The 72,089-nt window shown below is 35.4% G+C and overlaps 2 protein-coding genes, 1 long non-coding RNA gene, 2 other non-coding genes and 2 pseudogenes across 7 annotated transcripts; 5 read left to right on the top strand and 2 right to left on the bottom strand.

The window, feature by feature from the left end:
- The first annotated feature begins 17,370 nt into the window (after positions 1-17,370).
- Positions 17,371-23,615, top strand: LOC122055858 (annotated as a pseudogene).
- Positions 18,600-19,412, top strand: LOC122054672. The gene is made up of 3 exons (XM_042616113.1): positions 18,600-18,803; positions 18,918-19,021; positions 19,085-19,412. Exons 1-3 carry the CDS (start codon positions 18,600-18,602, stop codon positions 19,410-19,412), a joined length of 636 nt encoding a protein of 211 aa, XP_042472047.1.
- A 6,704-nt stretch (positions 23,616-30,319) lies between the features above and the next one.
- Positions 30,320-32,564, top strand: LOC121968067 (annotated as a pseudogene).
- An 8,326-nt stretch (positions 32,565-40,890) lies between these two features.
- LOC122055857 (squalene monooxygenase SE1-like) lies at positions 40,891-43,844 on the top strand. 3 transcript variants are annotated; one of them, XM_042617519.1, is made up of 8 exons: positions 40,891-41,140; positions 41,624-41,735; positions 41,931-42,105; positions 42,208-42,379; positions 42,503-42,721; positions 42,802-43,077; positions 43,204-43,437; positions 43,536-43,844. In XM_042617519.1, exons 1-8 carry the CDS (start codon positions 40,928-40,930, stop codon positions 43,638-43,640), a joined length of 1,506 nt encoding a protein of 501 aa, XP_042473453.1. In that variant the 5' UTR covers positions 40,891-40,927; the 3' UTR covers positions 43,641-43,844. The 3 variants fall into 3 exon arrangements, with proteins under 3 accessions (XP_042473453.1, XP_042473454.1, XP_042473455.1); XM_042617520.1 differs by lacking the exon at positions 43,536-43,844 and having other exon boundaries at positions 43,190-43,410; XM_042617521.1 differs by lacking the exon at positions 43,536-43,844 and having other exon boundaries at positions 43,166-43,302.
- Positions 43,845-50,139: 6,295 nt separating this feature from the next.
- On the top strand, positions 50,140-50,244 carry LOC121968743. Its single transcript, XR_006108282.1, has one exon. It is a non-coding gene; the product is annotated as a U6 spliceosomal RNA (small nuclear RNA).
- Positions 50,245-52,915: 2,671 nt separating this feature from the next.
- LOC122055856 lies at positions 52,916-55,620 on the bottom strand. The gene is made up of 2 exons (XR_006132940.1): positions 55,467-55,620; positions 52,916-54,694 (listed from the first exon to the last, which is right to left on the bottom strand). It is a non-coding gene; the product is annotated as an uncharacterized LOC122055856 (long non-coding RNA).
- LOC121968980 lies at positions 53,793-53,942 on the bottom strand. The gene has a single exon (XR_006108481.1). It is a non-coding gene; the product is annotated as a small nucleolar RNA snoR135 (small nucleolar RNA).
- Positions 55,621-72,089: the final 16,469 nt, after the last annotated feature.

The raw sequence follows: 72,089 nt of genomic DNA, 5'->3' as shown, positions 1-72,089 counted from the left end.
CTTGATGCGAAGCCCTTCGCGTATCCCGCTCGTCCAAGGTTCGCCGGATCTCGAGAGTATCAAAATAGACACTCCTCTATGTGTATCCACACGAACGAAAGATGGAGAAAACAACTAAAAGATGTGCTAGCACCCTTAGAAGTTTCGGCCAAGGAGGTGGAGGAGAGGGAGAAGAATATGAGAGTTTGAGAGGAGGAAGATGAGAGTTACAACTCAAAGCACACAATTGCACTAACTCTCTCATCAAAAGTGGCCGGCCACTTTAAGAGGGAATGTAACCTCAATGGAATTTCAAGAGTCACAACTCTTGGTAACTCCCATGAGGTGGCATCCCACTTAAGCAACCATGATGATGTGGAGCATCATCATTGGCCCACTTTATGTCAACTCACCAATGAGGTGGCAAATAGTCAAGTCAAAATTGACCCTTCATCTTCCTCTCAAGTCAAGTCAAACTTGACCACTTCTCTCCCATGGTTGATCAAATCTAACCATTGGTTCAAGTCAATTTTAATTTAATGAATCCCTATTCATTGAATTAAATTGATTCAATGAGTCTAAGTCAAATTAGACTCATTTAATACATGAACCAAATTGAGTCCAACTCAATTAGCCTAATTTGGATTACTCTTAATCCAATTTGGTTCATCACATGAACCTAATCCTTTAGGTTCATCAAATGAACCTAATCTCCATCTAATTGTCCGTTGTGTGTGACCCTATAGGTTCTTGTAACGTTGGCAATGCTCCTAAACCTATTTAGAAGCATAAGTAATGAGCGGTATCTAGCAACACATCATTACTACCCAAGTTACAAGAATGTTGAGATCCAACATCACCTTGTGACTACTAATTGTGACTCTTCACAATATATGGCATTGTCCTTCTATCATAGACATCTAGATTGATCAATATGAGGCATAGACCGTGTCATCCTCTAATCAATCTAAATCTTGAACTCCAAGTAGACTCACTCAATCAAATGAGCTCAATATCTCATATTGACTCACTTGAGCATGGTCATGCACTTAGTGGTCTCACTCTATCAAGAATATCGATGTCACTCCCGTCATATAGGAGGGAAATATCCCATCTACATCACTCACATCCCTCCGCATAATTTGTTACATACACAGTAATCGTCTTTATAGTCCACCCAGTTACGGGTGACATTTGACGAAACCAAAGTACGTAACTCCTTATGTAGGGAACCATGGTGACTTCAGGTCCAAGGACTAGTAGTCATACTAATAGCCACATGAGAAAGTATATGACACTCATATAACGATCCATGATACTTTCTCATGGCGGGTCATTCAATATACATTCTCCAATGCATACCCATGTGTCAACTTGATATCTCTATATCCATGACTTGTGAGATCAAGTCATCGAGTTGACCTACATGCTAGTCTCGTCGCATTAACATTGACCCTGAATGTTAATACTCGACTATGAATGATTAAGAGTAGTGTTTCGTATATCATCTCACCATCGATTCAACCAATCGATTGATATAGGTAAGAACCTTCTACTCAAATACGCTATTATACTTAGTTATTTGACACCAATACAAGTAAGTATAATAACCAAAAATAAATGTCTTTATTTATATAAAAGAATATGATACAACGAGTCCATACAACAATCATCAAATGATTAGCTCTAGGGCTCTAACTAACACTTCACACTGGACTGCTCAAACTTAGACCAGAGGGAAATTGTCCAACAATCTCCCCAATCGGACGATTGCACCTACAATCTCCACATATTGTCAAACATCGAAACCCAAATATCAAGACTCAAGCTTGAGCCAACTCAAGCTTAGTCAACTCGGTTAACCTTGACCTAGGGATATTGCACCAACATAGCCGATTTGCCACTCTGGCCGATTCACTACTCTAGCCGATCTGCTACTCTTCCTGGTCGATTCGCCACTCATCCTGACCGACTCACCAGTTCGGCTGATCCACCACTTTGGTCAATCTACCATTCTGGCCAATCCGCCACTCTTTCTAGCCGACCTGCCACTTTTCCAAGGTTGACCGATCGACCGACCGACCGACCGACCGATCACTCTTCTTGGCTGAGGCGAGTCCTTACAAAAGCCGAGTTCTCAGGATGGTCAACATTCCTTAGTCGAGTTGACCACATCTAAGAGTGAGGTCCGACTTGATGCTAGAGGGGACTCAGCCGACTTATCCTCATAGCGCATTAATGGTCTATCAGTTCAATATTCTTCTTTTGACATTTTATGTCATAGAGAACAGAGAATATTCTGCATGCAAGTTATACATTAGAAACTTTCTCTCTGCTAAACACAGAGATTATGGGTTCATTTTGGGAAATATGTCAAAGCATCTTTATGGTCTGTCCTTATATAGAAACACTTTGAGATTCGTGGATATACAAATAAGGATACTATAAAAGGAGATTTCCATTTACAGGCACAAGTATGCAATGTTATATAATTTTACACACTCGTAGCTATTGTTCATTCAATTACTCATCTACTCGACTTAATCACTTACTTAGCATCAAATGACCTATACCGGAGACCTTTTTCCTGGGTCGGTTGCTAATGTTTTTTGTGATACGCAGGACAATGAGGAGTCTTCATTTGTTCAACATCAGAGCCATCTTTTTCGGTCAATTATCTTTTTCTCTTTCGGACAGGATGAATAACTTATATAAAAAAATATCATTATAAATAATCTAATATATGTAATTTTAAATTTATATTTTAATAAATATCTTCATTCACATTGTATAAAAAAATATATCCCAATGAAAATATCATAATAATGATTTATTCTAAATCATGTCCATTTTATATAAATTTTAAATATATTTATTTTTCTCTTAAATTTTTATTAAATTTTAAATATAATTTTAACAAAAAATTATACAGTTTCAAATTATATTTAAAATATATATATATTTATTTTTTAAAAAACTTATTTATAATTTCACCTCAAATTCATTTTAACTTTCTTCTAAAATATTCTGCTTACCTGATATTTTATTATTCGTGAAACAGATTATTATTTTCATAGTCACTGATTTATTTAAATTTGAAATAAATTTTAATTCCATCTTAATTTTTATTAAATTTTAAATAGATTTTTTTTATCCGAAATCATACCATCCGTTTGTAATCTGTATAAAAAAATTATTTATAATTTCATCTCAAATTCAGTTAAACTTCCTTCTCAAATTTATTTTTTACATTATATTTTATTAAAGTGAAACATATTAATATTCCCGTAATCAATCTATGTCTCCAACTTATCTAAATAAATTTTAATTTCATCTTATTTTTTATTAAAATTTAAATAGGTTTTTTTCTTACAAAAAATCATGCCGTCTCAAATTCAGTTTAAAAATCATAATTACTTTTGTTTATAAAATATTATATGTAATTTTTTTATCAAATTTGTTTTAAATTTTCATTCAAAATAAAAGTGAAAATAGATTAATAATTTTATAGAAAATCTGTCTAATTTATAAAAATTTAGAATAATTTTATTTTTAAAAAAAATCTATTTCTAATGCGCTTGTTGCATCGAATTGAATTAATTCTTCCTACATGCATAGCTTTGTTAATGTATAGTTTTTACCATGAGTGTTTTTGAGTTTACCGAATAGTACCATGAGTGTTTTTGAGTTTACCGAATAGTTACATGGGAGGAATAATAATAATAATAATAATAATAATATTATTATTATTATTATTATTATTATTATTTGAATATTTTTTAAAAAATTAAAGGATTGTTTCGTGAGAAAGAGTATTGTTACGTGGGTACACATGGTTAGAGTTGTCCATTTAGACGGGATCCATTATATTAGTCCCTTGTTAAATAATTTATAATTTAAATATGTTCGGTTAAAATTTTATCAATCTAAATCTGACATGAGCCGATTTGTCTAGGCCCGCGATACATATGGATCGGCCTACAGCAAGCTTGGGTTGTCCGCAGGTTGAAAAATACATGTAAGCCAAATTTTATGTCAATTTATTATCTTTCTTTGTTATAATTATATTTCATTTACCATTAAAATATCTATTTTTAGATATATTTTGTAAAATATAACACCCAAATAATAAATAATTAATAAAGTTATTTGAGAAATAATTTTATAAGATTTTTTAGGAATTTTTTAAATTTTTTTAAAATTTTTCAAAATTCGTGTGTGACGAATTTAAGAGGATGAATTTATAGATTAAGTGAAAATTTGTTTGTAATGTCCCAATTAATTTGAAGTTGATTGAGAAAATAACCTAAACGTTAATTGGGAAAGCCCTAAGTTTATTTCTTTTTCCCTATTTCTTCTCATTTGCGCCGATTTCCTTTTCTATTCTTCTCGTGCCCTAGCCATCACCACCGTCCGAACTCCTCTTCCTCTCGCCTTTACCCAACGCCGTTGCAGACGCTGCCGTGGGAAGGAGGGAGCTGCGGATCTCTTCGTCGCCACTCCTCTCCTTTCTCTCTGCGTCGAGTTCCCCTCTTCCTCGCGATTTTCTCTTCTCCCATGTTCTGCCGAACGTTGCCAACCCGTCACCATCGCCGGTCGTCGTTCACGGTCACCTCGTCGCCACCTCGGCCGGACGTGACTAGCTCGCAACCAGACGCGGCCAGCCGCAACCACTGCTGCTCACCCCAATTTCGATCAGTGCCCTAGTTCTCCATCGCCGCCCTCTGCCCTAAACCGAGCACGTTTCCTTCCTCTGCACAGGAGCCGCCGCTGGTTTCTTGACAGCCATGAGCGAGGTCATCAAACTGTCGCCGAATGTTGAGAGATATCAGATTTGGCTTGAGCGTAAGTTATTCTTAATGTTAGAGTTGTGTGGATTTGATTGCATACTCTGCTTGGGATGTTGAGTTCGGTTGTGTGATCGATTATTGCAGATGCAGGATTTCTTCGTTTGTTTTGATGTACGTCTATATGATGGTGGGGAATTTCTGTACTGGTGTGGTTCCCGGTGAGTTCTGGAACTTTGTTTTAGATATGTGATTTGGTGATGTTTTCTGGGATTTTGTATAGATGGGAGGTTTTCTGTTTTTGGTTCTAGATGAATATTTGGATGATGGGGTAAGCTGTGTGTAGAATATGATTTTTGGTTGTTGGAATTGAGTGTTTTCAATCCGTTTATGAATGGAGATTGGTTATCATATTGGGGTGGTTAACAATTGATCATGATAGATTTGAAGATTATTTTAATTAATTGGTTATCCATGTTCATGATTGATAGTGGCATGTGTATGATCAATAGTTGGATTGATAGTTCATTCTTATTGGAAGGATAATCAATTATTGTGATAAGAGCTAATGGATTAGTTGAATGACCAATTCATATTTTGATTTGGATAATTGGAGTATGTTACCAAGAATGATTAACTAATTGAACTGGATTAATTCATAAGGAGATTAGTTGTAAAAGAAATGTTGGATCATTAAATGAGATTAAAATGTGAATTCTTAATCGGATTAGGATTATGTTTAGTTATTTAGTTATGATAAAACTTAGCTATATTGTACATCATGTGATTTGCAGGATTTTGATCCGAGATGAGACACGTCTCGACGTGGGATTGTATTGGCATGATTTTCGCAATGAAGGCGGGTACTTATTGCTTTATCTCTTTAGTACATTGATCTTAGTGCATGAGCTATATTTTTGGATAGTTCCTATATTTATCTTGACTCCACTTGTATTTTTCCTGCGTTTGATACTTCCACTCAATCTTTGAGCTACTCATTTCTGTATCTATATAGTTTCCCGTTGTTGTCCATATGATATTTAGCAGATACTGGATACTAGATACATGGATATATAGATACCATGTTTACTTGCTTTGACTGCTACTTATTCATGTTTAGTATTGAGCATGCGATTTCATGTAGCGTTCCTGATTTCATATATATATATATGATGACTGTTGCATTGTTCGCATCATGTCATTGCATGCATTGCCAGCGATTTTGGCTCCCTTGTGGTTGAGACAGTCGTTGGCCTGGGTCGCATGCTCGGCCACTTATGGGTAGTGGTAGCTGGAGCGTGCCACTTGTCCTGTCGTGCCCCCCACTCGCACACTCATGGGTAGTAATAGCTGGAGTCGCGGGCAGCAGGGACCCGTTGCAGACGTAGCTATTTAGTTATTAAGCAACTGCCCCCTCGGTCATTTGAGAGTAGTGGTAGCTGGAGTGGTGTACAGTCTGTCATTGTACCGGCCTCTCGACCATACAGGGGTCGTGGTGCAGAGAAGTGGACGGGGTGACCATCCGTGTATACGCTGTTATTATTATACCTGCTGTTACTGTTGTTTACTTATGCTGTTGTTGCTTATTTATATTGTTGTTGCTTACTTATGCTGTTATGCTGACATAGGTTGAGATATATACCTGTGATATGTGTTTAGACACTGGCTTACCTATGGTTATTATGTATATACTTCACATGTTACTCATGTAGATATGAGCAGTACTATAGCAGGTCTTTGCTACACCTTACCTTCTACTACTAGCCTAGGATATGGTTTCAGGTATGGATACTTAAAGTAAGCTATATAATAAATATCGAAAGAGACTAGAAAGTTCAATGTGTTGTTGGAGCTATTTTAGCCATGCAAGTCTCATACAGACAAATCCAACTAAGCTATATTTGCAATGCATATATGAACTGCCACAGAAACACCTAGGTAAGTCATTTAATGGATGTAATTATATATCGTAAAACCAAGGTAAATTAAATTTTGAAAAGCATTGATTTCCAATTTAAAAATCTCATTGGTTGCCCTCCTAATATAAAGACATTAGAATGACAAACTATTAGATTTTTATATCATACTCATTTCGACAAGTGTATCACCTTGACATGGTTATGAATGAGAGTTGTGACAAGTCGAGTAATAAAGAAAAACAAACTATGCATAACTCCTAAGCTGATTGATAAGGGCATGTTTTGGCATTAAATCATTAAGAATTTAAACATAAATATAAATAACATTTTAAAACATAAAATAAGAAATTAGGTAATGGACAATTAATCAACATTTCAATTTTCATAAAGTGAGGAAGGACGATGAAACTTAATAAATGGAGGAATCCCTAAGCATTGCATGGGTCAGAAAAGCTACCCATTCCTACACATATTGCAGCTGCAGCCTGGAAGGAGATAATCGACACAAGCACAATTGATGATTAGCAAAGTTACCAAGAAAACAGGACATTCATGCAATTAAATATATTGTAAGATATTCAGCAAGCATATTTTAGGACTGTATTAGAAGACGGATCTAGGTCCAGAGGCTACTATGTTTAAAAGGGTTGACTACAGTTTAAGGATCATAGTTTATGGTCATTTTCAACTTCTAAACAAGTGGTTAGCTGAGTAGGTATAACGATACAAAAAAAATCATGACAATACAAGACAAAAATTGTTATCAATAGGATTTTGGTTCACACAACTGACTACAACAGCAAGTGCCATCAATGGTTGACCTTCTTGGGGAGAAGAGTTTTTCCCTCTGTCTATGTCGTCGTCGTCCTCCACGAAGGAGTCCCCATCGGGACATTCTCCCATCAAGAAAAATATGATGTTCAAGATGAGTACATTTTCAATGCTCACAAGATATTAGGTTTGTCGAAAATAGAAAAGGTAAGAGTTTCAGTTATTTGATGAATTTCTTCTAGGAAACAAAAGTACAATACATTCTCAAACTCCTAAAGATGAATTGGCAAAAATACTTACTGGCATGTCATCTTCTGAGAGACAATCCACTGAAACTCAGCTCAGTTAGGGAGTAAACAAATTACATCACATTGATCAGGGTCCATGAAACTTTAAATTAGGACCAAATCCGAAAAATTGAATCTTAAACACAGACAATGACTCAACCAAGAAAATACAAGCAAAAGATTGCAATAGTAAGACACAAAATGATATAGCACCAGGAATACAAAACACATAAACAGAAAACTAAGGGTGCATTTGGTTTGCACGTTATCCATTTTCATTTTTTAAAAAATAGAAAATAATTTTTAGACATTTTCTATTTTTATAGAAAATGTTATCTATTTTTTTTAGAAAATAGATATGGAAAATACAAACCAAACACCATTTTTTAAAAATGCGCATTTTCTAGAAAATAAAAATTAAAAACATGCAAACCAAATGCATCCTAAATTTTTTAGGCTAAGACAAAATAACACGAAATGGAGTCTCCTTAAACAAAGCAATGGTTAAAAGCTTCTTCTAAAAATAATGCTAAACTTGGCGATAAATAAAAGTTCTTATTTTGCAACAAAATAATTGAAATAAATCTACTATATATATATATATATATTTATATATAAGTACCCCGGATTGATTTTAATGTGATTAACTGAGTCAAGTTATGTTCTATTGTGTTTGATCCTTGTGTCTAAGTGTGCAGGAATTTAGGAACACAAAAAGTCGAGCGAAAGACGCAGCAGACGAGAAGCTGTGGAAGAGCACACTGGTAGACGAGAAGGACCTGCATGACATTCGAGGGACGAGAAGCAAGGGAGGAAGCCTTCTCGAGGAGAAGACTAGAGTTGGATTCGAGTGAGCTCAATTCCAAACAACTAGAGCATCATCCAAGTGAGCACGGAGAAAAGATTGTTCGTTTATCCAACTGAGGGTGCCTCAGATGTCTTTGAAGGCACCTTCAAGTCACGTCAGCCAACGATAACATCATCCCAGAAGGCTATAAAAAACCCTCTGGAGCTATGAATTAAACAACAACTTCTGTAATTCATTCCTAGTCTTTTTTTGAGTTTTCAAAGAGCATAAGAGGCTTCTTTGCCTTCAGCCAAGGAGATTTCGAGTGGAGCTATTTCAACGCCTTGAATTAACAACCACCAAAGTTATAACTAAGTACAAATCTATAGCCTCTTTTATTTGTATGTTATTCATTTTAATTAATTATGTTTAACTAATCAAATCCAAAGATTGAGAAAGGAAGGATTTTTTTCAGGAAATTTACCCCCCCCCTCTCGCCGGCCTACGTGGACTAACAATTGGTATTAGAGTCCAACCGCCTTAGAAAGACTAACCGTCGATTGAAGCAACAAGACGATGGTCGAACCAAGCATTTATCCGCCTAAGTTTGAGGGGAATTTACACTCTGGAAACGCCGTATGGAGGTATTTTTTAAAACAAATTTCGAAATACTTTTAATAATGAAATATGGTTTTGTAGCACCGAAATATCAGCAAGGGTCAGAAAAAGAAGAATACCTATGAATAAAAAAGGAACAAGTTGATTTTAAAGTGAACGGACGAGCATACACCTCCTAAGCGTGCTACTGTCGCAGGAAGTCAACATAGTCGGCACCTATGACTCGGCAAAAGATCTCTGGGAGAAGTTCCTAGAGTTGCATGAAGGAATATCGGAAGCGAAACTCACAAGACGGGATTTGCAGAACCAACTCATCAACCTCTGTTTAAAAGAAGGAGAGTCCATCGCTCAATTTCATGCCAAACTAAAGGAGCTCATCACTAGACTCACGAATCTTGGAGAAATAGTAACAAACCGAGATTCATTAAGGTATGCATTAAATGCTTTTCAGAAAACACCCGATTGGTCCTCAATAATCGACTCCTACTATATTTCTAAGGATCTAGAAGTAAGTTCATTAGAAAGTTTAGGGTGCCTTTGGTTTGCCCCATTTTCATTTTTATTTTCTGAAAAACGCGCGTTTTTCATTTTTTAGAAAATGACTTTTCCGCGTTTTTCGTTTTCTTAAAAAACGCTCTCTCATTTTCTTAAAAATGAACTTGGAAAACGCAAACCAAACGCGTTTTCCATTTTCTCAGAAAATGAAAACAGAAAACAGCGTGGAAAACGCAAACCAAACTTCCCCTTATTTTCTACATTAGAACATCACGAATCTGGATGTTTAAAACTAAGGAGCCGTTCGAACCAGACTCCGAAGCCTTTATCGACGAAGATGAAGCAGCCTTAATGGTAAGAAACTTTAGTAAATATCTCAAATCTAACAAATTCAACAAGCTGTAAGCTAGGAAGCATGCGAGGAGGAAAAGGAAGGTACGATGCTACAATTGCTAAGAAGAATGACATCAAGGACGACTGCCCTAAACTAAAGAACAAAGAAAAAGAAAAAGACAAAGGACCAAAACGAACGAAGCACAAGAACTTAAAAGCTACATGGGATGAATTGTCGTCCTCTGAGTCTGAGATCAAGGCCTATGTCAAACTGTCACTAATGGCAAACCATCATAAGGATGAAGAAAGTATCTCAGAAATGAACATCGATAAAGGGGGAGAATCTTCAGAAGAAAGCAGCAACGAAGGGGGAGCATTGGATAATGAAGTCATCACGGTAAGTAAGATATGTTCTTGATCTCCTGAAGAGTTATTTGAGTTTATTAAAATACTTGCTAAAAATATGGTTAAAATAGAAAAAGAAAATGTAAAGTTAAAATTAACATTAGCAAATGCATGCAGACTAGAAGATTTTGAAAATTGTAAATGAAAATTTTAAAGTACAAATAGAAAAATTGAATAATGACTATGCTTGTGAAAATTCGAAGATACTGTTGGAGCGTAGTCGGCCAGCAAGAGGGGGGGAGGGTGAATTGCCTGAGAAAAATAAACAAATCCTTTCTTGATCTTTTGACTTTATTAATTAAGCACAATTAATTAAAATAAACAACAACATAAAATTAACGAGGTTATAGTATTTACTTGGTTACAACCTAGGTGGTTGTTAATCCAAGGCGTTGAAAGAGCTCCACTAGAAATCTCCTTTGTTGAAGGCGGATAAACCTTTTACACTCTTTGGAAGCTTAGAAAAAGACTAGGAATGAGTTACAGAAGTTTTTGTTTAATTCCTAACTTCAGGGGAATTTTTATAGCCTCCTGAGATCAATTACCATTGGTGGAAGGTGCCTTTAAGTGGGTCAAGGCGCCTCCAAGTGGATAAAATTTTATCCGCAACTCAACGGCAACAAATGGTCATTTGCCGCTGACACTGTTCACTCGAGGCGCCTCCGAAGCCACTACATGCGCCTCAAGTACTATTCATCTGAGGTGCCTCTGAAGCCATTGGAGGTGCCTTGAGCATTGTTCATCCGAACATGGTTAACTTTCCTTGTTAATCATTTTACGCTCTGCTCACTTGGGTGGTGATTCGGTCGTCCGAAATTGAGCTCACCCGAATCCAACTCCAGCCTTCTTCTCGAGAAGGCCTCCTCTCCGCTTCTTGTCCCTCGAACATCGTATAGGCCCTTCTCGTCCATCGGAGTATTCTTCCACTGCACCTCGTCCCTCGGATGCATCGAGTCCGTCGACTCGCTTCCCGTGTCATCCTTCTCGCTAGCCGCGTCTTCCGCTTGACTTCTTGTGTTCCTAAGTTCTTACACACTTAGACACAAAGATCAAACATAACGGGACCTAACTTGATTTGGTTGATCACATCAAAACCAACCCGAGGTACTTACAGATACTTCGAAATTCAAAATTTAAGAATTTTGAAGGGCTTAATTGGTATTTTAGATTTCACAAGAGTCAAATTAGAAAAATCTCTAGAAATCATATGCCACAAAAAATTTTGTTCAATCAGTAGAAAATAATTTATTTTGGATATCAAAATTATGCTTAGCTCAATAAATTAATTTCTATGCATATTAGAAAATTAATTTGCTTGATTTATTCTTTTTGGAAAAATCAATTATTTCGTCAACTTTTGTTATATTTTATTCTCAAAATTTTATCTTTCCAAAATAGAAATATTATCTACTAACAAAAAAAAATTAAATTTTTTTAATTCTTAAGTTATTTTCTATTAATTTTTCAACATCGTATGTTTAAAATTTAAAATATGTTGCAGACTTATTATTGAAAAAATTTATTTTTCTATAATAAAACATGATGTTCACTATCATAATAAATTTTTTTGACATTTTTGAATATTATCTGAATTATTATAATTTTTTGCCAAAAGTAAAATTTTTATTATTAAAAACTTTAATTTTTCTATGGATAAACACTAAATTTTATATATTCAGAAAAATTATCACGATTTTTCTAAATCAAATTCTATTTTTTGAAGCATTTAATTGTTATAATAAATATTTCTATTAAAAAAAATATTATTCTAGTCAAAATTAATATTTATTTTTCATGAAAAATTTTCCACCGATCTACCTACTTATGTTTGACTTTGACAAAAATTTCATGATTTTTCGAAACTAGAAATTATTTTAAAATTATTTTTGTCGAAATAGAGAATTAATTAGTAAAATTGAGAAAATAAAGTTTTTAAAAATTAGTTTTGAAAAATATGAGTTTAATATTAATTCTGTTCACAAACTCCTAGACAATTTTTTCAAAATTTTTATAAATATTTTTCATATTTTTACTTATTTTTTTATTTGATCAAAGGGAGAGAAATATGAAGTAAGTTAAGAAAGAGGTTTTTGCACTTAAGTGCAAATTCTTGTTGTAAATGTAAATTCATTTACTTAGTACCAATTATTTTATTTTGGATAAAACCCTAACTTAACTCGAGTTGATGCACATCAAAAAGAGGGGAGATTATAAGTATCCGGGTTGATTTTGATGCGATCAACCGTGTCAAGTTAGGTTCTATTATATTTGATTCTTGTATTTAAGTGTGTAGAAACTTGGGAACATAAGAAGTCGAGTGGAAGAAGCAGCGGATGAAAAGGATGACATGGGAAGGGAGTCGACGGACTCGGTGCATCTGAGAGACGAGAAGTTGCGGAAGAGTACACCGGTGGACTAGAAGGACGTGCGCGACGTTCAAGAGACGAAAAGCTGGGGAGGAAGCCTACTCGAGAAGAAGACTGGAGTTGAGTTTTGGTGAGCTCAATTCCAGACAGCCGGAACATCACCTAAGCGATCATGGAAAAAAGACTCTTCGAATGAACAGTGCTCGAGGCGCCTCCAATGACTTTGAAGATGCCTCGAGCTTCAACAGCAAAGCTGTTATATGCGGGACCCGAGGCGCCTCCAGTGTGCTTGAGGGTGCCTCGGATGGACAAAACCAAAGGCGCCTTCAAGCACATTGAAGGCGCCTCCAACGCGGCAGAGCTGTTAAGAGACCGTTGTTGCGTGGATAAAAGTTTATCCAACTGAGGGCGTCTCGGATGTCCTTGAAGGCGCCTTTGAGCTACGTCAACCAATGGTATCATCATCCTAGAAGGCTATAAAAGCCCCCTAGAATAGAAATTAAACAATAATTGAACAACTTATGTAACTCATTCCTAATCTTTTTCTAAACTTTCAAAGAATGTAAGAGATATCTTCGACTTCAATAAAGGAGATTTCTATTCGAACTATTTCAATGCCTTGAATTAACAACCACTTATAATGTAACCAAATAAAAATTATAGCATCTTTTATTTTTTATGTTATTATTTATTTTAATTAATTGTGTTTAACTAATCAAGTCCAAAGATCGAGAAATGATTTTTTTTTTTCGAACAATTCACTCTTTTTTACCGGTTTACGTGGACCAACAATATCTAATTATAAAAGAAAATCCTATACAAATACTCTTTTGAAGTAATATCAGACAAAGGAAATGCAAGTAAAGCAAATAAATTGTTGACCATAGATGGCAGTGGAGGCAAATTAGAATGAAATAGGAGAAAATAAGAGATATAAATGCTCTAGAAAAGTTGTAGTAGCAAGAATTAAATCAACAACAGATATAAATGTGGCAGATTAACAATTGTCAATGCCCATTCTGCAGGTGAAGCATCCAAGCATTCTCAAAGATCACCTCCATTAGGCTACAACCTTTTTCAAAAAGAACGGACACAAATGTATTTTCTCTTTTTAAAATATTACAGCAACAAAGCCCAGTTTTCCTTCTTCCTGAAAGATCAATTTGAAGTGGGACTGTGGGAGCACCATTACATCCTATGGATCTATGACTATATGATTCAACATAGGCGGAATCCATGGTCTGAAGGCTTCATGCTGATTAAGGTTTTGCAAAAGAATGTTCAAACACTAATTTTAACAGTTGTAACACTAGTTGTAGCACATCCCTGCAAGTAAAATTCAAAATGAGAGCCAATGATAAGATGAAAATAAATGAGAAAGATCAAAATTAATTAAACTATTGCATATTAGACAAAAGTTTGTCAATACTCCTGTATTATCTTTTGAATTTTTTCCTGACAGTTCTATTGAAAACAAATTTCAGCAACTTATAATGTAAAGAGTAAGAAAGCAAAATAATTTATAACTATTAATTAACCTAGCTCTCTATGTTTTCAGAGTTATTATTTTTTACTAAAGTCGATGATAAACCAATTGAATAAACAAACTACACTTATTATAGCCAGAAGACTCATACTTTAATGAGTGTAGTTCGTAGAGATGTAATTCAAATATGTATGAGTCTTCTGGCTATAATGAGTGTAGTTTGTTTATTCAATTGGTTTATCATCGACTTAAATAAAAAATAATAACTCTGAAAACATAGAGAGCTAGGTTAATTAATAGTTATAAATTATTTTGCTTTCTTACTCTTTATATTATAACTTGCTGAAATTTGTTTTTAGTAGAATTGTCAGGAAAAAATTCAAAAGATGATACAGGAGTATTGACAAACTTTTGTCTAATATGCAATAGTTTAATTAATTTTGATCTTTCTCATTTATTTTCATCTTACTATTGGCTCTCATTTTGAATTTTACTTGCAAGCATGTGTTACAACTAGTGTTACAACTGTTAAAATTAGTATTTGAACATTCTTTTGCAGAACCTTAATCAGCATGGAGCCTTCAGACCATGGATTCCGCCTATGTTGAATCATATAGTCATAGATCCATAGGATGTAATGGTGCTCCCACAGTCCCACTTCAAATTAATCTTTCAGGAAGAAGGAAAACTGGGCTTTGTTGCTGTAATATTTTAAAAAAGAGAAATTACATTTGTGTCCGTTCTTTTTGAAAAAGGTTGTAGCCTAATGGGGATGATCTTTGAGAATCCTTGGATGCTTCGCTTGCAGAATGGGCATTGACAATTGTTAATCTGCCACATTTATATCTGTTGTTGATTTAGTTCTTGCTACTGCAACTTTTCTAGAGCATTTATATCTCTTATTTTCTCCTATTCCATTCTAATTTGCCTCCACTGCCATCTATGGCCGACAATTTACTTGCATTTCCTTTGTCTGATATTACCTCAAAAGAGTATTTGTATAGGATTTTCTTTTATAATCAGATATTGTTGGTCCACGTAGGCCGGTAAAAAGGAGTGAATTGTTCGGAAAAAAATTAAATCATTTCTCGATCTTTGGACTTGATTAGTTAAACACAGTTAATTAAAATAAATAACAACATAAAAAAAATAAAAGATGCTATAGTTTTTATTTGGTTACATCATAAGTGGTTGTTAATTCAAGGCATTGAAATAGTTCGACTAGAAATCTCCTTTATTGAAGTCGAAGATATCTCTTACACTCTTTGAAATTTAGAAAAAGATTAGGAATGAGTTACAGGAGTTGTTCAATTATTGTTTAATTTCTAGTCTAGGGGGCTTTTATAGCCTTCTAGGATGATGATACCATTGGCTGACGTGGCTCGAAGGCACCTTCAAGGACATCCGAGACGTCCTCAGTTGCATAAACTTTTATCCACACAACAACGGTCTCTTAACAGCTCTGCCGCGTTGGAGGTGCCTTCAATGTGCTTGAAGGCGCCTTTGGTTTTGTCCACCCTCAAGCACACTGGAGGCGCCTCGGGTCTCGCATATAACAGCTTTGCTGTTGAAGCTCGAGGCATCTTCAAAGCCATTGGAGGCGCCTTGAGCACTGTTTATTCGAAGAGTCTTTTCTCCATGATCGCTTAGGTGATGTTCCGGCTGTCTGGAATTGAGCTCACCCAAACTCAACTCCAGTCTTCTTCTCGAGTAGGCTTCCTGCCCATCTTTTCGTCTCTTGAACGTCGCGCACGTCCTTCTAGTCCACCGGTGTACTCTTCCGCAACTTCTCGTCTCTCAGATGCACCGAGTCCGTCGGCTCCCTTTCCATGTCTTCCTTTTCATCCGCTCGACTTCTTATGTTCCTAAGTTTCTACACACTTAAATACAAGGATCAAATATAATAGAACTTAACTTGACTCGGTTGATCGCATCAAAATCAACCCGGATACTTACAATCTCCCCCCTTTTTGATGTGCATCAAATCGAGTTAAGTTAGGGTTTAACTCAAAATAAAATAATTGGTACTAAGTAAATGAATTTACAATTACAACAAGAATTTGCACTTAAGTACAAAAACCTCCTTCTTAACTTACTTCATATTTCTCTTCCTTTGATCAAATAAAAAAATAGGAAAAATATTTATAAAAATTTTAAAAAATTTATCTAGGAGTTTGTGTACAGAATTAATAGTAAACTCATATTTTTCAAAACTAATTTTTAAAAACTTTATTTTCTCAATTTTACTAGTTAATTCTCTATTTCGACAAAAATAATTTTAAAATAATTTCTAGTTTCGAAAAATCATAAATTTTTTGTTAAAGTCAAACATAAGTAGGTAGATCGGTGGAAAATTTTTCATGAAAAATAGATATTAATTTTGACTAGAATAATATATTTTTGAATAGAAATATTTATTATAATAATTAAATGCTTAAAAAAATAGAATTTGATTTAGAAAAATCGTGATAATTTTTTTGAATATATAAAATTTAGTGTTTATCCATAGAAAAATTAAAGTTTTTAATAATAAAATTTTTACTTTTGGCAAAAAAATTATAATAATTCAGATAATATAAAAAAATGTCAAAAATTTTTATTATGATAGTGAACATCATGTTTTATTATAGAAAAATAAATTTTTTCAATAATAAGTCTGCAACATATTTTAAATTTTAAACATATGATGTTGAAAAATTAATAGAAAATAACTTAACAGTTAAAAAAATTTAATTTTTTTTATTAGTAGATAATATTTCTATTTTGGAAAGATAAAATTTTGAGAATAAAATATAACGAAAGTTGACGAAATAATTGATTTTTCCAAAAAGAATAAATCAAGCAAATTAATTTTCTATTATGCATAGAAATTAATTTATTCAGCTAAGCATAATTTTGATATCCAAAATAAATTATTTTCTACTGATTGAACAAAATTTTTTGTGGCATATGATTTCTAGAGATTTTTCTAATTTGACTCTTGTGAAATCTAAAATACCAATGAAGTCCTTCATAATTCTTAAATTTTGAATTTCAAAGTATCTGTAAGTACCTCGGGTTGGTTTTGATGTGATCAACCAAATCAAGTTAGGTCCCGTTATGCTTGATCTTTGTGTCTAAGTGTGTAAGAGATTAGGAATAGCGGAAGACGCAGCTAGCGAGAAGGATGACATGGGAAGCGAGTCGACGGACTCGATGCATCCGAGGGACGAGGTGCAGTGGAAGAATACTCCGATGGGCTAGAAGGGCCTATACGTTGTTCGAGGGACAAGAAGCGGAGAGGAGGCCTTCTCGAGAAGAAAGTTGGATTCGGGTGAGCTCAATTCCGGACGACCGAATCATCACCCAAGTGAGCAGAGCGAAAAATAATTAACAAGGAAAGTTAACCATGTTCGGATGAACAATGCTCAAGGCACCTCCAATGGCTTCAGAGGCACCTCAGATGAATAGTACTTGAGGCGCATGTAGTGGCTTCGGAGGCGCCTCGAGTGAATAGTGTCAGCCGCAAATGACCATTTGTTGTCGTTGAGTTGCGGATAAAATTTTATCCACTTGGAGGCGTCTGACCCACTTAAAGGCACCTCCCACCAATGGTAATTGATCCCAGGAGGCTATAAAAATCCCCCTGAAGTTAGGAATTAAACAACAATTTCTGTAACTCATTCCTTGTCTTTTTCTAAGCTTCCAAAGAGTGTAAAAGGTTTATCCGCCTTCAACAAAGGAGATTTCTAGTAGAGCTCTTTTAACGCCTTGGATTAACAACCACTTAGGTTGTAACCAAGTAAATACTATAACCTCATTAATTTTATGTTGTTTTATTTTAACAACCACCTATGTTGTTATGGAGCCGCTTCTTCGTATTTTTTTTTTTTTCTAATAATTGTAAAATAAATGAAAAGAGAACAACGGCTAAATTAGCTGTTGTATGCCGTTGAACAACGACTAATTTTTAGCCGTTGTTCAACGTTTTAATTTAATTTTTTAATATATAAAAAATCTATAAATATGAGATCTATTTTATTCATTTCATTGCAATCTTTGCTCTATATTCATTTCTTCCTTTCATTCCCTATTTGTATTCGAGATGGATGAAAATCTCAATACTTTCTTTACAAATCTTTTGAATTCTTCAAATACGGAAGAAAATACATATTCTTAAAATACTCGCACTCCTCCAAATATCCAATATCCTCGTATTTTCTCTCACACACAATATCCTCCAAATGTTCAAAATATTTCATATGTTCTACAATATTCTTCAAATTTTCCAAATTCCCAAAGTTCTCAAAATTTCTTGCAGACGTGAAATCCAAGTAACGCCGCCCCAGCTCCATTTGGTATGTATCCATCCCTAGATTGGTCAGCAATGGGTTGTCAACTTGGGATGCCTTATCCTTACGTATTTTCTCCTACTCAACCACCTGTCATACTTTCAAATGAATCAAGAAGGGCAACTATTGATCCATTTATCAGCGACAAAGAATCTCTAACTCCATCATCTGCTCCTGTAACACCATCATCTGTTCCTGCAACTCAGTTGCCACCACACTCATCACAAGAAGAGCGTGAAGTTGAGCTGGAGGAAAATGAATCGAAACGAAGATTTTAGTCCCTCGATGAAGATGTGGTACTTGCGAAATCATGGACAACTATAAGCACTGATGCAATCATTGGTAATGATCAGAAGGATCAAGTTTTTTTGAAACGTATAGCTGATTACTACAACAAACATCGCCCCACTGGATCTATGACGAGTAGTTATCAGCGGCTGAAATCACATTATTATAGGTTTGCACCGATGGTAAATGAATTTTCTGCAACTTGTAATAATTTTTATACTCATCGGTAAAGCGATTGGAGTGACGAGAATGTGTTGGAGAATGCACTGAATATGTGGAAAGCCAACAATAAAGGTAAGGATTTTAAGTATATGTATATGTGGAGGGTTCTCAAAGAATATGAGAAATATACTCCACAATCAGTTGCTCATTACTCTAACAAGAAGGCAAGGACATCCAAATCAGGGGGAAACACTTCGACATCAAATCCAGATACAAGTGTTGATTTAGATGACTCTGAAGTCCGCATTCGTCCGATAGGACAAAAGGCAGCGAAGAGAAAAGATAATTCTAAAGCCAGAGAGGGCGACACAATGGAACATTGCATCGACAAAGAATGACAAGATATTAAAGAATATCAAATACAAAAAATGGCTTTGCGGGAAGCCGAGATCTTTCATAAGGATTATGAAATTCTTATGAAGGATACCAATGAGATAACACCAGGATAACTTTATTTACATGAGAAAATGATGGAAAAAATTAAACAGAGACATGGCTTGGTGTAGATGAGTTTACGTTTATTTTTATATATTATTATAATTTATGTCTTTTTATTTGATGCACTGTAATATTTATATATTTTTTTAATTATTAATGTTATTTCATGTTAGCAATTTATAAATTTAAATTTTATAAAAATTTAATGATGTGTAATGTAAAATATAAAGGAGAAATGAGAATTATATATAATGAAAAGTGTGGGACCCATGAGGAGGTTGTTGAGAGGTTTTTTATAGTGGAAAGAGGTATGAGGTTTTTAACTTTTGATGTGGCACAGACGTGGCAACGAAGAAGCTCACAATGGGTTCTAACCACTGTTGATGCCCTAACGCCTCTCTCTCAGAGATCTCGATACTAGTGCTTCAATGGCCTCTTCCCACTTCCTCCTCGTGCCTCTCCCTCTTACCCCTTCCCCTGTCCCAATCTCTTTTCGCCCCAAGCTCCAGTCTTGGCAACCTCACGGGCTCCGGCTCCGGCTCTGCTCCCGCCGCAGAGATGGACGTCTAACAATGTTCTCAGCCCGGGATCAGGGAGAGCTACCTCAGTCGTCTTCTTCACTTGTTGCCGTCGCTACCAATGAGGTTGGTGATAGCAGGCCGGATAAGGTTGTGGAAAGTGGGTCGGCGGTGGGTGAGGCTGCGGAGGGAGGAGAACTGGATGAGGAGGCTCGCCAGCAGGAAGTGGATTGGAAGACGGACGAGGAGTTCAAGAAATTCATGAGCAATCCTTCCATAGAGGCTGCGATCAAGCTCGAGAAGAAACGGGCTGAGCGGAAGCTCAGGGAGCTCGACAGGGAATCCACTATTAATCCCCTCACTCTTCCTTTGAGGATTCTGCTCAGGGATAGCCTAGCCAAAGAGAATGAGAGATTGGAGAAGGCAGAAGAGACATTCAAGGCTCTGGATCTTAACAAGGTAATAATTGAGTTTGAAAGAACAATTCTTTTGGGAATTTAATAGTACCTTTGGGGAAAATGGACTCTTGAAATGGAATTATGCATTTGCAGCTCAAGAACTGCTTTGGTTTTGACACATTCTTTGTTGTGGATGTTCGGAGGTTTGGTGATGGTGGTATTTTCATTGGCAATTTGAGGAGACCGATCGAAGAGGTCATGCCGAAGCTGGAAAAAAAGCTCTCTGAGGCAGCTGGCCGGGATGTGGTGCTGTGGTTCATGGAGGAGATGAAGGACGACATATAACCAAGAAGGTTAAATCAACTCAACTAAAATATAGCTTGCACCTATTTGCATTTTCCTTTTATGATTTGTATGATCATAGGAACTCCTGATAGCTTCTCTTTCAATTACTGTTGATTTCTTAACTTCTATATTCACTCATGGAATTTCTCTATTTGATTTTGAATAGTCGCTTCTAGAATAGTTTCTTCATAAAACCTGGTTTTATCATGTCCCAGTTCCTTAATAAACCTCAATCCACTACACCAAAAACATCTTCCTCTTTCCTTCTTCATGCCAAAGAAAGCATTTGCACATTGAAGAAGTTAAGAGAGGAAGGTTGAATATGTAGTTTTTGTGCAATGTTCAGAGAATCTGCTACAATAACATGGTTCCACACCATTTTTTTTTAAAAAGGATCATGAAAATGCGTAAGAGAGAGTAAGCATGAAAAATGTATTTTGTTTAGTTAGGAAAATAGCAGCAAAAAAAAAAAAGAAAGAAAGAAATGGTGAATAAGAGATTAAGTATGAGAAGTGTATTTTTGTTTAGCATTCTTGTTTTCTCTGTGCGTGAGTTGTGTTATTCTACAGTATGTATGGAATTTCAAATCGTTACTATGTAGGTGTGTGTGGTGCAACCCAAAGCAGAAATTGATCTTCAATTTGAGTCCACAACGCTGAGCACACCATGGGGATATTTGAGTGTCCTAATGCTGTGTGTTTCGACATTTGGAACTATACCATTGATGAGTGGCTTCTTCCTTAAGCCCGGCGCTACTTTTGATGACTACATAGCAGATGTTCTCCTCCTTTTCAGCGGCTTTCTTTTGATCTTAGGTGTATCAGAGGTATGAGATCCATGTTTTGCTAAATTGTCTGCTGCATGTTGAGTTTTAATTTGGATTGACATTTCTTCCTTGTTCTACATTTTGCTCACAAACACTACTTTTACCGGCCATTATTATGGTAATGAAAGGTTTGGTTTACAAATTACAACAAGGGTAACAGCAGCTCGCTATGGTGTTAAGCTCAATCCATCATTCCTTGTGCCATCAAATTGGACAGGATGCATAGGGGTGATGAATAACTATGAATCCTTATTGCCCAATAAAAAGGCTCTATTCGACATCCCTGTTGCACGCACTGCCAGTGCCTATATAACATCACTAACCCTTGCCACCACTGCTTTTGTAGTTAATGGTAGTTTCAATGGCGGAGACAATGCTTTGTAAGTATCCAGCCTTTCTTCAAGGGCAAACATACCTTTTAGTCAACTAGAGATCTTAACATTATTGTTAACTCATGTCTTTCTTCTCATTTTCTCCTTGTTGCAGATTTATCAGGCCACAATTCTTCTATAACAATCCACTTCTTTCATTCATTCAACTTGTGATAGGACCTTATGCTGATGAATTGGGCAATGTACTACCAAATGCAGTTGAAGGGGTTGGAGTACCTGTTGATCCTCTTGCTTGTGCTGCACTTTTAGGTATGTTGGCTCTTCCTATAACTGTACAGCTCAAATTGGATAATTTCGAATACGATTCAATTTTTTTTTTGAGCCAACTTGAAAAGCTTGCAAGCTGGCTCTATTGGTTTGCACCCCTAGGATGGATCAAGGATGATTTTTTTGAAAGTTTTCATCTCACTTTTTACTCCAAAAGATATGAGTGGTTGGAAAATTGGACAAATGAGAGATTCTATCATTTGCTATTTTTGGTTCCACCAAATCAAGTAGAAACAAGCTGATTTTCCTTTCCCAAGTGCCCACTCATGACTTTTTTCAAAGCAATATTCATCCTCAACTCTATATATAACCTAGCTATCTTCACTAGTATCGAACTCCTAAGCACCAAACCTCATTCTCAAGTCCCATTGTCGAACATGTGGAGTGTTGAATTTGTGAAACCAAATGAATCAGAGCTTAGTAGTTCACATAATTTGACCAACGAGTCTCTTTAGGCTAAGTGGGTTGGCTGATTGGGAGAATCAAGTTGAACAAGTCGATCTGAACAAGTTTGGTGAGTCGATTAGTTTGGACCAACCAGTTGGACAAGTAAGGTCGAATGATCTGGACAGACTAGTTGATTTGGTCATGTTGGACACATTGAATAGGTCAGTAGAGTTAAATGGATGAAACAAATTGATCAAATGGATCGGTGCTGAGCCAAAGAACTTGTTGAATCATGACTCCTGTTCATTAGTACCTTATTTTTTCATCCTCAGAGGGAACAAATCAGAAATTTCTTCTAGATCTCTAGAACCTTGATGGCTGCTTACTCAAAATTTTATCAATCCTCTAGATTCCTCAATTGTCTTCTCATCTCTACCAATCACTTGTGTTCTCGCTTTGGCATTTGAAAAGCACTGTTGTATGACAATATATGGTGCAGGGATAGTTGTGACATCCTTGAATCTACTACCATGTGGAAGGCTTGAAGGCGGGTGCATCGCACAGGCTCTTTTGGGAAGGAGAACTGCAGCCCTATTATCGTCCGCGACATCCTTGCTCCTCGGAATCGGTGGCCTCAGTGACAGTGTGCTCTGTTTAGCCTGGGGCTTATTTGCTACATTCTTCCGTGGTGGGGAGGAATTGCCTGCCAAGGACGAGATCACTCCGTTGGGCGACGACTGTTACACTTGGGGTTTCATCTTGGCCTTGATTTGCTTCCTCACCTTTCTTCCAAATGGTGGCGGCACATTCTCCAACCCCTTTAACCCGCCGTTCTTCAGAGGATACGTCTATTAGTTGAGGCACTGCCTCTTATGTTCTTTCTGGTGTCCATGTTAAAATATATCTTGACTTATATGCATATCAACTTTCTCATTTGCATAATCTTTAAAGTTTAAGATTTTTAAATTTATTCATGATAATTTTAAAGTACGAAAAAAAATAGAGCCCTACATTTCTCTCTTTTCAATCTTTTATTTACATATTCCATAAATATATGCACATTCATTTATCTTTTAAATTTGTCTGTTCATTCTCATATTATAAGAATTGACCCTTTCATTCTCATACGATGATTACAAAATAATATATGATTATCAACTTCGATGTAATATTATTTTAGAATTCACATTAAATGTTCAGCGTTTAACTGTTAAATTTCTATAAAAAAATTAAAAACAAAATTCACATTAAATGTTCGGCATTTTACCAAACGAATAACTAAATTTTGATATTTTGAAAATTATTAAAGATGCATCACATTTTAATTTTTAACGAAGTAGGGTTTTTTTTCCTCAAAATTCCTTTTTCATCTATTTTAAACTCAAATTAAAATAAAAAACTAAATTTTAATTAAATCGAATCAAAATAAGAAAAATTAATTTATATTATTCATTTTGTTTAATTTAATTAATTTATTTATTTTTTAAAATAAAATTTAAAACATACAATGAGTTTTGATAATATTGTTGATGAGTCTAAAGAGTTTAATTTTATTCTAAATTTAAATTGTTACATCCTCTAAATTTATCCATAATTTTATTTTTATTTTTGTGTGCCTTAACAAAAAAACCTAAAACAATTACTTTTATAAATTTTATTATATAATATATAATTATAAGAGAAAAAAAAGGAAAAATGAAACAAAATTAATAAATGGAAAAAATAAAAAAAAAGTTAGTTATTTCATTGCGACTTTTATACAAAAAATTTTATGACATTAAAAATATAAGATTTATATCAAATTAATATTGTTTACAATTAAATGACCTCTTTAATTTATTAATAATTTAAAATAAAATTGAGCCTTTAATGTCCTTAATCAAAAGTCATTGGTGAGTGCAAAATCAAGAGGTTTGTTTTAATAGGTTTTATTATGCCCAAAAACTCTTGACTCAAGATTCTATATGAAAAGATTATTTAAAAAAATTATTTATTTAACTTTTGGCATAATATTATTTTTGAAGATAGAAACTCTATAATTCATTTTGAGATAACACCAATTGTTTTTTTATATTTTCTTTATCTTCTTAGCGACAAAGTTTTAGAATTTTAAAATAATTTAATTCCTCAATAAGTTTGGACAAAAACTTATTAATTAGAGAAAAAAAAAAAAACCTAAAAGCCAGATTCAATACAAATCAAATAGGTTCTTTTTGCTCACACATAGACCCCACCCCGGGCCGGGTCTGGCCCAGACCCGGCCGGGGCCCGTAACCGAGTCAACGGGCATGTTGCCCGTTAACCCGGTTCGCCGGGTCGAATCGGAATCGGCTCGACAACTTGCCGAGCCGGTTCCGGTTCATTCGCTGTAAAACCGGCTGGTTCAACCGTAAATTTTTTTTCCCTTAAACGGCTTGAACCGTCGGTTAACCGGTGGTTCATAGCTGTTGGAACCGGCGGTTCGTAACCGTTGAGAGGATTTTTTAGGTATTTTTTTTTCAACGGTTAGGATTATTTGATCGGTTTTTGATCAATGGCTATAATTTAGTGTCCGTTACTATCAAAACTCTATAAATAGAGAGTTCATTTCATCATTTTTTACACACATCTTCTCTACTCTTAATTTCATTTTCGTATTCTCTAATCTCTACAGTCTACACGTTTCGTTTCCAATTTTCAATTACAATGGAAGGAGACTGCGGAGGTGTATCATCTCGAGCTCGGAATGGAAAGCAAATAATGAATCTGCGGGAGGAGGACCCCAACATTCAATCCACCGATGATGAGATCGAGCATCTTCTGAATCCGACACCCGAAACACAAGGAAGTACCGATGCAATTACTTCTAAGGTTCAGGAACTTCCTCCTTTAAAGTCTTCTATTTTCACTAAACATTTTGAGAAAGTCACTCTTCCGTCGGGAGAATGCGTGCAAAATGTAAGTACTGCAATGCTTCCTACAAATTCCAAGCCGGCGGCGGCTATGGGTCGTTGAAACGACATGTAGAAACGAAGCACCCGACGGAATATGGACTCGACCGTTCTCAAACACAATTATCAAGATTTTCTTCAACTAGCGGTAGTATCGATTCCGATTTATTTTTATATTCGGATAATAAATTAAGAGAATCATTAGCTAAATTTGTTTCCGTAGAACATCTTTCTTTTAGTTTTGGATCTAAATGCACATTTAAAGATTTTTGTAAAGAATCTCTTAATCCATGTGTTAAACGTGTTCCTAGGACTACACTTACTCGTACAATTAAAAAATTAGTAAAACAAGGAAAAAAGAATTTTATTGATGAATTTAGTAAATTAGATAATAAAGTTTCTTTATGTTCCGATATTTGGAATGATCATTGGCAAACACATTCGTATATGGGTATGACTTGTCATTGGATCGATAACTCTTGGAACCTCCAAAAAAGATTATTAGCTTATAGAGTTTTTGATGAATCACATAATGCTCATAATATCGCACAATTATTATGTTTAATTTTAGAAAAATATGGTTTAACTCATAAAATATTTTCAATATCATTAGATAATGCTAGTTCCAATACCACTTGTATAGATGATCTAAAATTTGTTTGTTAACTTATTATTGGAGGTTTATTTTTTCATTTTCGTTGTGTATGCCATGTTTTAAATTTATGTGTTCAAGATGGTTTAAAAATTTTAGAAAGTTATATTAAACCAATTAGAATTGTAATTTCTTATTTATGGTCTCATCCATCTATAATGAAACAATGGGGTAGGTTTTGTAAAATTAATGGAATGAAACCTAAAAAATTTCCACGTGATGTACCAATACGTTGGAATTCAACATACCAATTATTACAAGATTCATTTCAATATAAAGAATTATTATGTTCAGTTTTTTGCACAAAACACTAATACTAATATATATTTATTTTCACAACAATGGAATATTTGTAGTAGTATTTGTGAAATTTTAAAAGTATTTAATGATGCAACCGAACAACTTTCCGATGTTTATTATCACACTGCTCAATTAGTTTTAGAAAATTTTTCTAATATAGTATTAGTTTTAAATGAACATATTAATAATGAATCTTTATCTTCTTGCATTTAGCTATGAAAACTAAATGGGAAAAATATTTTTATTTAATTCCTGAAATTTATTTAATTGCATTTGCTTTAGATCCTAGATTTAAATTAGAAGTTTTATATGAAATGTTAACTTTATATTATGACGCTTTAATTCCAATTAAAGATTTTCTTCCCCTAATCCAGTTAATATTATATATAATGTTAGAATTTATTTATATGATATTTATAATCAATATTATGTAAAATATGGAACACAAATTAATATTTCTGAAATACAACAAACTACTAGTAGTAATTTAAAACTTACAAAAGCACAACTCTTATTAAAAGAACGGACAAAACGTCTACGAGGATCCTCAAGTTCCACACAGGAACTTGAGAATTATTTTACGACTTCTTTTGATTTTAATGAAGCAGATAGCGAAAACTTCGATATCTTAAAGTGGTGGTCACAGAAGGCTCAAAGCTTTCCCGTTTTCTCCGTGATCGCAAAAGAAATTTTAGCTTGTTCAATGTCAACTGTTGTTGTAGAGCAGACGTTCAGTGCTGGTGGTAACATATTAGATGAACGACGATCAACTTTGTCTCCTGACTCATTGGAAGCCCAAGCATTACTAGAAGATTAGACCAGAGCGGAGAAAAAAAAATCCAAGGAATGCACTTTCAGATAACGAAGTTGAAAATTTTGATACTGAAGGAACAAATACGATAGGAACATGAAATAGAAGTGAGTGAAAATGTAAAAGGATAAAAATGTAAAAGAACTACGTGGACTTTGATTCCCCTAAAGGGATACGTAGGCAACTTAAATAAGTGCAAGCCCTTTTTCCAATAAATTTTAATTTCTAATTTTTAATGTTTAATTTTAATTTTTAATTTTTAATTTTTTTAACATAATAATCTTGAACCGTGACAAACCGTGACGAACCGTGAACGGTAACCGTCTTAGGTGGTAAGGTTAAGGATCGATTTGTCTAGAACCGTCAAATCGTCGGTTTCGAACCGTGGTCAGGTCTAGTCACACATAATCACCAAAAGTAAAGAAAATTAAAATTTTTAAATATTTTTTTAAAAAAATTGAATGTGGTAATCAAGAGTTTTGGGGCATTGTGAGATTCAAGATAGTGGAAAGAATCAATTAGATAAAGCTGGAGTTGAATCTAACTTATTTACGTCCATTAATAAATTTTAGTCAAAAACTAATTAATGACTTAAAGATTTTGAATCCTAAAACTTTAGATCCGATAAAATCAAGAAAATGTAAAAAAATTATTTGTGTTGTACGTCCTATCGTGAATCAGAATTGTCTACCTTCTTTCAAATGAGACATGCAATCATAAGATTAAATTTCTAGATCATTTGTCATAAATGATTCTCAATTTCTAGATCATTTGTCATAAATGATTTTCAATTTACTCTGACAGTTTATGAAAACTTTCATGAATCAAACTGAATTTTTTAGACAGTTTCATTAAAAGTCGAGAGTTTTGGGATATATGGAGATTCCAAAAAGCAAAAGGACCAATTAAATCAAACTTTTTGATCTTCCATGTTTAAAGTACCTTGGAACTACTTAGAGCCAAAGCAGCTGTTAGGAGATTTTTTCTGCTTAGGGGTTTTCACTTTTCTTTTTTCTCTTATAACCAGTTAGTCAAAAATAAAAAAATAATTATTAAAGTTTTTAATTTTTTTTTATTAAGACTGTAAAATATAAATATAAATAAATTTAGAAGATTATCAGAAAAGTAAACTTAAAACTTAAAAATATAAATAAATTAAAGAGGTCAGTCAAAATGAACAATATTAATTTGATAAGAATTAAAAAAATCATCAATGTTTTTTATGAGAAAATTCGAGATGAAATAATTAAATTTTATATATTTTTTATTTTGATTCGTTTCAGTACAATTTGGTTAAAGTAAGACAATTAATTTTTTTATTTTATTTTGGGTTTGAAAGAAATATTTTGGAAAAGAAATATATCTCTGGATGATAAAAAAATAAATGAGAAAAATAAATAATACCGTTCAATTATATTGAATTAAATTTATTTTCTTTTCTATAAATTAAACATGACAGTCATTTTCTAAATTATTTTCTTTACAAATTACAGATGCACTAATTTAAAATATTTTTAATTTATTTTTATTTAATTTATTTTTATAAAATTTAATTTTAAAAATTATTTTTTATTATTACAAATATATTGAATATTTTTTAAATTTATTTTAATTTGCACATGATTTAATTCCTTATCTCTATCTTTTTTTTTAAAAAAAAATCTTAATGAAAAACTTAAGTTTTTATTTTTAAATTTTAAATTCGATCTATTTTTTAAAATTCTTTACACACAAAGGCACTTCTATATCATGAAAGTCAACAAAATAAATTTTAACACATCGTCAAATTACTCTAAAATCATTGCAATGTATAAAAGAAGTCAAGAATATATATAATTGAGATCAATAATGCTATATATTTAAAAATCACGTGGACTAACCACAACTAAAGAGAAGCTACATTAAAAGGGGATAGAAGAAAATATAATTTATCAAAAATTTTCTACACATAAACTCTAGAAGAAAAGTGATATTCATATCTATCAAATTTGTTCTAGTAATAATATTACTGATTTATTCACAAAAGCATTGTTAACGTTGGCATTTAAAAAATTGATGCACACAATAGGAATGCATCAGTTACAAGATCTTTAGTGATTGAAATTAAAAGGAGTATTTACTATTGTACTCTATTTTTCACTGAGTATTACTGATAATGTTTTAATAAGATAATGTTTGATTTTTTGTAATTATAATAAAAGGTAATTATGCTCATCTTAAGCTATTCTTACACTCCATTCCCAAATTATATGAAAGAAGGTAAATTACGAGGTCAGCTTATAGTCTATTGCTAAGTTGACTAGGGAGTGGGCGAATTTTTTTTTTTAAAGTATGCGTTCACTGAGAATTGATCTCTTACCCTATTACAATAAGTCTCTCACTTTTTAATTAATTGGACATGGTGTGGAAATTTAAATTTTCTATTAATTATTATTATTGGAGGAGTATGATAATATTATAATAGATGATTAATATGATTTTATTATTGCTTAATAAATTATTGAATTCTTTTAGTTTTTATATCACTTGACCTATCATATAAATATAAATGAAATAGGAATATTTAGTAGAAATAATTCTCTCTACTCTACCATTAAATTATAATATAATCAAAATTATTACAAAGCAAGACAAATGGCAAAGCATGAGACCAGCTAGCAAGTGGCCGTTTAGAAAATATATATACCCCTGTTTTTTTTTTCATTTTGATATTGGCCACCCTAGTAAGCCGGGAAAATTTACAAGACGGATTCAGTAATTTCCATTTTGATATTATAAACTTTAGAGCATGATGAAAACATTTGACAAATTTCAGAAGGCGGAGCAAAACTCGTGAAGACAAGAGAGAAGGAAACGAAATATCCTCACTCTACATTTATTTATACGGAGAACAAGCGGCTTCGCAAACGCACGAGTGCGCGCTCAAGCGTTAGAGAGAGAGAGAGAGAGAGAGGGCGGCTTCTCTTCTAGACGAGAAGGCAATGGCGGATCAATTCCTCCCGGGCATCGTCACGGCTTCGATCATGGTGTTTCTTCTCCTGATAAGGTTCCGCGGATGCAGGCAGAAGGCTCATCTGGCCCCCGGAAACGGGAGTTCCCGTTCTATTCTAGCTGGAAAGGGTGGCACTGGCACGGGCGTTATCATCGTCGGCGCCGGAGTGGCAGGTTCTGCCCTAGCGTACATGCTTGGGAAGGTGAGACGTTTCTTTGCTGCTCTCTTCGATTTTTGCTTCTCCTAGTTATGATTCATGTTACCTTTAACAGGATGGTAGACGTGTACATGTAATCGAGAGAGATTTGTCTGAACCTGACAGAATTGTTGGTGAAATTTTGCATCCAGGAGGGTACCTAAAATTGCTAGAGCTGGGCCTCGAAGGTAAGCCATCAAGTTGATTATTGTTGATTGAATTTCAATAATGATTATCGACATTGAAAACTCCAATTGAACATTGAAAGCTCATACCATCTTTCCCGGTGTTTTTCCCAGACTGTGTTGATGAAATCGATGCTCAACGAGTCGTTGGTTATGCCCTTTTCAAAGATAGGAAAAGCACCAGGCTCACATACCCCCTGGAGAAACATCATGAAGATGTTGCCGGGAGGAGCTTTCGTAATGGGCGTTTCGTCCAAAGGATGCGAGAGAGAGCAATTTCCTTGCATAACTAATTTCTATTCCGTTTGTAGAGACTTTTGAATATCTGTCATTCATGCAGTAAATATTGTTAGAGTATCACTTTTGAGATCGATGGATCACGAATCCTTCTTCCAGTGTTCAGTTGGAGCAGGGAACAGTCACTTCCTTATTGAAAAAAATGGATCAATCGAGGGAGTTGTTTACAAGACTAATTCTGGCGAAGAGCAGCGGGAAGCTTATGCACCACTTACAATTGTATGTGACGGTGCCTTCTCAAATTTGAGACGAACACTCTGCTCTCCAAAGGTAAAAAGAAGACCCAAAGCTCTTCGTTTAGATTTATTTTTCGTTTTCATATCGATCATTCTAACAATTTATTTATTTATTTATTAATTTCCTTAGGTGGATGTGCCTTCTTGCTGTGTCGGTATGGTTCTTAAAGATTGTCAGCTTCCATTTTCCAACTACGGCCCATATCATCTTAGGAGACCCTTCAATCATTCTGTTTTACCCAATAAGTAGTACTGAGGTTCGTTGTCTGGTCGATGTGCCTGGAAACAAGATACCGTCTGTTGCTACCGGTGAAATGTCAAATTTCCTGAAGACTACTGTGGCTCCTCAGGTACTTCAGATTTACACGAATAGAAATAAATACATGATGCGCTACTCCCTCATCGTAATTCCTGTGATCAATCAATTCAGGTTCCGACTGAACTGCATGATCCTTTTATTGAGGCCATTGATAAAGGAAGCTTTAGGTCTGTGCCAAACAAAAGTATGCCGGCCGCTCCACATCCTACCCCCGGAGCACTCTTGTTAGGGGATGCTTTTAATATGCGCCACTCACTTACCGGAGGCGGAATGACGGTCGGCTTGTCCGATATTGTTGTGCTTCGTGACCTCCTGAGGCCCATCCCTGATCTCCATCATGCAGCTTCTCTTTGCAAATACCTGGAATCCTTCTACACCTTAAGAAAAGTAGTAAAGGATTCTTACGTTAATATGCTAGTCACTGTCATTTTGTTGCACGTTTTGAAAGATCGAGTTTTCTTTTGCAGCCGATGGCTTCTACGATAAACACTTTGGCATACGCCTTGTACAAGATATTTCGTGCCTCATCTGACAGAGGTAGGAGCGAAATGCGCCAAGCCTGTTTCGACTACCTGAGCATTGTAGGTGTTTATTCGAATGGACCGATCCGCTTACTCTCCGGCCTTAATCCTCGTCCTATGAGTTTGATGGCTCACTTCCTTGCTATTGTGATCTATGGGGTTGGTCAGCTGCTTTTGCCATTTCCTTCGCTCGAGAATTTGTGGATTGGAGCTAGATTGATTTGTGTAAGTAATAAACTTTGCAAATCGATCAATGTAGCCACACTTAATCTTCCTCTTTGATTCCAGAATGCATCAGGTATAATCTTCCCTATCATAAAGGCGGAAGGGATCAGACAAATGTTCTTCCCTGCAACTGTTCCTGCATATTACAGAGGTCCTCCATCCAACTGAGATGTGTTTACCTATTTGGCCAAATGTCATAATTTCTAGGAAGTTCGATCTACTCTGACGAGTTAAAGAGTCAGAAGGTTAATAATTGTGCTCAAACTCAAAAAAAAAATGTCTGTTGAACTGAATCTGGGGCTATATCTTTAAAATATCTTAAAGAGTTTTAAGATTGTTAAGACATTCAGAATTTTAGAACTCTTAGCATTTTACCTTTTAATTACCGACTCCATTAACGGTTCTCAGCTCCAATGAAGTGATATCTGATTTCTATCTCATTATCCAGTACATTGACTTTGGGTGTTTGAGGAGTTAGGAAACTGAATGATCTTGTGTATGCGTTGAATTCGGGATCAAGGTTATATGCTTCAGCTGTTCTTCTAATGGGCTAGTAATGGACGTGCTACAGTGGTTGAAAAAACAAGCTTTAATGGAATTTTACAAATATGGTTAGTGTCGGTTGAATCTAATCTAAACATCAAAATCTCATATTTAGTCGAGGTTACATGAGCTGAAAACAGAGTTGAACTATGAGGAAAATGATCGATTATTGAGACAAACAACTGCATAAAAATTAGAGGTAGTCACAACTGCCCATGTGCCCCAGAAATCAGTACTATTGCAGGAGATTAAACACTTTCTGCTAGAAATGCATTGTAGATGAGCATTGCACCCATTCATACTTTCCTGCCTTCAGTTGCACAAATCATCGAGCTAAAGCCAAAGAAGAATCACACTAAAATGGAGACATGAGTAGAAATTATTGGGGAAAAATTACGATGTAGTAAAAGATGATTATGTTCATTTCAAGTGTCTTTTGTAATCTGTTCCTAAATTATATAAAAGAGATAAGTTATAGGATCCGTTGATAGTCAACTACCAAATGATTAAAGGATGGAAGAGATTTATTTTTCCGATGAGAAAGCTATAGTGAGTGATAAGGTCGAGGTAATTCAATTGTAAATGAGAAAACTACCATATATATGTGCATTCATTTATCTTTTAAGGGGGTGTTTGGTTTAGGGTAATAGGAGTGGGGAATGAGAATGAGAATCATTGATTCTCATTGTTAATGTTTGGATTATAGGAATAGGAATACAAATAAGGGAATGAATCCTTGAAATTGGGTAATAACTCATTCCCATGTACCCCCCTTCAATGAGTCATTACCCTATTTTCATCAATCAAAATATTACCTTATTCCAAAAATACCCTTGACTTAAAACTAAAATTTTCTCCATTAATATCAAATATCAAAATATATTTATTTATTTTTTCTTTCATATCGCTTATCTCTCCTTATTCTCTCTCATTATAGTTTCTCTCTCATCATTTTATCACACACTTTCTCTCTCCTATCACACTCTATTTCCTCTTTTTTTCTCATTACACTTTCTCTCTCATCATACTTTCTCTTTCCTCAATCTCTTCCATCGCATTCTCTTTCTTCTTTTTTTCCTCATCACACTTTCTCTCTCATCATACTTTCTCTCTCCTCAATCTCTCCCATCACACTCTTTTTTTTTCTCATCATACTTTCTCTCTCATCATACTTTCTCTCTCCTCAATCTCTCTTATCACACTTACTTCTTTTTTCCTCAACACACTTTCTCTCTCATTATACTTTCTCTCTCATCATACTTTCTCTCCTCAATCTCTCCCATCATATTCACTGTTCTCTTTTTCTCTCACCATACTTTATCTCTCCTCAATCTCTCTCATGACACACTCTCTCCTCATTTTTTTCTCACTATATTTTCTCTCTCTTCATCCTCTCCTATCATACTTTCTCTCACATCATATTTTCTCTCATCATGCTCTCTCCAATCACATTTTTTTTTTCATTTTCTCTCATCACACTTTCTCTCTCTTCATTCTTTCTTATCACACTTTCTCTCTCATAATACATTCTCTCTTATCATTCTCTTTCATCATATTTTTCTCTCACATTCATCTTTCTCCCACATCTAATTTTTTCTCTTATTTTCCTTTAAGGGTAAAAAAGGAAACTTTGATTTATTCCGATAGAAGATATACAATTAACCAAACATTGCTTTTAAGAGTGATATCCATGCTCATACCCATTCCCATTTCACAATACAATGATTTCCATTCCGATTCCTATTCCTAGGAAAAAACTAAACGCCCCCTAACTTTCATCTTTCCTTCTCAAATATATACACGAGCTATTGAAAATTCATTATAAGACCCATAAAAATGAAGGTAAAATTTGTACCATAACAATAAAATGTAAAAAGAAAAATATATTAGTTTTAGCAATTAGCGTTTAATTACAATTCACTTTTTACTGTTTACAAGTATTATTCATTTTTTACTATACATTTTTATTATTTATCATTACTATTTATCATTACTGTTCATAATTATTGTTATTTTTTACTATTCATAATTATTATTCACTTTTACGAACTAGGTAAAATATGTTCACTTTTATAAATCACTTAAAAATTGATATCATATATTATCTTTGATTATGACTTATGATCCGATTAATTTGGAATGACCGGAAAAGTTTTGTTAATGTGTAGTTTTTTTAATTCTTCCTACATGCATAGTTTTGTTAATGTGTAGTTTTACCGTGAGTGTTTTTGAATTTACTCATGGTTGAATGACCGTCTATTTCCAAAATTAATTGGATAGTTACATGGGATGGATGAATAATAATGAGATGATTTCTTTGAAGTTTCATGAGAGAGAACATTCTTACATGGGGTGCATGTTGTTAGAGTCGTCAATTTAAACTGGATCTATTAGGTTGGTCCCTTACTAAATAATTTAAATAGATTGGGTTAGAATTTTATCAATCTAATCCAAAACGGGCCAACCCGCCTAGGCTCGTGATCTGTACGAATTGGCTTGTGGCAGACTTGAGTTGTCTTGCAGGTTGAAAAATACATGTAAAATAAGTTTTATATTAATTTATTATTATTTTTATTATAATTTTAAAATAAAAATAATTTTTTTTTATCAAATGTAAGTACTCGTTTGTTTATGTTCACTTACATTTAAAATATCTATTTCTAGATATACCTCATTAAAACACTGAAGATATGATTTTTTTTTTATGTGGTAAAAGATGGTTTACTCGTCCCAGCCATCAATTTACTTCTAGACTAACACGGAAAAAGTAAATTATGGATAACTACTAATTATTAGTATACATAATAATATATCAATTTTTTATCTTAAAATTTTATGTAAAAACACCTTATACGTATCGTCTAGAAGAGTTTTTTTAGAAGAATTTTTTTAATGCTCCATAAGTTGGTTACGTAATCCATTTCGGCAATTTACTAAAGAGCGCATTTAGAGATCTAAATTTATCAAAAAAACGTATATTACTTTGGTATTTACCAAAGAATACACCTTTTTAAGTGCATTTTCTATTTTATCCTTCTGACAAATCTAACTTCTTTTTTTTCATTATCGTTTCTCACTCTCTCTTCTATTTACTTTCTCTTATGCATGCAGCCTATCTAATTTTTCCTCTCCGCTCTTCTCTTTCCATTTTTTTTTTCATACACGCATGCATAACATAGGCCTGATATATAAATCATATCAAGCCCACAACGTTTAGAGTTTAGTTGATTTTTTAATAACATTAGAATACATTTGGAGAAGTCGAAATAATTAATAGATAACATATTTGAATTCTTTACAACCCTATAAATCAAAGACTGATCCATTATTTATTTAAGCTTCTACGGAGGTATAAAATTGTAATAATGATGAATTGGCAAAAATTCTCATGCGTGGGCCTGATATGAATCATATCAGGCCCACGTTGGGGATTATTTTGTTGATTCTTTTTATTATATTTTAACATCTTTTAGAAATTGAAATAAATAATAGATAACATAATTGAAATCCTTGCAACATCAGAAATTCACAGGAATTGAAATGGGTGCAATCGAAACTCTCTAGGTCCATCAGTGGATTTTAACTAAAACCCACTGATCGACCTAGAGACCTCAGATTGCAGTCATTTCAGGTCTTGTGGATTTCTAAAATTGTAAGGAGTCCAAATATGCTCTCCATTATTATTTTTGACATTCCTAATGGTGGACCAAAGGTTTTAAAAAACTTAAATCTCTTTTTTTTCATTGTTAGGCCTGATATGGGGAGATATCAGGTCCAATAACAAAAAAAAAAGAAAAAAAAATGAGAGATTTAGGTTTTTCAAAACTTTTGGTTCACTACTAGGAATGTCGAAAATAATAATAGAGAGTATATTTGGACTCCTTACAATTTTAGAAATCTACAACACCTGAAATGACTGCAATATGAGGTCTCTAGGTCGATCAGTGGGTTTCAGTCAAAATTCACTGATAGACCTAGAAAGCTCCGATTGTACTTATTTCAGTTCCTATGAATTTTTAAAATTACAAGGAGTCTAAATACGATCTCTATTGTTATATTCAATATTCCTAGTAGTGGACTAGAGATTTTGAAAAACCTAAATCTCTTTCTTTTTTTTCCTTTTTCCTTTTTTGTCTGTTGTTAGGTCTGATATCTCCTCATATCAGGCTCACATTGTGTTTGATATTGAGAGATATCAAGTCCAACATGGGTCTGATCTCTTATAACAGTTTTGAAAAAAAAAATTAAAAAAAAAGATAAAAAAATAAGATATGGAAGAGAAAATATGTTACATGTATAGTAAAAAGGATAAGAAAGAGAAATGACTAAATTTGTAAGGAGGTAGAATAGGAAAGTCATTTTAAAAAGATATGTCTTTTTGATAAATATTAAAATAATATATATTTTTTAATAAATCTAAAAATTTAAGTAGATCTTTTAATAAATTATCCATTTAAATGGGGTTGAATTGAAAATTTTTCAATCCGTCCAAATCACATATCAACGCTCCCCTCTGTCAAATCTATGTACATGGCACGGGCCGATCCACTGAATGGCCTATCTCTATCTGATAGCTCTATGCGAGGCCATCGGAGGTCCCCATAATGAATATTGATTTGACAGAACTTCAACATGTCACCGATTCGCAGGTGTCCAGTACGGTTGTAATTCTGTCCAAAATTTATAATAAATAAATTTCACATTAAATATTCATCACTATTCATTTTACCAAACGAATACATAAATTTTGAGATTTTAAAAATTATTAACGATGCATCGCATTTTAATTTTTAATAACGTAGGTATTTTTTCTCAAAATAAATGTTAAATTAAAATAATAATCTAGTTTTTCTTAACTAAATCGAGTCAAAATAAAAATTAAATTATTTCATTAAATACTTTGGATTTCATATAAAAGATATTGATGGTATTAAAAAAAATCTATATTAAATTATCTTATTCATTTTGAATGAGTTATTTAATTAATTTATTATTTTTTAAAATTTTATGTTTTTTAAATATGTAATAAATTTTGATCTTAAGAACTTAAATTTAAGTTGTTATACCTAATGGTCTTGTAAATTGATCCATATTTTTGTTTTTTTTTTATTTTTGAACCTTAATGAAAAAATTAAAAATTATAAAAGAACATTAATAAAAAAAACCTAAAACATTTATTTATTTATTTAATATCTAATTATAATAGAAAAATGGAAAAGTGAAATAAAACTATAAAGGGAGAAATAATAAAATACAAAGATAGTTATTTCATTTGGACTTTTATATAAAAATTAATGATAATTTTAAAATTTTAATTAAATCTAAAAGCTATATCAAATTAATATTGTTCAACTGAATGACCTCTTTTATTAATTTATAATTTATTTTTAAAAAATAAGTTAAAAACTTTATAATCAGAGATGTCTATCTTCAAATATTATACTATATCAAAAGTTAACTTTAGTGCTACTTTGAGATCAAAGTAGCTCTAGCTCTAACCTTATTTCAAAAGTTAACTTTAGTGCTACTTTGATATCAAAGTAGCTCTAGCTCTAACCTCTAAGATGATTTTTTTTAAAATTTTTCTTATTTTCCCCCACTTTTTCTTTTATTTAACAAATAAAAAATATTAAAGATTTTTTTAAAGATTCTAAAATATAAAATAAATAAATGTAAGGGATCATCTAGGTAACTTTTAAATAAAATTGAACTATTTAAGATCACCCATGACTAAGGAGGTCATTCAAAATGAACAACATTAATTTGATCAAATTTTAAAAATTTAAAGTCATCAATGCCTATAAGGTACGAAATGGAATAATTTTGTTTTTATCTTGATTCGATTTAATACGATTTGCTTTAAGTAAGTAAATCTTTTGTAAATTTTATTTTAGATTGAAATACATAAGGAATATGTTAGTGTAGGGGAGTATCAGATGATTGAATCTGGATTTTGATTATGATAAATAGGTTCAAAGTTAATATTATTTATTTTCAAACAAATGTGAATGAGTTTACAGGAAAGTCCTAAAGATTCTTAGACAAAAGTTCTAGTGGATTATAGGCAGATGGAAACTCTAGGGGAGGTAACCCTAAGTTCTAGGGGGTGATAATCCTAGGTTATAGAAAGTCCTAGTTGCGGTTAGACAACGAAGAGTCGAGAACTCTAGGTGAAAACCCTGAGGGTCACAAACCAGGTGGAAGTCCGGACGGGTCGCGGAGCAGGCGTTCAACATAGAGTCCTGAAGTCTCGAACGTTAAGCAAAAATCCAGATGATCTGAAGGACAGATTTGGTAAAAGATAATTTCTCCTGAGAGAAATAGGTGAGGACGTGTTCCCCAAAGAGGGAACAGTAGGCATCGAGACCTAGAGTTTCTGTGAAACTTAAAGTCAGAACTGGACAGTCAGAGACTGTCAAATTCATATTATATATATTGTTTATTGTCTAGACTAACTTTATTTTGCAGAAAGTGAAGTGATTAGAAAAAGTTGGTTCGGGCGCTCGGAGTTTGTCTAGGCGCTCAGAACGTCGAAGTCTATCTCGATGCCAAGTTGGAGCGCGCTGATTAGACGAACCTACATCATAGTTCGAGCGCTCGGGGGAGGTCCAAGCGCTCGGAACAACCTATGAAAGCAGCATTCGACTAGAGGCTAAAACACAATATTCCGAACAACATATGCTTTTACGTGCTGCTCAGAAACCACCTCTTTGATGCCTAAAAGTTGTCCCGACGATGACTACATTCGAGGTCTGGTTCTAGAGATAACAATATTATTTAATTGTTAAGTTACTTGTACTTAATTACTGATTCACATTTGTAACTTATTCGTATTGATAGTACTTATCCATCGAAAATACCTTTATATGCGGATCTTAGAATAAAAATCATCAAATAATCCGAACCAAGTAAATTTTGGACTTATTAATATTATTATCTCTTCTTTTCTATCTATATTCTATTACATTTTACACGATTATTTTTAAATAAATGTAAAAATTACGAATGCTATTTATCCTCTAGCGCAATCCTTTAAAAAAATATTTTAGGAAAGGAAGGTGTCTTGATAAAACATAAGTACTTAATCATTCGATTTAATACGATTTGATTTAAGTAAAAAAGTCTTTTGTAAATTTTATTTTAGATTGAAATAGATAAGAGAGATATTTTAGAAAAGAAACATTCCCTTGATATAATATCAGTACTTAAACATTTTTGGGAAAAAAAAGTCTCCTTCTATTTTATTGTTTAATGTCTCATTTAAAAAAAAACTAAAAAAATATCTTTATCCTAGCACTATTGTGAAACACTAAAAATTTAGAGAATTTAAAATAAAACAAACTGAAAGAGACAAAGGAAGAGATGCTTTTAAATAAAGCAGGAACATGAGTTGGGATAATTTGTCTCTAAAATAATGTGTCTCTATGTTTTCTCATTGATCGAATAGTTATGATGATCTTATAATATGTATTGTATCCTTTGAAATATAATTTAATCCGTCCGATTAATAAAGGATATAAAAATATATAATTTTATAGACAGAAGATCTCAATTCGTAAACCACTCGCATGTAGTTGGCCGTTAAGAGTTTTTTTTTATTTTTTTATTTTGCCATTTTGATATGTGGTCACCATAATAAGTAGGGAAGATTAACCGAGACGGATTCAGTAATTTCCACTGATGTCCCAAGTTTGTCAAACTTTTTCAATTTGCACAATAAGTTATAAATTATTTTTAAAAACTTATTGTGTTGTTTTAATAATATTAAATTTATGGGGTAAATTGCAGCGGTTGAAAGATAAAATCCAGTTTATTAGAAAGGAAGACCAATAACTTATATAATAAAATTGCGTTTAGAGTTTTTGACTTAATCATCAAAAAACTAAAAAAGGAGGAGCATTTTTTAAAATATAATAAACTTTAGAGCAAGATGAAAACATTCGACAAATTCCAAAAGGCGGAGCAGGGTTGGTGAAGATAAGAGCGAAGGACGATATCGTGACTGTACTCTTATTTATTTGGACAAGAAACAGCAATGGTGGATCAGGGAGGCTTCTCTTCTTGGGGAAAAGGCAATGGCGGATCAATTCCTCCTGGGCATCGTCACGGCTTTGATCCTAGTGTTTCTTCTCCTGATAAGGTTCCGGGGATGCAGGCGGAAGGCTCATCTGGCCCCCGGAAACGGGAGTTCCTGCTCTATTCGAGCTGGAAAGGGTGGCGCTGGCACTGACGTTATCGTCGTCGGCGCCGGAGTGGCAGGCTCTGCCCTAGCGTACACGCTTGGAAAGGTGAGACGTTTCTTTGCTTCTCTCATCTATTTTAGGGGTTTTTTTTGTTTGGAATTTTTCGATGAGAAGGATCATTGCTTGATGTTTTAGGAAGTGGTTCTGATTGTCTATGTTTCTCCTCCACCATTTTTCCCTTTTGAACGAGAAGTTGTACCCTTTGATATCGTTTGTACTGTAGATAACTACACTTCGGAGGGAAAAATAGAATTTTGTGAAGAAAATCTACTTCTACTTCTTAGTAGATCGTGATAATATTGTCGGTCGGAAATCATGTTTCCGGATTTGTCGCAATTTTCACAGAAACGTTATGAAAAAACTACAAATTTATATGTCTGGAAACAACCTAATATCATATATTTCTATACAGGATAGTAGCAATGTTATACTGATGTTGAATATAATGAAATTACAGTGGTTTTAGTCAGTCAATTAAATGTATAGAAACCAGTCTCGTAGTTATGAATAATTTTTTACCTCTAACAGGATGGTAGACGTGTACATGTAATCGAGAGAGATTTGTCTGAACCTGACAGAATGGTTGGTGAACTTTTGCTTCCTGGAGGGTACCTAAAATTGCTAGAGCTGGGTCTGGAAGGTAAGCCATTTAGTCAAGTTGATTATTGCTGAATGAATTTCAATGATTGCTGCTCTCACATCCTAATGATCAACATTGAAAACTCCATTTTGTTTCCCCTGTCTGCATTCTCACATTCATTTAGATGAAATGACTAATTTCGCAATGCATGCTTTGCACAATATCTTTCTCATATCTTCTCGGTATTTGTGCCAGACTGTGTTGATGAAATCGATGCTCAACGAATCGTTGGATATGTCCTTTACAAAGATGAGAAAAGCACCCAGCTCACATACCCTTCGGAGAAACATCATGAAGATGTTGCTGGGAGGAGCTTTCGTAATGGGCGTTTCGTTCAAAGAATGCGAGAGAAAGCAATTTCCTTGCATAAGTAATTTCTATTCCATTTGTAGACTTTTGAATATCTGTTCATGCAGTAAATATTATTAGAGTATCACTTTTGTGATCGATAGATCATGAATCCTTCTTCCAGTGTTCAGCTAGAGCAGGGAACAGTCACATCCTTGATTGAAGAAAATGGAACAGTCAAGGGAGTAGTTTACAAGACTAATTCTGGCGAAGAGCAGTGCAAAGCTTTTGCACCACTTACAATTGTATGTGATGGTGCCTTCTCAAATTTGAGACGGACACTCTGCTCTTCAAAGGTAAAAAGAAGACCCAAAGTTCTGCCCTTTGTTCTTTCCAATAAGTATATTGATTTTTTATCATGCTACTTCTTTACAGCTTTCATTTAGAGGATCATTCTAACAATTTATTTATTTCCTTAGGTGGATGTGCCTTCTTGCTTTGTCGGTATGGTTCTTGAAAAATGTCAGCTTTCATTTCCCAACCGCGGTCATTTAATCTTAGGAGACCCTTCAGTGACACTGTTTTACCCAATAAGTAGCACTGAGGTTCGTTGTCTGGTCGATGTGCCTGGAAACAAGATACCGTCTGTTGCTAATGGTGAAATGGAAAATTTCCTGAAGACTGTTGTGGCCCCTCAGGTACTTTAGATTTACACGAATAGAAATAAATACATGATGCGTTACTCCCTCACCGTAATTCCTATGATCAATCAATTCAGGTTCCGACTGAACTGCATGATCCTTTTATTGAGGCCATTGATAAAGGAAGCTTTAGGTCTATGCCAAACAAAAGTATGCCGGCCGCTCCACATCCTACACCCGGAGCACTCCTATTAGGGGATGCTTTTAATATGCGTCACCCACTTACCGGAGGCGGAATGACGGTCGCCTTGTCCGATATTGTTGTGCTCCGTGACCTCCTGAGGCCCATCCCTGATCTCCATCATGCAGCTTCTCTTTGCAAATACCTGGAATCTTTCTACACCTTAAGAAAGGTAGTAAAGGAATCTAACTTTAATATGCTTGTCACTCTCATTGTTTGATTGTGCCCTGTGCACTGCCATTTTCTTTGCATGCCGGTAGCTTCTACGATAAACACATTGTCAGACGCCTTGTACCAGGTATTCCGTGCCTCATCTGACAGAGCTAGGAGAGAAATGCGCCAAGCCTATTTCGACTACCTGAGCGTCGGTGGTGTTAATTCGAGTGGACCGATCAGCTTACTCGCCGGTCTTAATCCTCGTCCTGTGAGTTTGATGGCTCACTTCCTTGCTGTTGTGATCTATGGGGTTGGTCGGCTGCTTTTGCCATATCCTTCGCTCGAGAATTTGTGGATTGGAGCTAGATTGATTTTCGTAAGTAATAAACTTTCACAATCGATCAATGTAGCCACACTTATCCTTCCTCTTTGATTGGAGCGACGTCTGACATCGTCCATACTCTTTGATTACAGAATGCATCAGGTATAATTTGCCCTCTCATAAAGGCAGAAGGGATCAGGAAAATGTTCTTCCCTGCGACTGTTCCTGAATATTACAGAGGCCCTCCATCCAACTGAGATGTGTGTTTACCTATTTGGCCAAATGTCATAATTGCTAGGAAGCTCGTCATCGAGTTAGAGTTACAAGGTTAATAACTGTGCTCAAGTTTTAAGATTGTTAAGACATTCAGAATTTTACAACTCTTAGCATTTTACCCTTTAATTACCGACTCCAATAAATGAAATAAGGTGTTGGAGGGATATTATCCCATTTCTGTCTCACTATTATTCTGTTGATTACTTGACGGTGTATTTTGCATTGAACTAAAATGAGTGGCTTTCCAGTACATTGACTTTGGGTTTTTGAGGAGTTAGGGAACTGAATGATCTTGTGTATGCGTCGGACTTGGATCAAGGTGTTGGATATATGTGAATAATGATAACTAATCGATCGTTAATTTATATGGATGTTTTAGGGTTTAGGGTTTGTTTGATGAATAATGATCATTAATCGATTATTAATATTATCCATTGGTATGAGTCTCTAAATAAGGAGGTTGCGATCTCAGGTAACATACAACCACGTAAAAGCTCTCTACCTCTATTCGCCTCCTCCTTTGGCATGTATCTCTTACTTGACGGATTATCTGTGGTAGTAGTCGGGTACCTCTTAGTTCGTCGTGACCATCAGTGCTTGGTGTGCATTACGATTAACCCTTGTATCTTGGGAAACAGACGATCCGAGAAAACCTCAAAGCACAACCGGAGGTGGGACTAATCAGTTTCAAGGAAACTGTGTCCATTGCAAGCCTCGGCCTTAGAGATAACAATTTCACCCGAATCCGATGGGTAATCCGACATTCGACCCGAATGGAGGAGGATATGGAGAGAATTGTTATACCCGATTATAATAAATTGGTATTCGGGTATGAGTATTTCGGGTATGGGTATGGAGGCGGATGTGGTAAAATCCTACCCATATCCTACATGATACCCGATATATAAATATATATTAAACCCTCATTTTTTATTGGAAAAAAAACTTTAGCCTGCTTTTCGTCTTAGAAAAAAAGACTTAGTTTGTCTCTTTATCCGGTCATCAACACGTATCTCATCTTCTTTTCCACGGAAAATGTTCACCCGATCGAAGGAGCACGAGACAAGGAAAAGCTAATAAGTACATTGAAATATTTTTTTTTAAAATGAGAATGGTATGGAGTAATAGGATGATGGGTAGGATTTGGATATCCGAAATTCCGACGGGTATGAGGATGAGTATGAAAGTTAAATATCCGATGGGTATGGGGATGTGTATGGGTATAAATATAATAAATGAGGATGAGTACGGAGGATATAAAATCCTACCCAAATCCTACCTATTGCCATCCCTACTCGGCCTCTTTGTCCGCTCGACTGCATGACTGTCCGGCCGTATGCTCGCTCGGCCACTCACTCACTCGCCCTCCCACTCGCTCAGCCTCTTCGTCCACTCGGCTGCACGCTCGTCCGGCGGTATGCTCACTTGGCTGCACGCTCGTCTAACCGTACGCCGTTCGGTCTCTCACTTTCTTGACCTCTTCGTCCGCTCGGCTGCACGCCCGTCCAACCGTACGCTCGGTCTGCCGCTCACTCACTCGACCTCTTTATCCGCTCGGTTGCATTCCCGTATGGCTGCACGCTCGCTCGGCTGCTCACTCGCTCGGCCGCTCACTCGCTTGGCCTCTTCGTTAGCGCGACCTCTTCATCCACTCGGCTACATGCCCATCTGACCGTATGCTCACTCGGTCGCTCATTCGGTCGACCTCTCTATCCGCTCGGCTGATCTGCCTGCTCGATCGCACTACTCGTTGGCTGTTCTGCTGGTTGGCCACTCAACTTGATCGGTATGTTCTGTTGCTCTGCTCGCTCAACCACACTATTTGGTCCGTTGCTTCGCTCATTCAGTCGTCTCCATTGCTCGACCTCTCAACGACCCGGACATTGGGCCAACTCGGCCGATCTACCAACTCTGCCACATGTCAGCTCTGCCTCACGATCCGCTTAACCGATCTGTCCACTCTGTCAATCTGTGGTCTATGTTCAACACTTGACAGAAAATTAACTTCCACTGACAACTGAGATTATCAATTTAGATCATCTTGACATATAAATAAATTTAATTCGGTATATTTAAATTCGATTAATTCTAAAAGATAAAAAATCTTTAGTAGATTGTTTCTTGAACACAAGATTATACTAATTTTATCTTAGCTATTTATATTAATGATGAGTAATTATTTATAATTTTTTTTTTATATTAATCTAATGATAAATTAACGGAAACGTTGAGCAGTGAACCACTTTTTGTGACAAAGGTTATGATAATCCGTGAAGAGTGGGAACGCCAGCTTATCTGAACGAGTTATTCACTGAGGGTAATTTCTCTCTTCAATCTAGATACACTGAGGGAAAATGCACCCCAATGTCGGCTTTATGGTACAGTACAGACGATTATTGAAGCTTTTACTGTACGATACCGACTATGCACTGCATGCATGTCGGCTTCTGATTGATTGCACTGCATGCATGTAGATCTAATGACGAATGATATACTACCATAAAAATACTAAAGATGTATTTGGTTCTAGGTTATTCTTAATAATCTTGATTATCCATCGAAGATTATCAAAAAAAATTTATTTGTTTAGGTATTCGATGATTTCCGAGTAATGTTCCATACCCGACACGTCAGCAAAAGGGTCATGCAGTCCGGAATCAGAAAATCTTATAAAACTAAGGTTTTTCTTGATTCCGGGATTAACGATTTTTTACCAAAAATACCCTCCGATAAGAAAAAACATGAAAAAAAAGAAAAAAATGTAAAAAAAAATTTAAAAAAAAATTTAAAAAAAATGTTTATAAAATTTAAAAATTTTATTGTTTTTTAAAATAAATAATTTAAAAAATAAAAAAAAAGTAAAAAATTTAAATTTAAAAATTTTTAAAAATTAAAAATAAAAAATTTGTAAAAATTTAAAAATGTTAAAAATAAAAAAAATAAAAATAAAATAAATAAATAAAAATTAAAATTTAAAAAATGTAAAAAAATAAATAATATAAATATAAAAATATAAAAACATTAAAAAAATAAAAAAACACATAAAAAAATAAAAAAATATACAAGAAAAAGAAAAGTAAAAAAACATAAAAATAAAATAATAATAATAATAATAATAATAATAATAATATGTATAGTTGATTTTGTAACTGCGGATAATACGGTAAAATATTAAACTAAGGTATTCATTAAAACCTTCAAACAAATAAATTTTTGTTGCATTACCTAGGTTGAACCAAACAACATTTGGTTATGTTTTAATCCTCATAACCTTGGTTATGTGATTACCTGGTAATCACATAACAAAGGTTATATATGATAACTTGAACTAAACGCACCCTAATAAATTAAGGATAAAATTTTATGACAAATAATTTTCGTCCTAAATAAACAATAAATTTAGCAAAAAAAAAAATCCAAAATTAGTCACTAATTTTGCAACCAAATAATTTTATCCTAGAAATAGCAACAACTTAAATTGCATCCCACATTTTGTTGCAGTTTGACAACAAAATTAAATTTTGATCCCAATTATTGTGATAAATAAAATATTTGTTGGCGATTTTGCAAAGAAAATCAGATTCATTGCAAATTCTGCGACAAACTAATAATTCGTTGCATATTTTGTGACAAATTAAAAATTTGTTACAGAAACTTAATATTTTTTTAAAAAATATAAATTTGCGACAAATCCAGAAATCACCCCCAAATATGGGACGAATCAAGGATTCATCCCCCAAATCTGAGACAAATCCAGGATTTGTCCCAGAATTAAAAAAAATAAATAATAAAGAAAAATCATTCAAAAGCCCTAAATATCGACCTAAAGATGTCAAAATTTCATAAAACAAGTTTTATAAGTTTCTAATTTGGTTCTGATAATAAAAATATCATCATCCAGAAATTTAACCTAATAAATTAAGTGTGGTGATATTTTAACATAAATTAGGTCATATTCGTGTTAAAAAATCACCACACTCAATATATTAAGTTAAAATTATGGATGAGAATATATTTATGACGGGAGAAAATTATGAACCCATAGAAACTTGTTTCATAAAGTTATGAGATCTCTAGGTCTATATTTAGGGCTTCCAATTCATTTTTCTTTTATTTTTTAGGTTTTTGAAATCTAGGACAAATTTTGGATTCGTCCCAGAATCTGGAACGAATTTTTTATCATAAATATGTTCTCATCCATAATTTTAACCTAATATATTAAGTGTGATAATTTTTAAAAATGAATTAGGTCATATTTGTGTTAAAAAATCACCACAGTCAATATATTAAGTTAAAATTATGAATGAGGACATATTTATGATCAGGATAAAATTATAAATCCATATAAATTTATTTTATGAAAATTTGAGATTTCTAGATCCATATTTAGAGCTTTCGATTGATTTTTTTTTTTTTTTTTTTTGCAATCTAGGATGAATCTTGGATTCATTCAAGATTTAGGGACGAATCTTGGATTCGTCCCAGAATCTGGGACAATTTTGGATTTGTCCCCAAATATGGGATGAATCTTGGATTCGTCCCAGAATCTGGGACGAATTTTGGATTTGTCCCCAAATATGGGATGAATCCAAGATTCGCCCTAGATTTCAAAAAATAGAAAAATAAAAGAAAAATCAATCGAAAGTCCTAAATATTGACCTAGAGATCTCAGAATTTCATGAAACAAGTGTCCATGGGTTCATAATTTTCTTTTGATCATAAATATGTTCTCATCCATAATTTTAATCTAATATATTGAGTGTGGTGATTTTTTAACATGAATATGACCTAATTCATGTTAAAAAATCACCACACTCAATATATTATGTTAAAATTATGGATGAGAATATATTTACGATGAGGAGGAAATTAGTAACCTATAGAAACTATATACAGTTGTTCTTCTAATTGTCTGGTAATGGACGTGCTACACTATGATACTGCCGGAGACCTCTAATAAGCTTGAAAAAACCAGCATTAATGGACTGGTATTAAAGCTATTATCAGCTCATTGAAATGAAGCACCAAATAGTCCAAGATGCTTCATTTCGAATGGTCTTCAATGGGTATTGATCCTATTCAAAAATGGAAAGGTGGATAGTTGGAGATATAACGTCTTCGTTGACTATACTCCGCTATGTAAAATAAGAAACGTCAGTATCGAGTCAGGAAAAGAGTCTCTGGTGTTGGTCCTCTGACGCTCAAATCAATTACCGGAACTGTAAAAGAAGTGGAGCAACAGTAGGATTAGCGCAAACAATCACCAAGCATACCTCCGCCGATGATGGATCCCCTTTATATAGAACCCTGGTAGGCGACGCACAAGCCACTAGAGGCGTGGGCATATTCTCTAATATATCCTATGAAAGGACTTGTCAAGAAAGTACATCTGACATCATACCTTAACAGGATATGGATATCCCTGATAAGACAATAGAAACTTCAGCCGTATGATCTGTCTGCTGACCATATCTCATGTTAGCGGCACTATCACTCAAAAGGATGCTGAGAGATACTACAGTGAACCCGTTGCTTGGTTGAGCGGGGTAGTCGCTCTACCGATACTCCTATGCTTCGTCCCTGGTCAGTTCCCGTTGCTTGGCCGAGCGGGGTAGCCGTTCAGCCGGAACTCCTCCGCTTTGTCGGCCTCAATTGCTCTTCCCTGTGATGACTATATAGTAACAGACTCTCCCCCGTTCAGATAAGCTATCCGGTCTCCTTTAGCGTCCTGCTGCTCCTTACTGAGCGTCGGCTATCTTACGTATCTTCCTGAGCTGAACTTCCATTGGACTTCGGATCACCAAGTGTCCGATCAACTTTTAACTTTTCATCTTGTGCCAACTCCCATTAGAGTTTCGATCACCAAATGTCCGGTCAACCTTTGACCTACTTGGACTTTTCCCTTGCTAGCACCACTAGGACTTCCACTGCCTAGTTCTCAACTAGATCTTCAATGATTAGTTCCGCTAGAACTTTTATTACCTAGCATCACACATTAGAGCTTTTCCATTACCTAATATCCAGTTAAGATTTTTCATTTTCTAACCTCTAGTCAAAAATTTTTTAGACAAGTATCCAATCCTCTCTTAACAAACTTGAAGTAAATCAAACTGGTCAATCATGTCCAAAGAGGATTGTACCAACACAACTCTGGACTCGTAACCCCGAAAGTAACGAAAATTATTTTTTTAAATAATTTCTTTAAATTGATAGCGGTCATATGTCAAGATTTTTAGAGCATTATAAGGTTCAAGGGAATGGAAAGACGTACTAAAAAAAATTTAATTGAACTAACGTATCTAAGTCAATAAATTTTGAACAAAATTTATTAATGACTTGAAAGATTTTGAAATTATAAAATTTTAAGATAATAAAAAAATATATGTAACTCTAAAATCGAAGTCATAGGAAGGAAGGTAAATATTAAAATCCAAATTAGTAAGTACATGATGAAATTCTTTGCTTAGATTTGGTCCCTCCATCTTTACTATCATTTCCTCGATAAAATTGAAACGATACATACAAGATTAGCATGGCCCTGCACAAGATATGACATACATAAATCGAGAAATCATATCAATTTTAAGATAATACAAGAAAATTATTAGTGTGGTCTAATCTGAGATGTCTACCTTCAAATATATATTATATCAAAAGTTTAAAACTTTAGTGCTACTTTGAGATCAAAGCAGCTCTAGCTCTAAGATGGTTTTTTATTTTTCTTATTTTTTTCCACTTACCTTTTTTCCTTTTATAACTAGCTATTAAAACAGGGGGAAAAGATAATTATTAAATATATATTTTTTAATTTTTATTAATATTCTAAAATATAAAATAAATAAATTTAAGGGATCGTCTAGGTAAATTTTAAATAAAATTGGACTAAATGACTTTTAGTTAAAATTCACGGATCAACTTTAAAAACTTAAAAGATTTAAAAATATAAATAAATTAAGAAGGCCATTCAAAATGAACAAAATTAAATTGATTAAAATTTTAAAGTCATCAATGCTTATGAAAGGTGAGACGTTTGGAAAGGTGAGACGTTTCTTCGCTTCTCTATTCGATTTTAGGGATTTTTTTTTGTTTGGAATTTTTCGATACCGAGAACCCACAGGAATGGGAGCGATTTCCCTATCTTTCTTCCCATTTGAGAAACTTTTAGCATTTTGTGTGCCGCCTCCTTTTTAGGTGGATTACTTTTGCCTAAAATATTTTGTTTTTTTCAATGAGAAGAATCATTTCTTGATGATTAAGGAAGTGGTCCTGAATGTGACCTATGGGGTTGGTCGGCTGCTTTTACCATTTCCCTCGGTCGAAAATTTGTGTATTGGAGCTAGATTGATTTTTGTAAGTAATAAACTTCCACAATCGATCAATGTAGCCACACTTATCCTTCCTCTTTGATTCCAGAGTGCATCAGGTATAATTTCCCTTATCATAAAGGCGGAAGGGATTAGGCAAATGTTCTTCCCTGTCATTGTTCCTGCATATTGCAGAATTCCTCCATCAAACTGAGATTGTGCTTACGTATTTGGCCAAATGTCATAATTGCTAGGAAATTCGTCGTCGATCTACTCTGACAAGATAAAGAGTCGGAAGGTAACTACAAATGTGTCTGTTGAGATGAATCTGGGTCTATATCTTTAAAATATATAGAGTTTTAAGATTGTTAGACATTCAGGATTTTAGAACTCAGCATTTTACACTTTAACTACTGACTCCATTAACTGGAATAATAATGATGCTCAGCTCCAATGAACTGACAATTATTATAATATAACATTATGTCAATTGGATATGTTACTATGTAATGTAGAATAATGTCATACAGTTTCTTGTGACCAGCTCAATTTTTGAATCTTTTGAGTTCTACTGACTTCTATATGGCTGAACAGTCAGAGGGACCACGGTAGGTTGAATGGATTGTTAGATCTGGTAAGCCATTCAGTCTGATAGTCCGATTAAGCAATCGAATTGGATGGGCCTCAGACGATCTATGATGTCGCATTATTCACGTTGTAAATGGGTATTATCTTTTCAGTCGCTGTAAAAATAGATTACTATTGCAAAATAATTTTATAAGATTTGGAAGTTAGTTATGCTCTGAAAACTAATTTTATACTGATACTAAAAGAATAGAAAAATGAATAATCTTGGGGATGAGTTGGACTTGGGCTCAAGGATCTCTCAGGAATGGAAACAGCAGCTGATCTGAACGAGTTATTCACTTAGGGTAATTTCCCTCTTCGATCTACATACACGGGCACGTAAGGCAATATTGATGGGTTAGTAATAGTCTTCTAATGTCCTCAATGAGCTAGAGTAATGGACTTCTGATGGTCAGGAAACGGACAGCCGATTAATGGGACAAGTCCTTATTCCGTGAGCAGTGTGACCACCAATGCACTACAATGAGCTAACTGGGCTGATGGAGGCTTGTACTATACAGACAATGCACATGTCGGCCTCTAGTAGCCCAACGAAATGCTACATGTTCTAATTAGTAGTGTTCATTTGATTCGATTTGAATTATTATATTCGGATTATTCAAATTTTATAATTTTTTAAATTCAACAAGAACTAAATTAAATTAACTATCAACTAAATCAAATTACCCAAAATTAATTCAGATTATTTGCCAAATACCAATTAAATCAATTTTCTTTTCATTTCAAATTTTTAATTTTCTTTAAATAAATAAACTTTAAATAATTTATATTTACAAATAAATAAGTTCCAAATTTTATAAAATAATTTCTTATAACATAAGAAAAAAAACTTACTCATTCCAAATATTATACTAAAAAATTATAAAATATATATTAATTCCTTATTCAATTTCCGAACAAAATATTCAAATGGAAAGCTAAATACAAAATTAAATCATTAACAAAACCAAATAATCACAATATTATTTCGTCAGACGGATTAATAAATTGATCCGAATAGTTCTAATAGATTGGTATAGACGTGCTACAATTGTACCACTATAGAAAACAGCTTTATATTTTAATATTATTAAGCCGCTAATGGGTTGGTGATAGGGAACCCGTGATCAACTAACTGCCCAGACATATGTTTCCGCAAATGCAGGCTGCCAATATGCTTTCCTTCTGCTACTAATATTGGGCCTCTAATAGATTTTTGTTGAGCAGCATACAGAGAATTCAACAAATCTAAAGCTCCGGAGAAAATCTATTGTAAGACGGCCTTAACCAACTTTGCATTAAAGAGATGAAGTCCATGGTTGCAATTGAACTCTTAAAATATTAGAATAATTTATAATGTATAAGCAAATTACTATAATAGAAACCAAGAGAGCATATGGAATTTTACAAATATGGTTAGTGTTGGTTGAATAGTCTAAACATCAAAATCACATATCCACTTGAGGGTATGCAGGAGGAAAATGGAGTATCACATCTAGGTCGGCCAGGTATGTTCTACTTAACCATTCAATCCATGGTCTCAGACATATACCTTAGCAAGCCCAAATGTAAGAAACACTAATGTTGAGGTAAGGAAAATGATTGTGCCAACCGCATAGAAATTAGAATTAGTTCCAACTGTCCATTTGTCCCAGAAATTACTATTGCAGAAGCACTTTCGGCTACAAATGCATTGTAGATGAACATCACGCCACACTTTCCAGCCTTCTGTTGCACAAATCACTAAGCTAATGCCAACCCGGAGAAACAATAAAATCGAGACATGCAAGTGATGAGAAAGCAACGAGTGAAAAGGAGGTGTATCTAACTGGGGTTGCCACTCAAGATCATACTAAGAATACAACAGTTTGCCAAAAAGATGCATTGGAAACTCACTTGCTGAAAAGAAATATCAAAGACCAAAACTAGAGGCAATAATCAATTGTGCTCCAAAAAAATTATCGTGAAACAATTATCCTGAAAATGTTTCATCCCAATTGCCCATTTCCCCCCAAAAAAAACCACTAGCAGGGAAGACTCGTAACAAAGCATCATAAACCTGCCTATATTGCCTCAAATCAGCAAAAACAGATGAAGATTTTCATTGAAATTGAACCAAATGGTAATCTGTCTTGCGTCACTTAAAAGTGAAGAAACATAAGACAAAAAGAACAAACAAAAACCAATGATGTTGGTAGTAAGGCATATGAGGAAAATGATTGTCGAGACACCCGATCAAAAATTAGGGTTTGTCCCAACTGCCCATTTGCCCCAGATTGCTCTTGCAGGAAACACTTTCGACAGAAAATGCATTGTAAATAAGCATTCAGTCGATACACACTATCCTGCATTTGAACAAGACATGGATTGTAAAAGAATAGTTACACCCATTCACACTATCCTTCATTTATTGCATAGTATCATCACAGATTGAGAATCTTATTAAATTAAGCATACGAAATATTGAAGCAAATAAATAATAATTATTGAGAATCTTATTAAATTAATCATACGAAATATTGAAGCAAATAAATAATAATTGAAAACAAGACACTTAGTTATTGGTACAACAAAAATGGGCTTGTATCTATGTTAATCAATTTCAAATACTTAAATGACTTAAGCATGCATCTAAAAACACAAACCAAATTCAACAAAAATAACAACCAAAAATATCAAAAATAAAGTCGAACTAACAATAATGAATGATGTTTCTTGAGTTGGAATGTGAAGGTATCAAGAAACAAATTAAAAATTACAGTACAACCCAACTACCTATTTGCAATGAAACGCAATTATAAAAAAGCATTACGTTTATACATTATTCCGCCTTCAGTTGCATTGAATTCATCAAAGCCCAAAACCAAGTGAAAAATCTTGTTGAAATTAAACTTTACAATTCTTTCAAGAAAGAAATCTTATGAGAAAAATAAACACAAGAGACATGGTCCATTGCGACAAAAAGCATTGTGTAAAAAATAAGGCTAAAGGCTGGAAAAGTATTAGCAGCCATGGCAGTAAGCAAACTACCAAATCCCCCGGCTCAAAGTATTAGTCGCTGGTACCAGACAAGACACACCAAATAGATACGTGCAACTGGAAAGCTAAAACAGAGAAGGGCAAAATAAAATTACAAAATGGGGATTACAATTTACAAGCCTTCATTAGCGTCTTTTCTTTAGTTTCTTATAGTTAGCAGCTTGGCAACTCAAATCTAGTAGTATTATAGTCTACTGGGCGTCAGCCAAAGGTTATGCATTAGATTTACAGCCAAAATGCTCCAGAGATAAAAACGAACAAAACGTGAGAACTAGAGGATCGACAGGTAATGATGAAGGAATCCAGACCTTCAGAAGCAGAATATAAATTGCCGAAGAACAAGGGTTATCAGCGATAAAATCGAAATCAACAAAGCATATGGATGGACCCGATATTGCCGCCGATTTAAATCAGATCTAGTGTTGTTAGGAGCTTGCTGAATCAGATCTAGTATTGGTACAGTTAACTGTACATCAGCTAAAGGGTACGCCTTAGATTCTGAACCTCTCAGTGCTCCAAAAATAAAGTGAACGATATATTAGAACTAGAAGACCAACGGAAAATGATGAAAGAAGCACTGGAATCGAGATCTCCGAAAGCAGAATAGAGATCGCTTAAGAAAAAGGATTACCAAGCGCTAAAGTCGAAATCAATAAAAGGGCCATCGACGAAAAATAAGGATGAATTCGACAATGCCACCGATTTAAATTGGACAAAAAAAACAAACAAAATTGCGGAAACAAGAATATCGACGGAAAATGATGGTGGAAACTGCTAGAATCGAGATCCAGAAAATAAGAATGGAGATCAACCAGGAACCATGGAAGGAATAATCACCATGTTCGTGGACGGACGCAGAAGAACCACGATTGCGGCGCTAAAGACTAACCTCCGATGCGTTTCGCTACGCCTGCTCTGGGGTTTTTATGGCCCGCTTGAGTGCCCTAGGTTGCTTCTGGAAGGTTCGACGACGTCTACGATTAAGCGGCTTGCGTTTGGGTGCGTAAAGTCACGGTCCTCGCGGATATATCTTATCAGTTTAAATTAAATATTTAAGGTGATTTAGTTGGAATTATTCTAGATAACTGATCATTTATGTAAGATTATCAATAAAAATTTCTATTTAATTTAAATAATAAGTTATTCTTACTTTTTATTGTTACTTTGGAATTTCTTTATTTAAAATATATAATTTAAAATAAAAAAATATTTTATTAAATTCATATATTCATTTTTTAAAACATCAATAAAAGGGGAATCTGATTTCCTTATAAAGCTTAGGATTTTTCTTCGTAATGAGATTAACAATAAAAAATTTTCAAAATTGCCCTCTAGGTTTTGCGCGTGAAGGAGGGTAGGCAGTCGTTAAGCTTGGAGCAGACGCAGGGAGGGGTGCACGAAAGGATGACTTGTTCTGCATCGACAATAGATTGGTTGAATGAGACGACGATGACGGTAGCTTGAGGAGGAGGCAGTAGCTGGCGGAGGAGGTTTGTTTTCCATCCAGTTTGGTGGGATGAGCGACAGCGGTAGCTTGCAGATGGAGACAACTCTGGCGCTGACGGCTCCGACGATCAACTCCGAACAATATTCTAGGATGAAGAGGACATGACGATGAGCAACAACAATGGAGATGGTACGGTGGTTTGTGGAGGAGGCAGTGCCGACGAGGAGGTTGTTAGTTAGAGCCCTAGAGTCAATCATATGATGATTGTTGTATGGACTCGTTGTATCATATTCTTGTATATAAATAAAGATATTTATTTATGGTTATTATACTTACTTGTATTGGTGCCAAATAACTAAGTATAATAGCGTCCTTGAGTAGAAGGTTTTTATTTATATCAATCGATTGGTTGAATCGATAGTGAGATGATATAGAGAACACTACTCTTAATCATTCCTAGTTAAGTATTAACATTCAGGGACAATGTTAATGTGACGAGACTAGTATGTAGGTCAACTCGATGACTTGATCTTACAAGTCATGGATATAGAGATATCAAGTTGACACATGTGTATGCATTGGAGAATGTATACTGAATGACCCGCCATGAGAAAGTATCATGGATCATTATATGAGTGTCATATACTTTCTCATGTGGCTATTAGTATGACTATTAGTCCTTGGACCTAAAGTCATCATGGTTCCCTACATAAGGAGTTGCATACTTTGGTTTCGTCAAACGTCACCCATAACTGGGTGGACTATAAAGGCGATTACTAGGTATGTAACAAATTATGCGGAGGGATGTGAGTGATGTAGATGGGATCTATCCCTCCTATATAACGGGAGTGACATCGTTATTCTTGATAGAGTGAGACCACTAAGTGCATGACCATGCACAAATGAGTCAATATGAGATATTGAGCTCATTTGATTAGAGTGAGTCTACTTGGAGTTCAAGATTTAGATTGATCAGAGGATTACGCCATCTATGCCTCAAATTGATCAATCTAAATGTCAATGATAGAAGGACATTGTCATATATTGTGAAGAGTCACAATTAGTAGTCACAAAGGTGATGTTGTATCTCAACATTCTTGTAACTTGGGTAGTAATGATGTATTGCTAGATGCCGCTCATTGTTTATGTTTCTAAATAAGATTTAGAAACATTGCCAACGTTACAAGAACCTATTGGGTCACACACAAAGAACGAGTGGATGGAGATTAGGTTCATATGATGAACCAATTGAATTAGGTTCATATGAACCAAAATTGGATTAAGAGTAATCCGAATTAGACTTATTGGGTTAGACTCAATTGGATTCAATTGTTGAATAAGTCTAATTTAGAGTTGATTCATTGAGTCAATTTATATTAATGAATTGTGATTCATTAAATTGAAATTGACTTAAATCAAAGATTGGATTTAACTCAACAAGGAAGATGTGAGGTCAAGTTTGACTTGACCAAATGGGAAGTTGAAACATCAAGTTTGACTTGACTAAATGCCACTTCATGAAGGATGACTCATCCTACATGGCATGGCCAACAAATACATTCTTGCCACATCATCTCCACATCATCAAGGGAGAGCAAGAGGCATGGAATGCCCATGTGTGGCCGGCCATATGAATGCAAGATTCATTGACATTGAATGTAATTTATTGGCATTCCATGTGTGGCCGACCATATGAATGCAAGATTCAATAACATTGAATGTAATTTATTGACATTCCATGTGTGGCCGGCCAAATGAATATGAGATTCATTGGCATTGATTTGGTGGGTGGTTGTCTTCTTCCTCCTTAGTTCCTTCTTGTTCTCATTCTCCTCTTGGCCGAGAGTTCCAAGCAAGAAGGGTGAAGGTGAGTGAGTTTAATCCAAGAAGAAAGGGTAAGTGAAAGTCGCATAGAGAGTTTAGAGAAGTGTATGAGAATCCTCTTCTTCTTCTTCTCTCCTTTCTTCTTCCAATCCCATCCGAGAGCCCTTAGGAGTGCTAGCACACTTGTGGTGCTCTCTTCTCCATCTAGAGTGGTTTGAGAATCACTTCTTGTTCGTGTGGATACTACTAGAGGTGTGTACAATTGAACACACTCGAGATCCGGCAACATTTGGACGAGCGGGATTTGTGAAGGGCTTCGCATCAAAGGTATACCTCTCTTTCAAGTAGATCTAGAGTAGATCTAGGATTAGAGAAACTTGTACATGAAATTATGTTTTTAATCTTCGCACGGATCCGGTGGCGTGGGACTTCGGGGTTTCCGCAACGCAAAAAGTGATTTTTGCCGCTCGAAAGTCCCAACAGTGGTATCAGAGCCACGTGCGAAGCGTGTACGAGTTTCATTTTTGTTTTTATGAAAAACCATACTTTATAATTAATAGAATCTCAAAGTCAGTTTTGAAGAATATCTCCATACACTTTTTCCATGTCGTGAAATATCCCTCAAATTTTGGTGGATATATGCTAGATCCGGCCATGTCTTACGCTTCGGATGACGGTTAGTCCTTTTGAAGTGTCCTAACTTTGATACTACTTATATGCTCCGTGTTGTCAGCAAGAGGGGGTGAATTGTTCTGAAAATAAAAAGAAAAAATCCTTCTCGACTTTTTGAACTAAATTAAGACACACTTGTTTAAAAATAACTAATTAAAAGAAAGGATCGAAGAGGCACAGGAATTACTTGGTTTACAATCAGAAAATTACTAGTCCAAGGTGTTGAAAAGCTCACTAGATGATCTCCTTCTGACGAAGTTGCATTTACAGCAGTTTAAGTGTAGAAATACATAGTAGACTAGAAAACAAATTAAATAACAAGTGTTATATTAAAGTACTAAGACTAGAGCTCTATTTATGGCCTACTGGTCGAATATGACCATTTGTTGACGTAGCAACTCTGGGTGTCTGGAAGGGGTCTAGGTGCTCGGACATGGATAAAACTTTATCCACATTGGCAACGGCTCGCAAATGGCTAGCGGATAAAACTTATCCTGGTCCGGGTGCCCGGATGCGGTTGACTTGTCCCCGCTCAACAGTGTGTCGAGGAGGGACTCCTATGTTGGGTGCTACTTGGAATTTCGTTCTGTTTTCCTTGTAAAAAAAAAATTATACAAGTACAGAACCTTTCCTAGCAACCCATGTGCTTTTCAGAAGTTGAACTTGGATTGCAAACGAAACTTAACATTATTAATCTAAGTTTAACTCATGTGTTCTTCAAAAGTTAAACCATATTACAGAAGTTGATTAAATATCTATTTCAAGGATTGACTTTCAGGTCATTGGCGAGGCACTCGACCTTCTTGATTATGGGATCATCCACCACTTCATAGACAAAGTCTTTTAAAGAAATTGAATATTTAAGCTCCTTACAATAACCTTAGGTTTAACTACAAAGACTACAATCGAAGCACAATATCGAAATACAAAATCGATACACAAAATTGAAACACAAAGTCGAAACATAAAATCGCTAGCCTCTTGTGTTGATATTTCAGGATCCATACAAAGAAAACAAAACTAGTTGCGCTGCGGAATAAATAATTAGTTGTACCTTTCTTCGTAGATAAAGACCTCTTGATCTTCTACCATATTCCTCTTCTCTTCTTGGACGTTGTGTGAGCGATGATCTACCAAGACAAAAACAACCGAACCCTTTTTGTTTCCAAGCCGCCTACCACCAAAAGATGCAAAGAAAAGGGGCACCTCCTCCTCCTTCTTCTTCTACTCCAAACCGCCGGGCACCAAGGTGCTTCGTCTCTTCGTTTTCTTTTCCTCCAAGCTCCGACCACCAAGAGAAGATGGGGTGCCGACCCTAGAGGGAAGAAAGGGAAGAAGAAAAGGAAGTGGGGCGCCGACCCTAGAGGGAAGAAAGGGAAGAAGAAAAGGATGGGGCACCGACCTTAAGGGAAAGGAGAGGGTTTTTAGTTGTGGAGAAAAACTTATCAATTCTTAATTGATTGATTATTATGGCACAACCTCCTCTCCTTTTATAACCTTTTGCACCAGATAAAAAAAGAGAAAAAGTAATAGATTTTTTAGAATTCTGTTGAGAGAAAAAATCTCCCTTTTCATAACTCTTTTTTTTTTCTTTTATTGTGGCCAACCCCTTTCTTGGGTAGGAAGCAAAACCAAAACGGGTGAATGCGAGACTTTATAGAGACTACAACAGGGACCGAGAGGAGGAATTGGTTTTGACCTCCTGATGGACTTGAGCTTCCTGTGTTCGACCCGAACACCCAACTCAAGTTCATCAATAATAACTCATACCACTAAAGAGTTATTATTGAACTACCGCACCAATCCCATATTATAATTTGGGCTCCTACTTATCATAAGTGCGTTAGTCTCCCTATGTTTAAGATATCGTATGTCCGTTAATTAAATGAGTTACTGACAACTCACTTAATTAACATCTAGCTCCAAGAGTAGTACCACTCAACCTTATTATCATGTCGGATTAAGTCCACCTGCAGGGTTTACATGATAATCCTTATGAGCTCCTCAAGGGGACATCATCAACCTAAATAAATAGGACAATGTTTCCTTTTATAATCAACAACACACCATATAAATGGTACTATCTCCCAACTCATCGGGTCTATTGATTTAACGAATAAATCTCACCTATTGATAAGTCAAAGAAACAAATACTAAGTATACGAGTTTGTTATTATATCGGGATTAAGAGAACGCACATCCATAATAACAGAGGTTATGTTCTTTTATGCAGTCAGTATAAATCGAACAACATCAAATGGTCCTGCTCAATACACATATAGTGTATTAGTGTAATTTTATAGTCAAGATAGACTAATACTAAATTACACTACAACCGTTCCAATGGTTTGCCCCTATCCATCTCGGTCGTGAGCTACTATTTATAATTTATAAGGAACTGATAACATGATCTTATGTGTGGCACCACACACCATGTTATCTATAATATAAATTTAATGGACAACTGCATTAACATATAAAATGCAACATTTGACCAAAGTGATTCTTATTTCAAAATATAAATGTTCATACAAAATGCTAAGCTTTTAGTATACATCCTAACAATCTCCCACTTATACTAAAAGACTATGTTGTCATATATGTTGCCATACATCTAATTCCCATCCCCTCAACATGCCCATCAAAAGCTCTCACTGGAAGGGTCTTAGTGAAAGGATCTGCCAGGTTATATGCTGATGCAATCTTGGTGACAACAACTTCTCTTCGCTTTACGATGTCTCGTATTAGGTGATACTTGCGCTCAATGTGTTTACTTGCCTTATGGGCTCGTGGTTCCTTAAACTTTACTACTGCACCACTATTATCATAATAAATTATGATAATTTTGGGCAAACCAGGAATCACATCTAAGTCCATCAAGAAGTTTCTGAGCCATACAACTTCTTTGGCTGCCTCAGAGGCTGCCACATACTCGACTTCTATGGTGGAGTTTGAAACACATTTCTGCTTAACACTCCTCTATGCTATGGCTCCACCTTCCAAAGTAAACACATACCCTAAGGTTGACTTACTACTGTCCCTATCTGATTGGAAGTCCGAATCTGTGTAACCCACAGGGAGCAAATAATCTACCTGGTAAACAAGCATATAATCTCTAGTCCTTCTCAGGTACTTTAATATATGCTTTATGACAGTCCAATGTCCCTGTCCTGGGTTACTTTGATATCTGTTAACCATGCCCACGACAAAATAGATATTCGGTCTCGTACATAGCATTGCATACATTAGGCTTTCTACAGCCGAAGCATAAGGAACTGCCTTCATCTCCTCTATCTCCTTTGATGTTTTAGGACACATCTCTTTAGATAAAGGTACTCCATGCTGAAAAGGTAAAAAACCTTTCTTGGAGTTTTGCATGTTAAAACGAGCTAGGATAGTATTAATGTATGAAGCTTGGGATAAACACAACATTCTTTTCTTGCGATCCCTTATTACTTTGATCCCAATAATATGTCCACATTCTCCCAAGCCCTTCATATCGAATTGCTTGGACAACCATACCCTTACGTATGACAACACTTTGACATTGTTGCCAATGAGCAAAATGTCATCTACGTATAGTACAAGAAATACCACCACATTTCCGTCACTTTTCTTGTATACACAAGACTCATCCGGACACTGAATAAATCCATAAGACTGGATCACTTCATCAAACCGGATGTTCCAAGATCTCGAAGCTTGCTTCAGTCCATAAATGGATCGATTAAGCTTACATACAAGATGCTCATTGCCCTTTGCAATAAATCCCTTTGGTTGCTTCATATAGATGTTTTCTTCAAGACTTTTATTAAGTAAAGCTGTCTTGACATCTATTTGCCAAACCTCATAATCCATATAAGCAGCAATAGATAAAAGAATCTAGATAGACTTGAGTATGACTACCGGCGAAAAGGTTTTCTCATAATCGATTCCCTCTTTCTGAGTATACCCTTTTGCAACAAGCCTTGCTTTGAAGGTTTCCACCTTCCCGACTATCCCTCTTTTTCTTTTGTAGACTCATTTACATCCAATGAATTTTACACCATTTGGTGGTTCTGCAAGCTCCCAGACCTGATTAGAATACATAGATTCTATTTCAGAGTTCATTGTATTTTGCCAAGATGCTGCATTTTTATCTTGGAGTGCTTCATCATATGCCCAGGGATCAGCTTCATGTTTACCATGGATTAAGTCCGAATATTTTTCCAAAAACATGAATATATTAGGTTGTCGAACAACCCTCCCACTACGACGAGGCATTACCTATAATTGTGCATCATTTGTGACACGTGTTGCAGTTTCTTGTGGTATCTCATCTTGTACCATTGGTACTAAAGTAGACGTGTCTTCTCTTATTTCCTCAAGAACAATTTTACTCATGGGCTTGTGGTTCATCGCATAGTCCTCTTCTAAAAATCAGGCATTGGTGCTGACAATGACCTTTTGATCTTTAGGACTATAAAATAAATCACCTTGTTGGATCGAGACCGCGCTAGAGGGGGAGGGTGAATAGTGCTCGCGGCTAAATTGTGTGTTTATCGGAATCGTGAAACTATCGGAGTTAAAACACACAGCGGAAAGTAAACAAACACACAGAAAGACAAGCTATTTACTTCGTTCGGAGCCTAAGACGACTCCTACTCGAAGGCTCGCGATCCTTGATCGCTTCCGGTGGGCAACAACTATAAGCTCGATAAGAATTACAAATTACAACTAAAGTATTAAAATAACTTTGTACCGACAACTTAAGAAAGAAGAAAATGGAGCTCCGGGTCGTCAGAATGTTGCAGCAGCACTTCGGAATGACTTTGCTAGCAGCACGTTGAAGACAGAAAGCCTGGAACTTGATTATCTGAAGTGCTGGTCGAAACCCCCTTATAAAGGGTGTTCAAGGCGCCTTGAAGGCTGTTCAAGGCGCCTCCATGCTGCCGAGTCTTCCGCGTGGATCAAACTTGATCTGGTCGAACTTCATCCCTTTAAGGCGCCTTATGCCCTGCTCAAGGCGCCTTATACCCTCATGAAGGCGCCTCCATTGAAGCTTCGCAGCCAGGTCAGCTTTTGCACCCGAGGCGCCTCCATGGAGGCAAATCTTCGTTATTTTGTACCTGCAAGACATATTAGTCTCAAACAACATTCTGCAACACAAAGTTAGCATAAAATAACAGAATGAATAATAAAGAATGTTTATGACAGTCTCTGGACTGTCCGGGTCTGACTTCGGATTTCCAACCGGAAACCCTAGGTCGACCCGACGCCTATTGTTCCTTCTACGGGGAACGCGTCCTCACCTACTCCACTCAGGAGATTTACCTGTTGTCAGTCCGGTCCTCCAGACCGACTGTACTTTCCGCCTAGGGTTACCACCCCCTAGGACCTAGGGTTACCGCCCCCTAGGGTTTTTCTCCACCTAGGGTTACCGCCCCCTAGGACCTAAGGTTGTCGCCCCTTAGGGTTTTCCTCCACCTAGGGTTACCGCCCCCTAGGACCTAAGGTTGCCGCCCCTTAGGGTTTTCTTCCACCTAGGGTTACCGCCCCCTAGGACCTAAGGTTACCCCCCCCCCCCCTTTAGGATTTTTCCTTCACCTAGGGTTACCACCCCCTAGGACCTAAGGTTACCTCCCCTTAGGATTTTTCCCTGCCTAACCGCAGTTAGGACTTTCCTGAAACCTTATTTAACCACGTTAGATAACAAGGAATCTTAACTTTGAATCTCTTTGCCATTATCAAAACTGAGGTTCGATCGTCGGATGCTTACTGCACCAACAATCTCCCCATTTTTTATTATGGCAACCGAAATTCAAAGTTAAGTAAAAATGCAATAAAGATAAGCATAAATAAGCACAGGCATAAAGCATAGGCACATTCACAAAGAAAATTTCTTTTTAATTTTCTTTGAATTTTAATTTTCTTTGAATTTCTTCCTACTCTCCCCCTTTGCCATATATCAAAATACCTAAGAGAGTGAAGAAAATCTAGGCCTTAGCTTAACTTTCAAAGATAATTTTTGATCTTATCTTTCAAAGAGAAAAATAGATATGGTGAAGCATACTTTTGATAAACACTTAGTTTTTCTTGTAAGATAATTTTCAATCTTATTTTTTTTTGGAAAAAAATATTTAGCTAAATTTGAAAATACTTAGCTATGTTTTCAGCTTAAAAATGATTGCGTTGAGAAAATATCTTGCCAAGTAGCTAAGTTTAGAAATTAATTTAACGCAGTTTAGTTAGAGAAAACTTAATTAAGTACTTAGCTTTGAAAACATTTAGCTTATAGAGGAGTTATAATTTAAAAGTCAGGTCATAAATAATTTTAATTTTAAAGCTAAGTTAAAAATAGCTTGAATTTTCGAAGATATGCCAAAAATAGTTTTTAATTTTAAGGTCAAGTCAAAAATTTTAAAGAAAAACTAATTTTAAAACCGACTCAAAATCACTCCCCCTTAATCAATGCCTTAATAAATTTTTGAGTTCAGGAGTTCAAGCATGAGAGGTTAAAAAAAAAATTATTTTCCTAATTTTCCATCTCACTCATTCTAGATTAACAAGCCTATTTAGCATATGAGTGAGTGTGAGATGGAGTTTACTTTAATTGAAATGATTTTTAAATTAAGTTTTAAAATAATTTTTAAAAGTAATTTTGAAAGATTTTGAAATTAAGTTTTAAAATAGTTTTGAAATGATTTTGAAATTAAGTTTTAAAATAGTTTTGAAAAATTTTGAAATTAAGTTTTAAAATAGTTTTGAAATAATTTTGAAATTAAGTTTTAAAATAATTTTGAAAGATTTTGAAAATAATTTTGAAAGATTTTGAAATTAAGTTTTAAAATAGTTTTGAAATTAAGTTTTAAAATAGTTTTGAAAGATTTTGAAATCTAAGTTTTAAAATAATTTTGAAAGATTTTGAAATTAAGTTTTAAAATAGTTTTGAAAGATTTTGAAATCAAGTTTTAAAATAGTTTTGAAAGATTTTGAAATCTAAGTTTTAAAATAATTTTTAAAAGATTTTGAAATCTAAGTTTTTTGAAATTTAAGTTTTTGAAACAATTTTGAAATTTAAGTTTTAAAATGATTTTGAAATTTAGTTTTAAAATGATTTTGAAATTTAAGTTTTTTTTTTAAAATAACTATCAATTTGAATTTTTTAAATTCATTAGTCATCTCACCCATCTAAATTTTCAATCAGGGAATCCTATAATTTTTGTGAGATGAATTGAGGTTCAATTTAAGGGTCTGGTTTAACTTTGTGTTAGATTCAGGTTTAGCTTTGAGTTCAATAAGTAAGCATTCTTTGGATAAACTTCTGGGCTATGGTGAGTCACAAGGAGCTCATTAAAGTAATCATGCCTTCGAGGTTTTCCAAATAGTCCTACCCATTGAACTTAATACTAAACCTTGGTCTAACTGGTTAGGATTCGTTTAAGGGTAGCTTCGATCAGTTCCACTTTGCCAAATGCACCAAGTCGAAGCCATATCTTCCTAGACATGCGATGCCCAAGCTTCCCTAACGTACTATCATCCAAAAACTTCACCAGTACCGTGGGTCAAGCTAAACCTAGCCCATTTTTTCTAACCTTAATTACCCTGTCGGGTAGTCTACTCTTGTTTACCCTTATCGGGTGGATTAATTTCGGAGGTGCCAGCTATACTGGAGCCTCCTCCTATGTTATTGATTTACGTTTTATTTAAATTAAGTTTGGTAAATAAAAGGTACTTGATTATAGCTTGGTTTGTACTGTTTAAGTTTTACTTTAGACTTATAACCCAAGTCTAGATTTCGTGATTTGACTAAATTATTAACAATCTTCTCTAATTTATCAATTTTATCTTTTAAAATATTATTTTGTATTTCTAATTTTCTAAGAGTTAATTTCTTATTTTTATTTGAATTAATTTTATTCATTACATTATTAGCATGCATATCTAATTTTGAAGAGAAATCTATACTAGAACAAGCAAGATTAGTTAAACTAGTGCAATCATGTGTTGCAAAAATTGGATTTTCATATAATGTAAATGTACTAACCTTGATTTCTCCCTCTGAATCCTTAGGTCTTCTTTCTGGGCAATGTCTTTTGCAGTGACCCATTAGTTTGCATTTGGAGCATTTAATGTATTTCTTCCCTCTCCTGATCATTTTCTCCTTCTCCTCCAATTGTGTCGGTCGAGTCTTATGAGTGGGGCATTCGTTTCTATAGTGCCCTCTCTCCCTACACTTAAAACAGATTATGAGAGATTTACAATTTGAATTTACAATTTTACCTTTTAGATCTGTGATAGGATCCTCCCCCTTGACTGTTGCCATTTCAAATTCTGACTCAGATTCAGATATCTCGTCTTTGGCCATCAGTGTTATGATATCGGTTTGCTCTGATTTTTCTGAGTCTGGTTCGGAGGTTGACTCTGAGGATTCAATTTCAAATTCGGACTCAAGTTCTATTCGATCTTCTAACTCTGAAGGGATCTCATAAAGCTTGAGTACTTTCGCCCAAAGCTCCTTAGCATTGTTGAACTTTCCAACTCGATCAAGATCTGAATTTGTTAATCCACATAGGAGAATGTAAGTTGCTTTTGCATTTGCCTCGAATGTCCTTATTGTTTGTGCATCCCACTTGTCACAGGTGATGGGTACACCTTCTTTGGTGGGGAGAGTGAATCCAATATGGACTATGGTCCATATTTCTGCTTCGGTCTTTAATTGATGCTCCACCTGGTCTTTCCAGTATCTGAAGTTCTCGTCAGACAGCAGTGGTAGGCAAGTGAAGTTGTACCCATCTTCGTAGGCCATTAGAAGAAATCTCGTAAAATAAACACAATAAAACTTGTTCTAAGACTTAGTATTGGATTAGTAGTGTGGGAGAGAAATAAAGATAGTAATTCAGGAATTTCGAAAAAAAATAATAAAATATTATAAAAAAATATTATAAAAAAATATTATCACAAATTTTTAAAAATGCAATATTTCGCTAATTCCAACCAATGGTGAAAAGATGAAAATTAATTTTTCAAAAGCAATTTTGGAGGGAAAAAAACGAAAGGCGTAAGGTTTTATTTTTAACCTATACAAACGACAAAGCCACGAAAAAATGCTTGAATGGTGGTTGCACCAGTTCAAAGCGACCCCGCTCTGATACCAATTGTTGGATCGAGACCGCGCTAGAGGGGGGGGGTGAATAGCGCTCGCGGCTAAATTGTGCGTTTATCGGAATCGTGAAACTATCGGAGTTAAAGCACGCAGCGGAAAGTAAACAAACACACAGAAAGACAAGCTATTTACTTCGTTCGGAGCCTAAGACGACTCCTACTCGAAGGCCCGCGATCCTTGATCGCTTCCGGTGGGAAACAACTATAAGCTCGATAAGAATTACAAATTACAACTAAAGTATTAAAATAACTTTGTACCGACAACTTAAGAAAGAAGAAAATGGAGCTCCGGGTCGTCGGAATGTTGCAGCAGCATTTCGGAATGACTTTGTTAGCAGCACGTTGAAGACAGAAAGCCTGGAACTTGATTATCTGAAGTGCTGGTCGAAACCCCCTTATAAAGGGTGTTCAAGGCGCCTTGAAGGCTGTTCAAGGCGCCTCCATGCTGCCGAGTCTTCCGCGTGGATCAAACTTGATCTGGTCGAACTTCATCCCTTTAAGGCGCCTTATGCCCTGCTCAAGGCGCCTTATACCCTCATGAAAGCGCCTCCATTGAAGCTTCGCAGCCAGGTCAGCTTTTGCACCCGAGGCGCCTCGGACACTGTTCATCCGAGGTAAATCTTCGTTATTTTGTACCTGCAAGACATGTTAGTCCCAAACAACATCCTGCAACACAAAGTTAGCACAAAATAACAGAATGAATAATAAAGAATGTTTATGACAGTCTCCGGACTGTCCGGGTCTGACTTCGGATTTCCAACCGGAAACCCTAGGTCGACCCGACGCCTACTGTTCCCTCTACGGGGAACGCGTCCTCACCTACTCCACTCAGGAGATTTACCTGTTGCCAGTCCGGTCCTCCAGACTGACTGGACTTTCCGCCTAGGGTTACCACCCCCTATGACCTAGGGTTACCGCCCCCTAGGGTTTTTCTCCACCTAGGGTTACCGCCCCCTAGGACCTAAGGTTGCCGCCCCTTAGGGTTTTCCTCCACCTAGGGTTACTGCCCCGTAGGACCTAAGGTTGCCGCCCCTTAGGGTTTTCCTCCACCTAGGGTTACCGCCCCCTAGGACCTAAGGTTGCCGCCCCTTAGGGTTTTCTTCCACCTAGGGTTACCGCCCCCTAGGACCTAAGGTTACCCCCCTTAGGATGTTTCCTTCATCTAGGGTTACCACCCCCTAAGACCTAAGGTTACCTCCCCTTAGGATTTTCCCCTGCCTAACCGCAGTTAGGACTTTTCTGAAACCTTATTTAATCACGTTAGATAACAAAGAATCTTAACTTTGAATCCCTTTGCCATTATCAAAACTGAGGTTCGATCGTCGGATGCTTACTGCACCAACACACCTTTCATTCCTTTAGGATAACCCACAAACAAGCGAACTTCTGTACGTGATTCCAACTTATCAGCATCTCCCTTTAGCACATGTGCTGGGCTACCCCAAATTTGAATGTGTTTCAAACTAGGCTTACGCCCATTCCACAATTCTGTGGGTGTAGAAGGTACTGACTTAGAAGGTATTAGGTTCAAAATGTACACTGCCATTTCCAGAGCATATCTCCAAAATGAATTTGGTAATTCTGAATAACTCATCATTGATCTAACCATTTCCAAAAGAGTCCTATTCCTTCGTTCCGCCACACTATTCTGTTGGGGTGTACTAGGTGCAGACAGTTGGGATTGAATCCCGACCTCTGATAAGTAACTTCTAAACTCTCCTAAGAGGTATTTGCCACCACGATTAGACCGTAGTGTCTTGATACTTTTACCATGATGTTTCTCCTCATCAGCCTTGTACTATTTGAACTTATTAAAGCACTCAAACTTACGGCGCATCAAGTAAATGTACCCATATCTTGAATAGTCATCTATAAAAGAGACAAAATATTTGAAACCACCTCTTTCCTGGATAGTCATAGGTCCATATAAATCAGAATGAACCATTTCTAACACTTCTTTGGCTCTATACCCCTTGGCCTTAAAAGGTCTCTTGGTCATTTTTCCTTCCAAGCAAGACTCGCAGGTTGGAAAGTTTTCCACCACTAATGAACCCAAAGGCCCATCGACTATTAACCTTTGAATCCTACTCAAGTTAATATGACCTAGCCTTAGATGCTAAAGATATGTTTGGTTCATTTCCGAAGGTTGCTTTCTCTTATTAGAATTAGAAGATGTGTTATTAATTTCGATTTGTTACATCGTGGGAGTTTTTGGATTAAGAGTATACAAATTGTCAACTAACGTACCAGAACAGATAATCTCCCTATTTTTCTTGACAACTACTTTGTCATCAAAAGAAATAGAATATCCATCCTTAAACAATTTAGAAACTGAAATCAAGTTCTTTCTAAAAGATGGTACATAAAGACAATTTCTTAAAATCAATGTTTTATTCCTATCAAAAGATAAACAAACATTTCCCACTGCAATAGCCGCCACTCTCGTAGCATTGCCCATGTAGATGGTGATCTCCCCTTCATGTAGTCGTCGGGTTTCCTGGAACCCTTGCAATGAATTGCAGACATGATCAGTGGCTCCCATATCTACACACCAGGTACCGGTTGATAACACCGCTAAACATATTTCAACAACTAATGAATAAGATATACCTTTATTGTTCTACTTTCTACGAGGACAGTCCAGCTTCCAATGTCCAGACTGTTGGTGCAGGAAGCATCCGACGATCGAACCTAAGTTTTGATAATGGCAAAGGGATTCAAAGTTAAGATTCTCTGTCATCTAACATGTTGAATGAGTGTTTCAGGAAAGTCCTAACTGCGGTTAGGCAGGTGAAAACCCTAGGGGGTGGTAACCCTAGGTGGAGAAAAGTCCTAGCTGCGGTTAGGCAAAGGGAAAACCCTAGGGGGCGGTAACCCTAGGTCATAGGGGGTGGTAACCCTATGCGGAAAGTCTTGGCAGGTCGATGGCTTCAGGCAAAAGTCCTAGGGGGTGGTAACCCTAGGTGGAAAGTCCTGGTGTTGCGAACCAGGTGAAAGACTGGACTGGCCGGGAAGCGGATGTCCAGCAGAAAGTCCGGAAGCGTCGAGTGCTGAGCAAAAGTCCAGTCGATCTGGAGGATCGACTGGCAACATGTAAATCTCCTGAGTGGAGTAGGTGAGGACGCGTTCCCCGTAGAGGGAACAGTAGGCGTCGGGTCGACCTAGGATTTCCGGTCGGAAATCCGAAGTCAGACCCGGACAGTCCGGAGACTGTCGAACTTTCATTCATATTTATGATATTCTGTGTGCTAACTTTGTCTTGTAGGATATGTGTGTAGTTTATAGACTAACACATTGTGCAGGGACAAAAGAGCAACATTAGCCTCGGATGAACAGTGTCTGAGGCGCCTCCATGGAGCTTGGAGGCGCCTCAGGTGCGAAGGTGAGCTGGCTGTGCGCTGGAGTTGGAGGCGCCTTAAAGGGCAGTGAAGGCGCCTTGGACCGCAGCATGGAGGCGCCTTGAAGGTGCGTGAAGGCGCCTTCAGAGGGATAATGCGCGACTTGATCAGCGCTTATCGACGCATGCAACCCGGGGCTTGGAGGCGCCTCGGACAGCCTTGGAGGCGCCTCCAGCACCCTTTATAAGCAGTGTTCGAGCACCTCTTCAAACAACACTTTCTCAAGTAATCTTCTGCAACGTGCTGCGAATACGACCATCTCCAAGTGCTGCAAGAACACCCCGACGACCCGAAGCTTCAGATTTAATCTTGTGTTGTCGGTATATTTTTATTACTGCTTAAATTGTACTTAGAGTGTAATAATCTTTACGAACTATAGTTGTTGCCCACCGAAAGCGGTCAGCGACCGCGGGCCTTCGAGTAGGAGCCGAGATAGACTCCGAATGAAGTAAATAGCTTGTCTTTCTGTGTGCTTGTTTTCTTTATTCCGCTGCGTTTCTTCTCCGATAGTCTTTACGATTCCGATACGAACAAATAGCCACGAGCGCTATTCATCCCCCCTCTCTAGCGCGTCTCGATCCAACAAGTGGTATCAGAGCGGGGTCGCTTTGAACTGGTGCAACCACCATTCAAGCATTTTTCGTGGCTTTGTCGTTTGTATAGGTTGAAAATATAACCTTAAGCCTTTCGTTTTTTTTCCCTCCAAAACTGTTTTCAAAAAATCTATTTTCATATTTTCACCATTGGTTGGAATTAGCGAAATATTGCGTTTTCAAAAATTTGTGGTAATATTTTTTAATATTATTTTAATATTATTTTAATAATATTTTATTATTTTTTCTCGAAATTCCTGAATCACTATCTTTATTTCTCTCCCACACTACTAATCCAAGACTAAGTCTTGGAACAAGTTTTATTGTGTTTATTTTGCGAGATTATCTTTCTAAAATGGCCCATCAAGAAGGCTACAACACT

This window comes from Zingiber officinale, chromosome 3B (genome assembly GCF_018446385.1).
Source record: "Zingiber officinale cultivar Zhangliang chromosome 3B, Zo_v1.1, whole genome shotgun sequence".
Lineage (NCBI taxonomy): Eukaryota > Viridiplantae > Streptophyta > Magnoliopsida > Zingiberales > Zingiberaceae > Zingiber > Zingiber officinale.
The sequence above is the reverse complement of the archived record's forward strand: the minus strand, read 5'-3'. Positions and strand labels throughout refer to the sequence as shown.

Excerpts from the sequence above, each read along its gene's own strand:
- LOC122054672 (XM_042616113.1), top strand. The coding sequence starts at position 18,600 with ATGGGTTGTCAACTTGGGATGCCTTATCCTTACGTATTTTCTCCTACT. Across the intron at positions 18,804-18,917 it reads CATCACAAGAAGAGCGTGAA|AAGGATCAAGTTTTTTTGAA; the intron begins GTTGAGCTGGAG and ends GGTAATGATCAG. Across the intron at positions 19,022-19,084 it reads CTGAAATCACATTATTATAG|CGATTGGAGTGACGAGAATG; the intron begins GTTTGCACCGAT and ends TCATCGGTAAAG.
- LOC122055857 (XM_042617519.1), top strand. The coding sequence starts at position 40,928 with ATGGCGGATCAATTCCTCCTGGGCATCGTCACGGCTTTGATCCTAGTG. Across the intron at positions 42,106-42,207 it reads AAAGCAATTTCCTTGCATAA|TGTTCAGCTAGAGCAGGGAA; the intron begins GTAATTTCTATT and ends TCCTTCTTCCAG. Across the intron at positions 43,438-43,535 it reads TTGGAGCTAGATTGATTTTC|AATGCATCAGGTATAATTTG; the intron begins GTAAGTAATAAA and ends CTTTGATTACAG.